Source organism: Pinus tabuliformis, chromosome J (assembly GCF_031772625.1).
Source record: "Pinus tabuliformis cultivar Carrire ecotype Pingquan chromosome J, CPIR1, whole genome shotgun sequence".
In the NCBI taxonomy this organism is placed as follows: Eukaryota; Viridiplantae; Streptophyta; class Pinopsida; order Pinales; family Pinaceae; genus Pinus; species Pinus tabuliformis.
The window spans coordinates 139,892,401-139,964,489 of NC_142295.1; positions in this window are offsets into that span (position 1 = coordinate 139,892,401).

Here is a 72,089-nt window from a genome sequence, read left to right on the forward strand (position 1 = left end):
CCTCTATAGTTCATTGTCGACAGTGGGAGCCAAAAGAACCTCATTTCGGTAGAGATCGTGAAACGGCTGGGCTTACCGACCATAGCACATCCACAACCATACACCATTGGGTGGCTGCACCAAGGACGGGATCTTCGCGTGAGCCAACAGTGTCGCCTTCCATACAACATCAAGCCCTTCAGGGATGAGGTATTGTGCGACATTGCACCCCTTGAAGTTTGTAATGTGTTATTAGGACAACCATACTTGTGGAAGCGACATGCTGTGTATGAGTCAAGGCCCCGTGCTGTTATTGTTACTTTGGGAAATAAGTTGTACAGGATACCAGAGGTAGCACCGCCTACCGCCATCTCTTTGGTTACTACAAAACAATGCAGTAAGCTCATTTCCAAAACCGGGAAGTTTGTTTTCCTGATGATACGCCTTCAAGAAAAGAAGAAGACGGTGGTCACGACCTCCAGACAGGGCCCCTCCGCACGACAACTACAGATGGACAAGGTCGTGGAGGAGTATGAGGACATCTTCACCTCCCCCACAAGGGTTCCTCTGCACTGTCAGGTCAAGCACTCCATTGATCTAACCCCAGGTTCGCCGCTACCCAATGGACCAATCTAACAGCGCTCTGTTCTAGAGAACGATGAAATCAAGAGGCAGATTCAGGAGCTGCTGCAAAAAGGTCACATCCATCCGAGTTTATCGCCCTGTGGGAGCCCGATCGTGCTGGTACAAAAGAAGGATGGGACTTGGAGACTCTGTGTTGACTATCAGACACTGAACAAGATCACTGTCCGTAATAGGTACCCAATCCCATGGATTGATGACCTCCTAGACCAACTAAAGGGGGAAAAATATTTCAGCAAGATCGATTTGATGTCAGGATATCACCAGGTACCAATCGAACCCTCCGATGTGTGGAAGACTGCCTTCAAAGCCAAGGAGGGCCTTTTCGAATGGTTGGTTATGCCTTTCGGATTGACAAATGCTCCTGCAACCTTCATGAGGCTAATGGATGACATATTGCGGCCATTCACCAACTCATTTGTAGTGGTATACTTGGATGACATCTTGATCTTTAGCAAGACTTGGGAAGAGCACCTCCACCACATCCGACAGGTTCTCCAAACACTGCGACAACACAAGTTATGTGCCAATTTGGAGAAATGCACTTTTGGCATGACCTAGGTTCAGTATCTGGGATACATTATAGATGAACGGGGGGTGCATGTGGATCCAGCCAAGATCCAAGTCATTCGGGATTGGCCATCTCCAACCACTCTGACAGAGCTTCGTAGCTTTCTAGGCCTTGCCAACTTCTACCGCAGGTTCGTGTTGGGATTTTCTCATATCACTTTGCCCTTGAGTCAGGTCACCAAGGGAGGAGCGAAAGAAAAAAAAATTTGGTCCGAATCTCAATAGAAGGCATTCACAGAGTTGAAAGATCGACTCTGCACAACACCAGTTCTTGCATTACCAGACTTGCAACAACCATTTGAGGTCTAGACAGATGCCTCTGACTATGCTATTGGGGCAGTCCTTACTCAACACGGGCATCCAGTGGCATATCACAGTGAGACACTTTTAGACACAGTCTGGAAGTATCCCACTTATGACAAAGAGATGTATTCCATTGTGCAGGCCTGTCGACAATGGAAGCATTACATCTTGGGGAAGGAAACGGTCATCCACACAGACCACCGACCCCTGCAGTTCATACAGACCCAAGGGAAATTGCAAAATGATCGCCATCAGAAGTGGTCCACATACCTGCAACAATTCAATTTGAATATCAAGTATAAGAAGGGCAACACCAATAATGTCGCAGATTGCCTCAGTCGACCACCGATCATGGCATTAACCACCGTGCTCAACTCTTGTGGGCACGAGACTTCTGATTGGCCACTGCTCTACAAAAGCGACCCGGAATTCAGCCACACATACCAGACACTCTTGGAGGGTCAACATGTTCCAGATTTTCACCTCTAGGATGACCTGTTATGCCACCTGGGTCACCTTTGTGTTCCTTAAAGCGAGCGTGCCAAGATGATCTGGGAAGCACACTACAGTCGGGTCGTCGGGCATTTTGGGGTTGAAAAAACGGTGGCAGTACTGCAGAAATATTTCTATTGGCTGAATCTTCGACAGGATGTCGGGAAGTACATCAGATCATGCACTGCTTGTGCCATTGCCAAACCGACCATCAAGAAGCAAGGCCTCTATACCTCGCTGCCTACCCCTAGTCGACCTTGGGAATCCATCTCCATGGATTACATGTCAGGCCTCCCTTCCACTAGGCATGGAAATGACTGTGTTTTTGTGGTCGTCGACAGGTTCTCGAAGATGGCCGTTATGGCGGCCTGCAAGAAGAATATCACAGTAGAAGCCACTGCTAAACTCTTCTTTGAACGAGTATGGGTACACTTTGGGATCCCACAGTCTATCATTTCAAATCGGGACAGCAGGTTCCTCAGTACATTTTGGTCTAGCCTCTGGTCGATGCTGGACACCAAACTCACTAAGTCCACAGCTTTCCATCCTCAAAATGATGGCGAGACTGAGGTCATCAACAGGATGATCGTACACATTCTACGCATGTACAACTCAAAGCATCCACGCACATGGGATGAGAGCCTCCCCTATGTTTAGCACAATTACAACCGGGCTCTCCACAGCTCGACTGGCCACAGCCCTTTTAAGGTGGGATTGGGATTCCAGCCACTATGTCCCATCGATGTGGCCATGCCATTTGCAGCTACTCACGCAGTTTCTGCTCATGTCCAGTCTGAAACAGATAAGGCAAACGGCTTCATTGAGCACATCCAACATATTCGCTAGTAGGTCCATGACATTCTGGAGAAATCAAATTCCAAGTACAAGCAGCGACATGATCAACATCGGGTGCTACACAAGTTTCAAGTGGGCAACAAAGTCTGGTTGCATTTGCAGAAGGAACGCCTTACCAGAGCCTATCGGAAACTCAGAACACTCTGATATGGCCCTTACACCATTACCAAGGCTGTGGGAGAAAATTCATTTGAGCTCAGCATTCCCCCATTCCTTGGCCTGCACCCGGTGTTCAATGTCGACCGCCTTCGGCCATACTTTCCACCATTACTAGACACGTCCGACATTGCAGAACAACTCACACCCACAGAGTTAAATCCAGCTTGCATGGAACAAGCTGCAACTGATCGGATCATGGACACACAGATCAAGCACACTTGCCAGAAGAATATCCAACTGTATCGAGTTGTCAAAGCAGGCCAACTCCTTCACCAGGGCAAGTGGCTCACCAGGGACCAAGTGCAGCAGAAGTTCCCTCATCTCATGGAGGAACTCAACGCAATGGGGACCATTGCTTCCTAAGGGGGGAGGAATGATCCAGGTGGATATTGGTGGCCACCCGCTAATTCCACTTGGATCCCCTCTAGTGCTTCTTACAATTTTTTCATTTTCCTTAATTATAGGATAGTTTACTATTTTTAGCAGTTTTTCGGGCCCTAAACTTCCGGAGCCGTTTTGAGGCCCTAAACGACGTTCTTTGGGAAATCCACCACCAGCTATTTTTCTAATAAAAATCGTCTTTTCCGTCGTAGTCCTCGGAGAGATCTTTCCAACGGGCTATCATGCACGTCAATGGAGATAGTACGACCAATTCGCGACCCCAGGAGGTTGATGTACCAACTTACCCAAAAACGGGGCCCACAATTTGGCGTTTCATCTTCTAGGGTTAGGTTTTGGAATGTGAAGGGTTTTCCATTGTTTCTCAACAATAAATAGGCCTTCGAGCCTCATTGTAAGACAGTTAAGAGGCATGTAGCCACCACATCTCTTCTCAGAGATAAGCTACCATCGCCCTAGCTAGTTTATTTCCATTTCTGTTTGTAATCATATTTCAGTATTTTACAGTAATGAATTGAGGTATTATTTCCGATGCATATCTATCTTTATGGTTATCTTTGTACTTTATTGCGTTCCTCTTTAAATCCGGATCAAAACTACCTTCCTCACTAGATAACAGGAATTTTGTAAGACTGGGGAGATAAAGGATGAAATCTTTAAAATGGTTGCAAAGGATAATAAAACTCTAGAAGAGTACATCGAATGGTTTCATTATAACTTGCAGAGATCTCCACACACCACCCTACTAAAATAAGTCGTAAGAGTTATCTTAATTAAAGGAATGAAAGAGGAATGGTTAGAAACTCTCAATTTAATGGGGAAAGGAGTATTTCTTAGTAAGATTATGATGAAATCATTTTCTTGTGTATCAGTTGTTAGTGAGGAAGCTCATGCATAGGAGTAGCAAGTCGAGATCCCATGAGTAGGGGAAGCAAGCCACATAGTGGAGGAGTAACAAAAATGGAAATCGGTAACCTCCTAGAAGATTTCAAAAAATATATCCTGGGCACCCTCATGACGCAGTTGGATGTCCTATAGGCTAAACAAAAACAAGATTTAGTAAAAAAAAATTGGCCATTTTCTGTCCATGCCGTTGGAAGAAGCACAGCCAATGGCAGTGTCCACTAGACATGGTTCACACATGCACTATCTGTACCAAGGATCATGCCACTAAATAGTGCCCATCGCTCTTGGGGTTGAAAGCAATGTTCAAGGAAGCAGAAGAAGGGATAAATCCAATATATGTAATGAACCAATGTCAACGGTGGTAGGCCAAACCTCCAAGCATGTGACAAGATGCATCCTAGTTCTTTCCTTCTTCACAGTTTAATTAGCAACAGAACCTTTGGGAAGCGTGGCAATGCCAACCACCCTACTCGAATTGGAAACTTCAACCATTCCCTATGACACCATGGTCAACTCAATCCTTTCCGGGTAATGGCTTCCAAAATTCTCCTTTTACTCCTCTTTGGCAAGGGAATCCCTATCAATCCTAGTGGTCTGCCTTCACTTCTCAAGGTCTACAAATTCGCAGTGACCTTTGGGAATATCCAAAAATCCTATGGGGATAAGTCCTCAACCTCAACCCGCATTTTCAGCTCCTTATCGATTACAACAAAATCCTCAGCCTCTTCTTCGTCCTCAACTACCAGCCTAACCAAGTCCAAATCCCAATAACAGACTGGTCTAGCTGCTACAAATTGTAGAAAGATCATACTATGAGATTAAGGAAAAAGAATGTAATGAACTTAAATTGAGGTCAGGATGTATCATCACCCTCGAGGAAAATAGGGATCAGCCATCAATTGAGATTGAAACACCACCTGTACATATACCACCATCTGTACATATACCAACACCTGTAATTGATACTGAAATGAAATAAGGAGAAGAGACAGATCAACAGAAAGATCTAGAGGAACTCATAGTCACTTCTCCACCGTTCCCCAAAAGGTTAACAATACCTAAGCTGATTTTGTACCCAAATTCTGATCTTGTAGAGGAACTAAAAAATCTTTGTATAAAAATTATGCTCCTCCAGGACATTCAAGACATTCCCATCCCTGCTAAAACAATTAAAGAGTTATGTGTAAAGAAGCCTATGAGAAAAGAAAAAAACTTAACCCACCATTCATGTTGTAGTAACCTTATCTGATTTACTCTTGGGAGAGGAAATGTTGATAAATTATGAAGATCCTAGAAATCCCATAGTGACAGTTCAGATATATGGCAGCTCTTTTCCCAATACGCTAGTTGATCTGGGTGCAACCATTAATATTTTAATAGCAGAAATCTATCAAACACTTGGTATTACAACCTTGGAACCAAACAGCACCTTACTAGAACTTAATGATCGTTAAGTGATAAGGCCAGAAGGAACTCTACAAGATATCATGGTCTTTGTTGATTCATGGGAATATAAAGTAGATTTTCTTGTTGTAAACCTGAAGAGTCAATTGGATGGGCATCCTCTGATACTGGGCCAACCTTGGCTAGTGATAGCTGATGCATATATAGGCTGTCGGAGGGATAGGATGACTATTGCAAAGGGGAATGCTGTAAAAAATCTTGTTTTATCTCCCCCTTCCAAACCAAGTTTTCCCATTGTAAAAATATGTAAACAACCACTACCCTATGTGGAAGAAAGCATCTGTTCACCACTCATAGTAGCAGAGGCACTAGAATTCAAACATCATACTGAAGATGACATTATCAACAATTTCATCAATCATCCAGCTGATGTGATCAATGTAAAGTGTTAAATTCTGAAAGAAATCCTTGATAAGAATCATTGGAAGATCCCTTGAAGGATACTGATGTTCAACACATCTAGATGACTGTTGTTCATATCAGCAAGCCGATGGAAATTGAGCTAGGAAAAGTTTTAAACATTAATGATAGCTTGGACAGTGATCATCAACAAAAGCTCATTTAGATCCTGCAAAAATATAAAGGGGATTTTGCCTAGGATTATCTTGATATGAAGGGTATAGACCCATACTTGTGTACTCATCACATCTATACCAAGAAGGATTCTTGACCTATTCGGCAACCTCAGCGCAGATTGAATCCACACCTTAAGGATATTGTGAAAGAAGAATTACAAAAGCTATTGGATGTGAATTTCATTTATCCTATTTCAGATAACAAATGGGTCTCTCCATTGGTGGTCGTCCCCAAGAAAAATGGGAAAAGGGCGTATTTGTGTAGATTACAGAGAACTAAACAAGGCAACACAAAAAGATCATTTCCCTCTCTCATTTATCGATCAAGTCCTAGATACCTTGGCAAGGAAGCAACTATTTTCCTTCCTAGATGGCTTCAGTGGCAAAAATCAGATTTAGATTTCCCCTGAAGACCAAGATAAAACAACCTTCACCTGTCCCTGGGGTACATTCATTTACAGAGTATTACCATTCGGCTTATGCAATGCCCCAAACACGTTTCAAAGTGTTATACGTAGAATTTTTTTTGAATTGATAAAAAAAGGACTTGAGATATATATGGATGACTTTACTCCATATGGGGATGACTTTGATCAAACACTCCAAACATTAGAAAAGGTATTAGAATGATGCATTTCTACTAGGTTATGTTTAAGCAATGTCAAGTGTCACATGATGATGACCGAAGGTGTAATATTGGGGCATTGTGTTTCTGCAGCAGGGATACAGGTAGACCCAACAAAAATACAAGTAATTCTTTTACTTCCTACTCCCTATACTCAGATATAGGTATGTAGTTTCCTGGAGTATGCAGGCTATTATCGCAGGGTTATTAAAAAATTTTCACCAATTTCTGCACCTTTATATGCTTTAACTGGAAATGTTGATTTCAATTGGTCTCACAAATGTGACACAACTTTTACAGGTTTAAATAAACTAGTCTCGATGGCACCAATATTACGTGGACGAGACTGGGAGCAGCCTTTTAACATATCCACGGACACATCAGATGTAGCTATAAGCACTGTCCTTAGTCAGGAAGAGGACATGAAGCATTATGCTATATATTATATTAGCAAAAATCTCACTCCTTGAGAACTTAATTATACAGTAACAGGAAAAGAATTCTTAGCTGTTATTTATGAAATAAAAAAATTTAGACCTTACATAACTGGCTACCAATTTTTTCTGTATCCTGACCACTCTACCATTCGGTATTTAGCTAACAAACCTATCACAAATGGTCAAGTGACTCATTTGTAGATTTTAGCCCCATACAAAAATTACCTACATACGAATTCTAAAACACAGAAAATAGACAATGGGAGAGCATAACACAAAAAACACATATACACAGAGATTTTCCCCTGGATCCCAAAACCAGGACTACTAGCTTGATTTTTCATTATATTCCTTTCAATGATAGAATACATATTTACCGAAGCATCCAATACCATGTACTGAAAACCATCGCGTCCAAAACCCATTGTTTCTCTACAACAAAACTACTTCCTTGCTTGCATGAGTGGCTACCATTTATTCTGCCTCTGTAGTTGATAGTGCCACTACAAACTGTTTCTTACTCATCCAACTAATTGCACCTCGAAATAGGTTAAACACATACCCACTTGTAGATATTCTCTAATCTAGATCTCCAACCCAGTCTGCATCAACAAAGCCATGCATATCCAACAATCCTTCAAATCCTCGTCTTCATTGGTAGCACAAGCCATAATCACTAGTGCCATGCAAATATATAAAAACTTGCTTCACTGATGTCTAGTGATTCTTCCCTAGTTTTGACATAAACTTGCTCAATACTCCCACCGCATGTGCAATGTCTGGTCTAGTACAGACCATTGCATACATTAGGCTACCCATTGCACTTGCATATGGAACACGGGACATGTCCTCTTCCACTTCTCGTGTCTTGGGACACTGTTAAGCAGATATCTTCACACCTACAGGAATAGGAACCTTCACCGGTTTACTATCCTGCATATTAAAACTATGCAGTCTTGTCTCAACATACTTCCTCTGGTTTAACCAGAGCTTCCTCTTTGCCCGATCTCTCTTAATTTCCATGCCCAAAATATAGTTTGCAACACCAAGATATTTCATGTCGAATTTGGAGGAAAATTGGGTCTTGAAATCCTAGATAATTCCTTTGTCATTTCCAACCGCAAGATATCATCCACATACAAGACCAAATAAATAACACAGTCACCAATTAATTTAAAATACACACAGTGATCTGCTTTGGTTCTGGTGAAGCCAAGTCCCCGTATAAATGTATCAAATTTCTGATACCACATCCTTGGTGACTGTTTTAACCCATACAGAGACTTATTTAACTTGCATACCAGTTCTTTCTTACCGTTCACCGTGAAGCCTTTAGGTTGCTTCATGTAGATCTCCTCTTCTAGATCCTTGTGAAGAAATGTTATCCTCACATCCATCTGTTCTACCTCAAAATCAAAAGAAGCAACAACAGATAAAAGTAAGCTAATAGAAGTTACCTTGGCAACACGAGAGAAAATATCACCAAAATCAATTCCCGACACCTGGGAATAACCTTTTGCTACCAACCGAGCTTTATATTTCTCCACCTTTCCTTTTGCATTTGTCTTCTTCTTGAACACCCATTTGCTGCCAATGAGTTTCCTTCCAGCCGACAACTCCACTAGATCTGAAGCCTCATTTTTGTGCAAAGATGCCATTTCATCAACCATGGCCTCTTTCCAGAGTTTTCCATCCTCTGAATCTACTGCTTCCTTCATGGTTCTGGGATCATCATCAGTAATAGATAAAGAAAAATTTGAACAGAAAGAAGATGGACTATACCTTTATGGCTGCCTTCTTTCTCAAACTGATCTTCTCACACCCAGAGTTTGTGGCTCTTCATCTTCTGATTCCTCTTCTGCTATAGAGTCTGATTATTCCTCCTTGAGTTCAAACTCTATCTTCTTAGGTTCCTTTGGTTGGACTTCATCTTTAATAACATCTTTCACTTCTCTGAGCACCACATCTTGATTGTACACAACCTTCATTGTTATTGGGTTCCAAAGCTTATAACCCTTTAAACCATCCTTATACCCAACAAAGATGCACTTTTCAGATTTACTGTCCAACTTGGCTCTTTTCTCCTTTGGAACTTGTACATATGCATCACATCCAAATACCCTCAGCTGTGAAAGAGAGGGTTTCTTACCAGTCCATACCTCATGTGGAGTCTTATCCTTCAACGCTGATGAAGGTGATATGTTGACCAGGTAACATGCTGTCTCTACCACCTCCACCCAGAATTCGTATCCTAACTCGGCACCACTAGCATGCTTCTTGACCTTTCCATAAATGTCTTGTTCATTCTTTTTGCAACTCCATTTTGCTCAGGTGTGTATGGAGTAGTCTTCTCTTGTGCTATACCACACTTCTTATAGAATTCTTCAAATTCCCTACTACAAAACTCTCCATCATTATCTGTCCTCAACACCTTTATTTCCTCTGTCTGGTTTTTCACCAGAGCCTTAAATTCTTTAAACCTATCAAAGACTTTAGATTTCTTCTTAAGGAAATATATCTAAGTATTCCTTGAGAAATCATCTATAAATGATACATAGTACACAGACATACCAAGTGATGGAACCTTCACAGGTCCAAACACATCACTCTGCACAAGTTCTAATATATGTTTCGCCCTCTTACCTGAAAGTCACCCGATTCTGCTTCCCATATACACAATTTTCACAGAAATCAAAATCCGGAGATCTATTAGTCATACCTTCTACCATACCTTTACCATGAAGTATTCGAAGGCCCTTCTCTCCAATATGTCCAAGCATTTGATGCCACTGCATGTTTTTCTCTCTAGAGACCACTAGATTTTCTGCTCCACTTTCAGGAACCACAGAACTGTTGCACCCATCAACAATATTGCTACCTTGCACCTTGTACAAAGTTCCAATCCAAACTCCCCACATCAATACCAATGCTCCCCGAACCCTCTTGCAGTTATCCTTCTCGAACACTATCTTTACACCTACATCATCCAGCTTACTTACAGAAATTTTCCAAAGGCGCTGCCCCGGACCCCATAGAGGGGGGCTACCTGCCCCCCTCAAACCCCCCAGACAAGGGGGGCCTCTACACCCCCTCTAACCCCCCGATCCACTATGTAGGCTAGTCGTGGAAAGAATATAACATAACCCAACATCATTGGCTATTTCTTTTGTAGGAATTTGACATTACTATTAAGGATTGTCTGGGGAAGGAAAACCCAGTTGCTGATTTTCTGTCTTGAATCCCATAGGTAAATGATCCATTGGCAGTGGATGACCAATTCCTAGATGAAAATTTGTTTTTCGTGACAGTCAAGATGCCATGGTACATAGATGTGGAAAATTGTTTGGTAGTAGGGAAGTTGCCCAGGCATTTGACAACGAGGGAGAGGAAACATATCGTTCACCACAGCACTTAATTCTCTTCGATTGGTAGATATCGTTTTCACATAGGATCTGACATGTGTATACGCAGATGCATTCATGAGGATGAGATTTATGACATCCTGAAAGCTTTCCATGATGAGCCCTGCGTAGGTCACTTCACATATCTAAGGACAAGGAATAAGGTACTACAGATGGGCTATTGTTGGCCCACTATTTTTAAAAATGCCGAGAAATATGCCCAGGCTTGTGATAGCTACCAAAGGATGAGCTAACTTCGCTAATTTGATGAAATACCGCTGCAATCCCAACTAGTAATAGAACCCTTCAGGAAATGGGCATTGGACTTTTTTGGTCCATTCCATCCACCATCGAATCAGAAAGCCTACATATTGGTTGGCACAAATTAAGTGACAAAATGGGTGGAAACAGTAGATTTAACAAGAGCCACAGAGGAAGCCGTGATTAACTTCCTCTTTGGGCTATTCGTGTGATTTGGTTTACCACGGGAAGTGATAACAAATGGGGAAGGGCAATTTGTAGGACACAAGATTACTGCCAATCTTAGAAACCATCACATTACACATATGATCACTTCCCTGTATCACCCCCAGGCGAACGGGCATGTTGAAAGCAACAATAAGGTCATTGAAGTGATTTTGACAAAAATAGTATCAACACATTGGCGAGACTGGGCTACTAGACTGCCAGAGGCCTTGTGGACCTATCACATGACATGGAGGAATACTACTAGATACTGTTCGTACTATCTCGTGTTCAAAAAAGAACCTATTTTTCCAATCGAATTCGAAATGAATAATCTAATAATGACTCGAGAAGTGGGGTTGGATTTAACAGAAGCCCAAACCAAGCGATTGCAACAAATCAACAAATTAAATGAAGCTCGAATGGTAGCTTTGCAACAGACTGCAATTATTGAGCAGCAAAATGAAAAGTGGCACGACAACCTCATTAAGAAGAAGACATTTCAAAAAGGGGATTGGGCACTCCTTTACAACTCTAGATTCCAAGAATTTTTGGGCAAGTTGTAAACAAGACGGCTCGACCCTTATGAGATTAAAGAAGTACATAACAATGGCACTCACCTTGAATACCATTGACAGGTTTGGACATTATTTTAAGGTGAATGGGCATCGAGTGCAACTCTACCACAAACCACTCACCAAGGAGTCTTTCTGTCAGCAAGTACGCGAGAACCCCTCCATGCAAACCCTAGCTGCAAAGAGTGATGACCCCGCTACCTTTCTTTCAAAAAATTGATATTTTTTTAAAATTGTAAATAATGTATATATTCTTTTTGATTGATTGTAAATCAGTTAGGTACCACCATGTAAATATTAGGATTTTTCTTGTTTTAGTGCTTGGTAAGTGTTATTCAATCGATTAAATGATTGTTGTTCAATCAATTGAATAATACTTATGGTTATGTGTGTGTCGTTGTTGAGTCAATTGAACAATTGTTGTTCAATCGGTTGAACAACATTTTTGCATTTTTTATTTTGTTGTTCAAACGATTGAACGATTGTTGTTCAATCAATTGAACAACAGTTTTTGCGTTTTTATATTTTCGTTATTCAAATGATTTACAATTGTTGTTCAATCGATTGAACAACACTTTTTGTGTTTTTATATTTTCACTATTCAAACGATTGAACGATTGTTGTTAAATCGATTTAACAACACTTTTTGCGTTTTTATATTTTCATTGTTCAAAAGATTAAATGATTGTTGTTCAATCGATTAAACAACACTTTCTGTGTTTTTATTTTTTAATTTTCATTGTCCAAATGATTGAACATCACTTTTTGTGTTTTAATTTTTTAGTTTTTGTTGTTCAAATGATTGAATGATTGTTGTTCAATCGATTGAATAACACTTTTGCATTTTTTTCTTATTGATATTTGTTGTTCAAACGATGGAATGATTGATTTTCAATCGATTGAACAACACTTTTGCGCTTGTTATTTTTCAAATTTTTATGTTCAAACGATTGAACGATTTCTGTTCAATTGATTGAACAACACTCTTGAGTTTTATTTTCAATTTTTTGTTGTTGTTCATAGGATTGAACAATTTCCTTTCAATCGACTGAACAACACTTCTACATTTTTTTATTATTATTGATATTTACCATTCAAATGATTGAATGATTTCTGTTCAATCATTTGAACAACAATCTTCAGTGTTTTCCTTTCGATTTTTTTGTTCAATCGATTGAACGATTTTTGTTTAATCAATTGAACATCAGTTTTGCATTGTTTTCAATTTTTGATGTTCAAATGATTGAACAATTGTCATTCAAACAGTTGAACAACGTTTTTATCTTTATTTTAGGACAAATTGTGATTTCTTTTATTTTGATTCATTGCTAATGAGTGTGCCATCTTCCTTTTCTTTTATGTTTTCAATAAACACCATTTGAGTGGATTTGTGCCTAACATAAAGAGAAACATTAATATCAACAGTATTATGATTTATGAAGCATCTTGATGACCATCTTTATCCGAAAGCTAAGATGGTGCATCTCTATAATGACTGGCTAGACATTTTTTTGGTCATATCATAAAATGGTTCATTATTTCAAACCATGTTGGCTTATCTACCACACTTCCAAATGGACAAATTCCCTCGCAATGATGAGATGGAGGTAAGATTATAAGCTTTCTTTGGAATATTTTTACTTCTTACACCATCCTTGACTCTTAAGGAGTAAATGAGCCTCCTTCTTTTTATAGAGACATCAAGAGATGAGAAAAATAAAAATAAAGAAATATACAAATGCAATGAATATTGTCTTAAAGAGGATAGGGGGTCTCATTATGAGCTAGCTTGATCACTTTTTTATATCTTGGCTCATTGAACTATGATCATCTGATCACCATGCCAGCATAGTGGTCTCTTTATGGCAGAAAAAGAAGAATCAACTACATATTAAAAGGAGGACTCTGGCTCATTTGTGGGGTTAAAAAGCAACCCTGTCGAGGTTATGAATGCCAGCTGGTAGCAGTGGCTCTCCTTATGGTATTGGAGTATTATCTTACGCTACTAAATTCTCTCTATTCTATTGCCACCTATGGATTAACTTCTAAGAAGATTTCCCATTTGAACAACACTCTTACAAGCCAATATGCATGGTAACTTATGTCACATATTCATTATATTATATATTTTTCCAATCAATTCATGACAGTCATTACTACTTACCGCTAATTATGCGTCCATTACTAATACTGCTTGCGGTGAACATCTTTTCACATAATAATGTATATATCTATTTTTATCTTTTTTGACCATTTTTACCTCTGATACGTGTATTGCTTTAATTGCTTTGTCATAAATTGCACCACTTTTCTAGATCGGTTGTCTACTTTTACGAATCTTCAATTCATGCGCTTGATTTTCACATGCTTGGTGGACGTGGAAGTCCTTTTTCCCATTTGAGGGGGGATGGTCTGCGTGTGAATGACATGTGAAACAATTATGGATAATTGAATGCTAATTATTAAATTTATTTTTGGGTAAAGGTTGCATGACGATTGGACATGTGTAATAATTAGCAAGGTATTTCCAATTGGAGAAATGACAACAACCATTATGGATGGCATGTGAATTAATTATGGGCTTGCGTAAAAAATGGTTGATGAGACAAATGACTTCACTGTATATATTGTTAATTTCCGAGTCAATGCCATTTTTCTTGTTAATTGCTTTAACGATCTTTTTTGTTGTTCTAATTTGCAAAAGAGCAGGAGAAGTCCATGTAAGAGAACCAGTTACAGGAACATAGCAACCATGGGAGGTACAACTATCTAAAATGAGCCCTTAGTACTGAAGGTATCGGACCAAACTCGTGCAATTCTCGAGCATGCAGGATGGCTGCAATATCTGAATAAATTGTATGGATTTAACAAAGAAATCACACTCGAGTTCTTGTATAATTTGTAGAATGGCAACACCACAGTAAGAGGTAAGGATATAATAGTCTCTAAAGTGATCATAGCCGAAGTCACTAGACTTCCAGCTGAGGGAACAAGGTGGATAGGATTGTACCCCCAACCAGTCTGCATCTATTAATAGCCCTAGTTTTGATCAAATCCTTCCATTTACTAATTTCTTAGAAGAATAGAGGAAACTAGTCCCTTCTATGGAAAATCCCATTGAAGTCGAGATGCATGAAGAGGAAACTATTATAGAAGAAAATCATACAGTGAATATTGGTCTCGTGGACCCTCCAGCTGAAGAGAATCCTGTAGATGAGACCCTAGGAGATGAAAATCAACCAGGCAATACTATTTTTTCTAAGTCCCCTGAGGATGATGCGTACCCAAAAAAAAACCTGGAGAATGATAACTGCTCAGGACACACCATTGTATTTGGATCTCCTAAGATAAATATTCATGCCGAAAAAGAATTAGAAGGAGAAGCTCCATCAAGAGATATAGTTCTAGTTGAAACCCTCCCTAATGTTGACATAATGCCACCAGAGAATGAACTTGAGGAAAATGTAGATGCACCACCACTAGTTGGAAGTCCCAGAATAAAGAATTCCTCCAAGGATAGGCTCAGAAAAATGCTAAAAAAATATAGAAAACATAAGCGAATAATTGGCTAGCTAAGATAGTGGTTAAAAGAGTCCATCAGAGCCAGGAATTTGAAAGTAGAAAAAGAGACCACAGGAACATAGACATAACACTATTCTGGAAGGGATGTTGAAACCCAAACTAAGGTTCTTTTAGTTTGTTCAAAGGAAACTCAAACAGAGCCATGTCTTGTAGAGGACACTGAAATGTAGACTGAAGACCCCTGTGTTTGTACACAGGATACCCAAACGATCTACCATACTATGAACATGGTTGCTCAGATTGGTGCTGAAGAAAGCATCCGAATTGATTTTTGCATAACTCAAGAAGTAGCCGAGGCTACTGTTCAAACTGAGCTTATAGAGACAAAAGCTAATGATGCCCAAAGAGAGGAGACACCTGCTTATATTCCCTTAGTAAGGGAGGCATTTATTGGTAGACTGTAGAATGAACTACTGAAGGTTCAATAGGAATTAATGCAGCACGAGGAGGAGGTAGTGCCCCTATGGATACATGAAGAATTAAAAAAAAATTGAGGCACTCACAGCGGCTAAGGATGAGACCTTTTCTCTATACAAGGCTGAATAGAAAAAGGTTGAGAAAGCACTGGAAAAGTTATAGAAGGCTAAAGCACAGATAGAAATTATCTGCTCTATTTATTCAAACATTGTGTCATGTAGAGCCCCTGCTACAAATTATGCCTTATTCCTCTTGGAAAGATATCTCCTACTGAAAGTCAAAGCTGTTAAGGCTGGGAAGTCTGTGGAAATCAAAACTACCCCAGACTTTCTCAAGTGATTCAGAGAACAAAACGAGAAGGTACAGTGCCTCCTCTGTGAAATTTATATGCGCAATTTATTTCTGGAAGATGACAGAGACAACAACCCTGGCCCCTTTATAGGGGATGTACAATTCTAGGCATTTCTCTCTTTTGCTACTAATCAACTCAAGTGGGCAGAGGATCACAATAATTTTATAAAGAATGAAGAAGTTTTCGACCTATGGGTGAGAGGAGAACCTACCAAGCCCCTGCCTCTCTCCGTCAGACCCAATCAATTCATGAAGCGAGATGGTGTTGTGGGCTAATTCGGGCCATTTCACACGGATATTATACAAGCTGGAAAGGAGTACTTCCAAGAGATTAAGGAGGAAGACTTGTCTATAGCGAGAAAAGGTGGGAAGTCTCCAGCATTACTGTTAGAAACCGGGAACCATTTGGATACTGAAACATTAAATATTCATCCTCTTGTTTCCATAAGTACAATAACATGGTATTAACCATGGGGCTTGAATGGATAAGATGTCGGTATATAAATCCAATCATATGGTATCCTGCTGAGAAGTATCGCTGTGACTACACCTTGAAGGATCAAGATGTTAACTAGGCTTTTGTTATACTAAAGAAAAAAAATGGCTTTAGAAATTAGAAGGAGGAGGTATATCTTACCTATTCCCTAACTCAGCTACACCTCAACTATTTAATTGCATGAGGTCATGCAACAAGGTAAGCTGGGGAGTATGTTTGTGTGTGAACAATGTGTGAAACAATTATGGATAATTGAATGCTAATTATTAAATTGATTTTTGGGTAAAGGATGTATGATGATTAGATATGCATAATAATTAGCAAGGTATTTCTGATTGGAGAAATGACAACAACCATTATGGATGGCATGCAAATTAATTATGGGCCTACACCAAAAATGGTTGATGAGGTAAATGGCTTGACTGTATATGCTGTTAATTCCAAAATCAACATCATTTTTCCTATTAATTGCTTTAACGATCTCTGTTGCTATTCTAATTTGCGAAAGAGCTTGAGAAGTCCATGAAGGAGAACCAATCACAAGAACATACCAACCATGGGAGGTAGAGGTATCCAAAATGAGCCCTCAGTACTAAAGGTATTGGACGCTACTCGTGCAATTCTTGAGCATGCAGGATGGATGCAATATCTAAATAAATTGAAGGGATTTCACAAAGAAATGACACTCGAATTCATGCAGAATTTGCAAAATGGTAGCACCACAGTAAGAGGCAGGGATATAATAGTCTCTAAAGTGGTCATATCCAAAGTCACTCGACTTTCGGCTAAGGGATTAAAGTGGACAAAATTGTAACCCCAACCAGTCTGCCTCTATTGATAGCCCTTATTGTGATCAAACCCTAGCATTTACTGATTTCTTGGAAGAACAGAGGGAACTAATCCATTTTGTAGAAAAAACCCTTGAACCCAAGGTGCATGAAGAGGAAGCTATTAGAGAATAAAATCAGACAACAAATATCAGTCTAGCGAACCCCCTAGCTGTAGAAAGTCCTGTAGATGAGACCCTAGGAGATGAAAATCAACCAGGAAATACTATTTTTTCTAAGTCCCCTAAAGACGAGGACTACCCAGAAGAAAACACAAAGAATGATAACTGCTCAGGAGACACCATTATATTGCAGCCTCCTGAGAGAAAAATTCATGTCGAAAGAGAATTAGAAGGAGAAGCTCCATCAGGAGATACAGTTCCTGTTGAAACCCTCCCTCATGCTAACACAATTCCACCGAAGCATGACCATGAGGAAGATGTAGTTGCACCACCGCTAATTGGAAGTCCCAGAATAAAGAATTCCTACAAGGATAGGCTCAGAGAAATGCTAAAAAAACATCAAAAACGCACTAGAGTAATTGGGCAACTAAGATAGTGGTTAAAAGAGGCCATCAAAGCTAAGAATTTGAAAATAAAAAAGAGACCACAGGAACACAAGCAAAACATTGTTCTAGAAGGGATGCTGAAACCCAAATTGAGGTTCTTTTGGTTTGTTCAAAGGAAACTCAGATAGAGCCATGTCTTTCAGAGGACACTGAAATGCAGACTGAAGACCCTTGTGTTTGTACATAGGAGACCCAAACTGACTACCCTACTATGAACATTTTTGTTCAAACTGATGCTGAAGAAAGCATCCCAATTGATTGTTGCATAACTCAAGAAGCAGCCGAGGCTACTGTCCAAACTGAGCCTATAGAGACACAAGATAATGATGCCCAAACAAAGGAGGCACTTGCTTATATTCCCATAGTAAGGGAGGCATTTATTACCAAATTGTAGAATGAACTACTAAAGGTTCAACAGGAATTAATCTACCACGAGGAGGAGGTAGTGCCCCTATCGATACATCAATAATTAAAGAAAACGTTTGTGGCACCCACATCGACTGAGGATGAGACCTATGCTCAATACAAGGCTGAACAGAAAAAGGTTGAGAAAACATGGGAAAATTTACAGAAGGCTAAAGAGTAGTTGGAAACTATCTGCTCTCTTTATTCAGACACCCCATCATGGAGAACCCCTACTACAAATTATGCTCTATTCCTCTTGGAAAGATACCTCTTGCTGAAAGTCAAAGCTATTAAGGCTGAAAGGTCCGTGGAAATCAAAACTACCCTAGACTTTGTCAAGTGCCTTGGATAATAGAATGAGCAGGTCGAACGCCTCCTCTTTGAACTTTAAATGCACAATTTCTTTTTGGAAGATGACAAAGACAACAATCTTGGTCCCTTTATAGGGTATGTACAAGTACAGGCATTTCCCACTTTTGCTTCTAATCAACTCAAGTGGGTCAAGGCTTACAATACTTTTAGAAAGCACGAAGAAGGAATTTACCTATGTGTGAGAGGGGATCCTACCAAACACTTGCATTGGAGCCATTTCACATGGATATTATACAAGCTAGAAATGAGTACTTCCAAAAGATTAAGGAGGAAGCCTTGTCTACATCCAGACAAAGGTGGGAAGTATCCAGCATTACTGTTAGAAACTAAGAATCATTTGGATATCGGAACTTAAAGCCGCCTCCTCTTGTTTCCATAAGTATAGTAACATGCTCTTAACGATGAGGCTTGATTGGATATGATGTCGGTATAGAAATCCAATCATATGGTATCCTCCAGAGAAGTATTATTGTGATGACACCTTGAAGGATAAAGACATTAACCTGGCTTTCGCTATACTAAAGAAGAAAAATGGCTTTAGAAATTATAAGGAGGAGGTATATCCTGCCTATTCCCTAACTCAACTACACCTCAACTATTTAATTGCATGAGGTCATGCAACAAGGTAAGTCGGGGAGTAGGTCTGCATGTGAATAGCATGTGAAACAGTTATGGATATATGAATGCTAACTATTAAATTGATTTTTGGGTAAAGGCTACATGATGACTGGATAGGCATAATAATTAGCAAGGTATTTTCGATTGGAGAAATGATGATGACCATTATGGATGGCATGTGAATTAATTATGGGCGGGCATCAAAATGGTTGATGATACAAATGACTTAGCTGTATATGTTGTTAATTCCCAAATCAACGTCTTTTTTCCTATTAATTTCCTTAATGATCTTTGTTGTTGTTCTAATTTGCGAAAGAGTAGGAGAAGTCCATGCAGGAGAACCAGTCAAAGGAACATAATAGCCATGGGAGGTAGATCTATCCGAAATGAGCCCTTAGTACTCAAGGTATTAGACAAGGCGTGTGAAATTCTCGAGTGTGTACGATGGCTGCAATATCTCAATAAATTGCAGGGATTGCATGAAGAAATGACATTCGAATTCTTGCAGAATTTACAGAATGACAGCACCACAGTAAGAGGCAGGGATATAACAGTCTCTAAAGTGGTCATAGCCGAAGTCACTGGACTTCTGGCTAAGGGAACAAATTGGACAAAATTGTACACCCAACCAGTCTGCCTCTGCTAATAGCCCTGGTTGTGATCAAACCCTAGCATTTACTGATTTCTTGGAAGAATAGAGGGAACCAGTCCCTTCTATTGAAAAACCCCTTGAAGCTGAGATGCATGAAGAGGAATCTATTAGAGAAGAAAATCAGACAGTAGATATCAGTCCACTAGACCCCCCAGTTGGGGAAAATCCTGCAGATGAGACCCTAGGAGATGAAAATCAACCAGGAAATACTCTTTTTTCTAAGTCCCCCGAGGAAAAGACCTACAAAGAAGAAAAAACAGAGAATGATAACTGCTTAGGAGACACCATTCTATTAAGGTTTGCTGAGAGAAAAATTCATGTTGAAAAATAATTAGAGGAAGAAGCTCCATGAGGAGATACAGTTCCAGTTGAAACCCTCCCTAATGCTGACACAATGGAACCTCAGCATGAACTTGAGGAAAATGTGGCTGCACCACTGCAGGTTGGAAGTCCCACAATAAAGAAGTGCTACAAGGATAGGGTCAGAAAAATGCTAAAAATATATATAAAACAGAAGTGAATAATTGGGCATCTAAGGCAGTGGTTAAAAGAGGCCACCAGAGACAAGAATTTGAAAGTAGAAAAAGAGACCACAGGAACACAAACAGAACAATGTTCTGGAAGAGATGCTAAAACCTAAACTGAGGTTCTTTTGGTCTGTTCAAAGGGATATCAGATAGAGCCATGCCTTGTAGAGGACACTAAAATGCAAACTGAAGACCCCTGTGTTTGTATGTAGGAGACCCAAATGGACTACCCTACTCTAAACATTGTTGATAAGACTAATTATGAAGAAAGCATCCCAATTGATTGTTGCATAACTCAAGAAGCAGCCGAGGCTACTGTCCAAATTGAGTCCATATAGGCACAAGATAATGTTGCTCAAACAGAAGAAACACTTGCTTATATTCCCTTAGTAAGGGAGGCATTATTAGCAGACTATAGAATGAGCTACTAAAGGTTTAGCGAGATATAACCCAATAGGAGGAGGAGGTAGTTCCCCTACGAATACATCAAGAATTAAAGAAAAAGTTTCAGGCACTCACAACGACTCAGGATGAGACCTTTGCTCAGCACAAGGTTGAACAGAAAAAGGTTGAGAAAGCACGAGACAAATTACAGAAGGCTAAAGAGAAGTTGGAAACCATCTACTCTCTTTATTCAGACACTCTGTTGTGCAGAGCCCCTACTACAAATTATGCCCTATTCCTCCTAGAAATATACCTCCTGCTGAAAGTCAAAGTTTTAAAGGATGGGAAGTCTGTGGAAATAAAAAACTACCTTGGACTTGGTCAAGTGCTTCAGAGAATAGAACGAGCAGGTACAGTGCCTCCTCTGTGAAATTTATATGCACACTTTCTTTCTGGAAGATGACAAAGACAACAAACCTAGCTCCTTTATAGGGGATGTACAATTCCAGGCATTTCTCTCTTTTGCTACTAATTAATTCAAGTGGGCCAAGGCTCACAATACTTTTAGAAATCATGAAGAAGGAATCGGCCTATGGGTGAGAGGGGAACCTACTAAACCCCTGCATCTCTTGGTCAGACACAAGTAATTCATGAAGCGAGATGGTGTTGTGGGCCAATTAGGGCCATTTCACATGGATATTATACAAGCTGGAGAGGAGTACTTCGAAGAGATTAAGTAGGAAGCCTTGTCTATAGTTAGACAAAGGCGGGAAGTCTCCAGCATTACTATTCGAAATTGAGAACCATTTAGATACCAGAACTTTAAATCTGCCTCCTCTCATTTCCATAAGTACATTAACATGGTCTTAACCATGGGGCATGAATGGATAGGATGCTAGTATAGAACTCCAATCATATGGTATCCTCCAGAGAAGTATCGTTGTGACTACACCTTGAAGGATCAAGACATTAACCAGACATTTTCTATACTAAAGAAGAAAAACGACTTTAGAAATTATAAGGAGGAGGCATATCCTACCTATTCCCTAACTCAACTACACCTCAACTATTTAATTGCATGAGTTCATGGAACAAGGTAAGCTTGGGAGTATGTTGGGTCAAGAAAAAGGTATGTTTTTTCCTTGCTAATCACTTTATTTAGCACTCATCCTCACATGATTATCTCTGTTTATGAAAATAATTGGAGGAAATAATAGCTAAATTCAAATAAAAGCAATCAGTACAAAATTATATGAATCTAAGCAGGAAAAACTTATTCTTACTATCTTTATGTGCAGAAGTCACGAATTGAGCAATGATTGCCCAATCGACAGAACGACGACATCTCACAATGGAAAGCGACAACATCAGAGGCAAGGCAAGACTACAGAAGACCAGGCAAACCAATGACCATTTTATGAAAAAATCAAATCGGTATAGAGAAATCCTCAGGATCCCCTGATCCTGACGATTTTCTTTTATCTATCTACTTTCTAAATGTAATATATAAGGCCGAAAGGAAAAACTACATGGAGTTCAAAATTTCACAGTTTGTAATTATTCTTTTTGACATTTAATACTATTATTTTTGATGTTGTAACTTGGTTACTTACATTAATGAAGAAAGGTTGCATTTAATTCATACTTATATTCTAAGTATCTCTTAGCAGAGACTTCTAGAGATTTTGGACCCAGTCAGGAGAAGATCTACTGCTTCACCTGTGTCGTAATATTCTCTATTTCATTCTTGATTGCTTGTTAATGTTAAGTTAATATTAACTTTGATTACTGTAAGGATTGTCAATTCAATTTGTGTTTTTTGTTCATTTGAGATTGAGGTTGATCTATGTGTTATATGCGAGTAATACTTTTGATTGAATTGGTTGTGATAGTTTTAGCTTGGATCATTGTTCCTTTGAAGTAATGTTATCATATATTTCAGAGATAGAATTAATCGCTTTATGCTTCTACAGTCATTTTCTATTTAAATAACATTTGATATTCCTGTATCGTTTGTTTTTCAATTCGAAATTGTTGTTCAATTAAGATTTGTTTTTCAATCCGGAATTTCTATTGAATTCGGAATTGCTGTTCAATTCAGAATTGTTGTTCAATTCAGATTTGTTGTTTAATTCGAAATTGTTGCTTAATTAGGATTTTTTTGTTTATTTAGGATTTGTTGTTCAATTACCATTGTTGTTAATTTTTACAGTTCTCTTTCATGAGTGAGCGAGTCAGCTTCAATTCTAGTTAAAACTGCCAAGTGTGATTCCTTACAAGTTGTATTCAGATCTGTTTTGCTTCCATGACAGGTTAAGTAGAATGAAATTATTTCAGAATTACTTCTTTTAGAGTTGATTGGATTGAGTTTGAAGAAGATATTCATTAACAATTGCAATTATTTTTTATTAGTTAACCTCTAAATTCACTACATATATAGTGTTGACACTCTTGAAATAAAAAGACTTACCTCGAGTTGACAATTAATGTAGGAATTAAGATTGTTTGTAAAAAGACATCTTATTGCAGCAACACACATACCACTAATTTTTTTTTCTGTTGAGTAGAACAACCTTCTACGGCCATACTCGTGGTCAAAAATTTAATGATATTAGCAAAGTGGTCATACGCAACGTGCACAACAAAGAGTTGAGCATCTGGAAATCCTTCTTCCAAATTGGTTGGTTCTTCACTTGTCTCGATTCAACTTAGGTGATCCAATCCTGCGTTCAACCATGTAGGCTACACTATTACTTGAAAGTCATACTCCTCAAATAGAAACAACCACCTACAAATCTTCGCCCCCAACACAGGATTGTTGACCAGGTACTTCAGAGCAGAGTCATTTGTGTATATTTTGAAATGTGCTCCCAATAAATAATGTTGAAAATTTTGTAGTGATTAGACCATTTCCAATCCTTCATGCTCTGTAGTCGAATAGTTCTTTTCAGATTTTGATAGTTTCCTACTTGCAAAGGCTATTGGATCAATATGACCTTTGCCATGGTGGGTCAATACTGCACCCAATGCAATACTTGAGGCATCTACATGAACATGGAACTCTTTCTTCAAACATGGAAATATTAAGATGGGCACAGTCACCATATTGTCCTTTAACACATCAAGACTCTATTGACACTCCTCATCCCAAAAAAAAATTGCATCCTTCTTTAATAGTTTCTCCATCGCGGTTATCTCGGCATAAGACTTGGTAAAATTCCAATAGTAGCCTATGTGGCCTAGGGTTTGCGCACAACTTCTTAACATTTTCTTTGGAGCTTATAAATTCACAATCACTGGTACCTTTGCGAGGTCCACCATAAATCCCTACTTACATACTACATGGCCTAACAAAATTCCAAAAGGCACACAGAATATACATTTCTTCAAGTTCAACGCAATCAAGTATCTACAACATGTATGTAGAATGAGGCGTAGACTTGTAACATGGTGCTTAACCAATCCGAACAAAGTCCAATTGTCAAAATATACCTCCAATAATTTATGAATAAACTCCTTAAACACTGTGATTACTATCCTAGAGAAGATCATGGGTGCATTCTTCAGCCTGAATGGAATTACTATATACTGAAAGCAACCCCACTTTGTTGCAAACGTTGTCTTATTGCGATCCTCTAACATGATATTTATTTCATGGTATCTTGAGAATCCGTTAGAGAATGAATATGCCTCCTGGCCTCCAACATTATCCAAAACTTCATCTGTAAATGGTGTTGGAAACGTATCATGAACACATGCATCATTAAGCTTTCTGAGATCTACACATATCCTAATTTCGCCTTGCTATTAATTTTCATGGACAACCATTGGGCTCACCCAATCAAATTCTTCTACTAGCTCAATAATTCTGGCCTCAAACATTTTGTCCAGTTCTTTGTGCACCATTTCTCTATAATTCGGATTGAGCCAATAAGGTCTCTACTTTATGGACTTTGTGTCAGGTTTCAAAGTAATTTTAATTACGTCCAAATCTCCTACAATGCCCTTTATATCCGAGAACTTCGTTGGGAATATATCTTGGTATTTGAGCAGTAGTTCGACCACCTTATCAATTGTATCTTCATCCCAATACTCCATTATCTTCGTGAACTTAGGCTCTGCATCAGATCCAATATTTACTTTATGGAGTTTTCAGTAGATTTGTTACATCAGGGTTCTCTATCTTAGGTCCTTCAACCTTGTGCTAACCTTTAGTTTCTGGAGTGTTGATTTTTCTTGGATCATCATCTTCTTCTTCAGCAATTGCAGTGTAGCACTCTAGTGCATGGCGCAGATGTGTACTCTAGCCTAGTTATACCCATTCCACCAGCTCTTTAGGTCTTCTAAAGATAGTGGCTTTAGGCTCTTGTGGTGCTTCATTAATGCATTCAGGTCCATCCTCAAAGATGAAAGTTAATAAGAATATTTCCCTCAGGATATCTCATACAGTTGTCCCATGGCGTAGCTATGTTTCCAATTATGAATTCATGGGAATAGTATGTAAGGTGTGACAAAAGATATGCACCCATTCGGGTTGTGTATCTTCACCCCAAGATTTATTCCACCGCATCAGGTATTCATGCGGTTCATCCCTTCCACTATATTTCTCAGTCATCCAGGTATTAACGTATCGAAACCTCATGTTCATCATTCACCTATATTCCTTCCATTCAACTAAGATTTCCTATGTGTACCCCACCAATGGGCAGGTGTCACGTGCAGTGCCAATTCCAGTTCCTCATGCACCTCCCTTTCAAACACATCCAAAAAGATATTAACATCATTTAAGCGATCATAATGCAGAAGTTTTCTTACCTTTGAATATATGCACTGCAACAATTTTGTCATCATATTGGAATGTAGCATAGAGACCTCATTCAACCTATTCTATGAGTGTTCGAGCTCTTCATCTAAGTCTGAGGTACAAGAGCTATCTCTATCCCACGCAATCCACCCATCTGTAGTGGGATTGATCCAATCTTCGTCGCAGGCAGTAATCTTGTAGGTTAGAACCAAATCATCGTCTTCCTCATAGTCACAGACCAATTCAGTGTACCGCGCTCCTTCAGCAGGGTCCAGTGGCATAATAACCCTGAGCGCCTTCCTCTCAAATGTCATCTTTTGCTTCATTAGATTAATCACCACATCCATGTCGAAGGCCCAATCAATTCATAGTAGCACAGGGTAAGGATTGTTGTCATCCACTATTTCAATTACCTCAATGTTAGCCAATGCACTCTCTCCTTCAATGTACATAGTTACCCCATACATTCGCCCCATAGGAATGATCTTCTATTGATTAGCCATGCGTAGCTGTATAGAAGACCATTGCAATGCAAGTCATTAGGGGAATTTTGAGGTCTAAAATGGGCCTCCAAAGAAAAATGTACAACCAAAATAAACTTTATCAGAACCAATAGGATTCAAGATGATGATGTCATCCATGGGGGATGATTACAATTTTTGGAGTAAAAAAGTACAAAGATTAAAAAATAATACAATAATAAAACTACTTTTTCAACTCGTATTTTCAGCTTATCTCCCTAAGTTTTTACTCCAATTTCCAGTCAAAGTACTCATTGGATGAAAAATTTAATTCTTCATCTAAGAAGTATCCATGTTTCATACTTTCGATGGACCCTACTACACGAAAAATGAGAAATACATGAAAAAATGTGATTACAATAACATTTTTCATGTATTTCTCATTTTTCGTGTAGCAAGCTGCATTGAAGTATGCAGCATGGGTACTCCTTGAATGACGAATCAAATTCTGCATCCAACAAGTGTTTCTGCTCAAAATTTGAGTAAACCCATAGATATATAAGTTGAAAATATGAGTTGAAAATAAGAGTTGAAAAAATAGTTTTTTCTTTTTTCCCTCTAAAATTTGATGATGTAATCTAACCTTATTTTATTATTTCCACTATTGTTTTATAATTTCCTTAGGAGGTCCATTTTAGACCTCAAAAATCCCTTAATTCTCCCCATGCATTCCTAGGTCTGCTTTGGTAGCACATTCACATCAAAACCCAAATCTAGGATGACTTGGTCCATCTCATACTCCCCGGTCTATGCGGTTAGGCTCATCTCGTGCCCTGTTCACTTCTTGTGTTTACCTAGTTTCCTCATGGTGTGTTTTTCTAAAGGAATCTTAATCTTCTTGGTACAATTGTCTATCAATTTCTATAGCCCTTCTACTACCTTCTGATCCCTCAACAACTTCATACAAGTTTTGAGAAAAGTGGCTAACAATGAAGGATCCACATCTTGCACTTCACTATTCCTAGTTGATTTCTCTTGACTCCCAAATACAGAAGCTTTAGTGAAATTATTTTTAGCCTCCATAAAATTTTCTTTATCCTTGTTGTGGTCAAACCAAACTTCATTTTCAGTAGCCTTGTGCACCCATCACTTGTTTTCTGGCTGCTTTCTCTTATCTTCACTTTTGGCCATACTACTGCATGTTACATATTGATGTTATGGTCCTCTTCAGAGTCTCTACCGTCATCATCTGGATATTCCGCGTAGGCTACTTTATTTGCATGTTATTTTATTGCATATTTGCTATATGTATCAGGAAATCTTCTATCACATGGTCGAACTGTCCGCAATATTGGCAAGATGGATGGGTTGGGTACGGACAGTCACACACAAAATTTCTAGATTTTCCACAGTTATAGAAAATAACTTGTGCACGAACCCTGCCAACCCCTACTCCTCTTCCTCTTCCATGGCTTTGGAAACCTTCGTGTGCTACACCCATGCCCTGATCTGGAGGCCGAGTTTCTACTTGCATCCGATAGGTGAGGGTTCTATCCATCATTAATTCATAACTTCAACAATGGAGCTCATCATGGCCTGCAGATTTGCAGAAATTGTAAAACAACTGTTGGGGGGTTTGTACAAACTTATGTAGTAGATGACAATTGTTTGTTGAATATTGTCTTGTAAGTTGACAAATAGCACACCACGGCGCTGCTCCTTTGCTCAGCCCAACGGTATTTTCTAGCTTCAGGGGCTCAACCCCTCCCCCAATAAGATAATTATAATAAACTAGACAATGGTCCTTATCGTGACCGTGGCCCTTGCATTTCAAGCACCAAACTTCTGCGTAAACTTTAGGCTAGGCTTACTTTCCCTTCTTCAGGCTCAACAACTCCAGGTGTAGACTTGACAGTTGTGAGTGAATATATTTTACTCCTATGTTCGTATCTTGTACTAGAGATGCTTCCAACCTCATTGTGATCTCCACTTCTGCTTATGTTGCTAACTTTTGTTGTGATAATGGTAGTCTTAGGTGAGGCAACAACGAAGCAATGTACCAATCTTTGTGTTGCTCATCCGTGATGTTCATATTAACCTGTTGGATTAGGCATTTTAGCCTATGATCGAAATACCATGAGGATTCATTTACCCTTTGCTGTATCTCCTTAACTTCAGTGGCAGACTACACCTGAGACTTAGGCTTATTAAACTCACTATTCAACACTTGCTGAGTCTCTACCAATGTCGAGATAGGGTGATCTTGATAGTACTTGATATACCAAGTCAATGCCCTATCTTACAACACTGTGACTAGTTGAACTTTCTTTAGATTATCAGTAGTGATCTACTATGCTATCCACACAACATTTGCAAAAAACCAGAATTGCTTGGGGTCTTCATTCCCAACCCCTCTAAATATCGAAATATTCATTGTGTTTTCCATGTTGAATGGTGGAGGTGGAGGTGGAGGTGGAGGTGAGGGTGTATGTGTATGAGTCGAAGGATGACTTACCAACTGCAGTGCACTTCACAGTGTATTCCTAATATTTCCTTTGTCATCTCTTGAGGAAGATCCCAATAGCGGACTATATCCAGAGCCTGATTCTCCGTTCCTTCTGAAGAGTTTTCCACTTCGCATAGTCCCAAACATCAAGGTAATGACATAACCCATTTTCTACACAACAACATCTTAATCCAAGTTTTCAGAGATTTTAAGTACTTACCTCGCGGTCCCTTGAAGAGCTTGTGCTCTGCTTCACTATAACTAATGGTCATATCAATCGCGAGCTCAGTGACGAATCCTCCTATGATACGATCAATCTAGTGATCAACAACCCACATGATGTTATTTTCTGAAGCTTTCAAGTGCCTCACCTGCTTCGGCGTCCACACAATATGACCGTCACATCTCCATGTACCCTGACTCTCCGCCAATCTAGACAGCCACTCGTGCAATTTGCAAGGGAAGAAATATAAAACATTTGTAGTTTCATTTGAGTATAGGTATCTATTCAACCACTGTTATTTGGACAATCATGGGTTTCTCTTCTCATGATCTACAAATGTGCGTTCCTTCTGATCGAGCCACTTCTCAATTTATTTACTAGTAGGGAACCACTTATTCGGCATCACACATTCCTCAAATTGATCTCAGTCCCAGACACGAAACCATTTGTTGGCGTGATGGTGCCTAACCGAGGTTCAACTTTAACTACGCCAACTAACAAAACCCTAACTACTAGCCCTTTCAGCAATAACCTGCGTAGCGCAGGCTGTAGTCTTATTTGAAGCAGTATTGGGGGATGCTAGAACTAGGTTTCTACATCTAGAGGTCTATGTTATGGTCTTCCTAAGGATCTTCGAGTTTAGAACTACCTTCGCGCATCCCTAACTCTTTCGATTGATCAACTACTGTAAATCTATTCCAACAACTTCCAACTCTTCTTGAAGATCATAAATTATTATTAAGATGCATAAAATATATAGATTCAGTACTTTCGCGTAATAAACAAGAACTAATTCTCATAAGTCATAACAGATCATAGATATATAAAAACTTAAATGAAACAATAAAAAAGGAATAGATGCACGAATTCAGCTCAAAGACATGTTTTTTAAGTAATCGTTCAGATACAAACTTCTTATCCCTGTGCACTCAGCTGCATGGGTGCATGCACTCAGCTTGCAGACTTACCAAGGTCTCTATGCACTCATCTACAAGAGCCTTCCCCTTTCACCTAAGTACAAGAAATATACCTTTCCTTCCATATCGCCTTTCCCTTATAATGATTCCTCCCAAAAGGTTACTTTTTAAGACTCGTTATGACTCAACCAATTTAGAATTTTATTTACAATGTCATAGTGCGCAGACCATGGGCGGGTCTCAAAACATATCTATCACCTACCCACCTAAGGGACTAAATCCCCTATGACTCTACATTCCACATTTTGCGGATACTTTACCTTTGGTACAAAATGATATTACAAAAATGACTCAAAACTCAACAAAATTGACCCCAGGAACCCCATCCCAACAGTGAGGCTCATTGGTTGTGGTAGCTTCCAGCAGACAGGAGTGTATAGATTTAGTTGATAGTACAGGAGTAACTAGGTGAGGAGTTTTGGGCATGGTGGCTTCCATCAGATGGTAGTCAGTAGATCTGCATGAGAAGATCTCCATTTGATAGTAGCGAGTTGTAACTCTATGTAAAGAATTTTCTTAGCATAATAAATTTTTGAGAAGTGCAACATCAGGTGGTTCTTTTCCCTAGAGAGGGTTTTCCACGAGAAGCATCTATGTCCTTTATGTTAAATTCTTTCATGGTTCATGTTTATGGTTGATGCTTTGATATTTGTTTTTGTGTTTTACTTTATGCATGATTAAAGAGTAATAATTTGGAGAACATATTATAAGTGTCTTTATTACTGATTCACCCCCCCTGCTGGTGATCTGGTTTCCAATAAATAATTTAGATCTTCTATAACAAATCCCTTTTATGATACAATAACCAATCATTCCACTAAATTAACCACACACTCGAATTTCCCCCCTCACTTACATGATCTCTATAGCTCACAAACTTCTAGATGATTCTTTTGTCGTGCTCAACATCTATTAACATCTAGCCCTCAAGTCTTCAATTGGAGAAGCAACCTAAGAAACACCAACTGGATTCAATTCATTCGACTCAACAAAAAAATTTAGGTATAGTCTAATCACACATAGATCGAGGAAAAAATTCATTAATTATAACATAGCTCAAGAAGGAACTTCACTTGATCCTCACACATTTCCAAGCAGAACTTCATTTATTCTTACAGAGATCGAGTAGGTAGTTCTCATAACAAATGCAATCAACTACAATTTTGTCTTTGATTTTCTATTGTCTCATTTGGTGCTCTGTCTCACCTTTTGATCTTTACTCAGATAGCCATATAATTTCATTGAATCGTGCTATCACTTTTTAGACTCTATGGCTGAATTATGGTGCATATTAAATCATAGTTACTACACTTGGTAAATATTCATCTTGATCATATCACAAGAACTTAGTCACACAATAATTACAGGGATTGTCATTTAAATATATTTTTTGGCTAAAAATACCACATTTCCTTCACACATAAAATGCCAACATTACACTAGAATATTTATTTCACAGATCCTGTTCTTCATTATAGGAAATTTCAACCTAAAAGTGGCCTCCTAAGGAAAAATAATAAAATAAGAGTTATCAATTTTGGAGGGAAAATAAGAAAATAGTTTTCTCAATTGCATTTTTTGCTTATCTCCTTATAGATTTACTCAAATTTCAAATGTACACACTCATTGGGTGCGTAATTAAATTCCACATCCAGCAAGTACCCATTGTGCATACTCTTGAGAAGACTCACATTGATAAAAATTGAAGAACATTAAAAAATGTGTTCAACACGTTTTTTTAATGTATCTTCAATTTTTATCAATGTGGGTCTTCTCAAAAGTATGCATAATGGGTACTTGTTAGATCTAGACTTTAATTTTGCATCCAACGAGTGTCTACACTTGAAATTTGAATAAACCTATAAGGAGATAAGTCAAAAATACAATTAAAAAAAAAATATTTTTCTTCATTTCCCTCCAAAATATTTACATGTACCTCTTTTTAAATTTAAATGATTTTAATTGGTTTACATATTATGTCATTGAAATTACATGAAAATTTCATGGGAACTTTTAGGCTAAAATTTCCTCTAACGTGGCTCCTGGCCTAATGGGTAGAACCAAGTGCTTGATGCAAATGATGTTTATCGTGTTTCCCTCCTTGTATTCAGTATCTAGTTGATTTCAACTTTGCCACAATGCTTGATGCATTACACCTCCACATTCCTAGATTTCAAGATAGTTTGAATCTTTATTGAGCATGTTCCAGGCCAAATCACTTAACACTGTGAAGTGTTCACAAATCAATCTCGAGGTGAAAATCCCAATGTTTTGCCACATCATCAACTGGAATCATGCTTACATCATGATGACACCATTATTCCACTTGCAACATCTAAGTGGTGCCATGTTTCATAATGATATAGGCCACTTGACCACCTAAAAATTCCAAAACTTCCTGACTTGTGTCACCTGTACGAAATGTTCCATGTCATCACCTGATCACATCACTCCCACCTGTCTTCCATGTGATTTCTTATCATTCGGTCACATTGTGTTTCTGTTGTATCACCTCCAACCATTAGCCAGTTTTCTTAGTACAAAGGAGTGGTCTAGGTTTATGTGCTTTGCAACTATTCTCTTAATTATTGAAAAATGGCCCAGGGTGTTAATTTCCTATTTATTCCATTATATGTATATCTAATGAAATGTCCATATAGTGTTTTCCATCTTGTGCCATTCTCATCACAACAATGTTTCATTTCCTCATCTAATTAAACCTAGTGTGGTGCATTGTCTATCAACTAATAATAGATTTTCCTATTAAATTCCTTATGTATGGCACTTTTTTTCTACCAAACAATTGTAAACTCTATAACCTCTTTAAGTTGAACTTTGCATGGTGTGAGGACATGTCATATTATGTCATCTGCATACGACGTGTCACCTTATGAGTAGTGCCATGTGTCACTCATATTTGGCCCACTTGGAAACCTGAAAATGTCAAACCTACATGTCATGCATCACCTACCATGTCATGCCACTTGTCATCCATATTCCAACTCATCTTCCAAGTCATCCTTGTCATCCAACAGAATTCTACCATATGTCAACAATGCCACTTCATCTTGTATGGGAGAGGGATTCAACATATAGGATTTTTTTCCATTTTTTCCCTTATAAAAAAATTTAGGGTTGAATTCCCAAATAAACATTTAGTTATTTGAAACATTAAACCTATAGAAATATCGAACTATGACTAAATCTAGATCTGATTTTTTTCACGGTTTGTACTTTTGTAAATACTCCAAATTCTTAGATGAGTTTGAATTCCCTTCAAAACACTTTTGTACCAGATTGTTTGTTGCCTCAGATAAGTCTATGTGGTCTGGAGAAATCTAGTATCTAGTTCTTTGAGCCCTGATCCAACTTGTTTGCACCACCATATTGCCAAAATGTTTTTACTAATTTACTTCCAAAATTAAAACCATTGCTTCTCAAAAATCATTGGGATATTTTATAAGTGTCATTTATTATTGGAATCGTCTCTCATACAACTATCGAACTATACAATCTGTAGGAAAGTTTGTGTTTATCTACTTTAGACCTAATTCGTTCAAAGATAAGCCTTGAAATTAATAGTTTTCATACAATATAAGACTCTACAACCACCAAAAACAATCAACAATGGTTGCCTGATATCAATGACAACCAAGTGTCAATCTTCAACAATCTCCCTTTAACTTGACATTACTTAGCATCAATGACTACTCCTTTGAGATCAAAGACAACACTTTTCTTAAAAGACGCAAATATGAAGATCATCGATATTGCGTGAACACTTGGTATTGGTTATGAAGGTACCAGGATTTCTTGCTCTGATAAGTTGGTTTGTTAGAGTCTATAGAAATATGCAAAAACCATTGTAAAGGAATTCTTGATTGCTTTTAACGAAAGATGGGTGAACCATCCTATAATATGTAGTGAAACTAGGAAAGTGTTGGTTTCATATCATTCACTTATATATTTCGAAGTGGTATATATGCATGACAAAAAGGACTCTATGTCCACGGGTATGTTGGAATGAATCTAAAGCCTCTGCTTGATGATTTTCCTAAGAAATTTGTGGCTGAATATAAATTAGTGATGGCCATCGAGTACTACCAAAATAGTTAAATCTACATGAAGTATAGTAAAGCAAGGTACCTTTGTTTGTTTAAGGAAGGATGCCTAGGCCTTGAACTCTCACAGACCCATCTATTGTACATTAATTCTATATATATATATATATATATATATATATATATATATATATATATATATATATATATATATATATATATTAATATCCCAGTAAGCACCAGTGTGGGTGTTTTTTATTTATACCATTATTTGATCATTCTTCCATTTTATTTGTCTTAAGAAGTTTTATATCTATTTGTATACCAATTATAGCTATTATTTTTTTAGAGCTTACATGATCTAGATAATGTAGGGGTTTACGTATCTCTACCCAACTTTGTTACACCTGAATAATAATGTTGCTAGATGTTTAAATTCCTTATCTATAGATTGAATGACTATTATTGCAGGGTTAACATGGGCTTATTTAGCTACATCCCTATAACTTTATAACTTTTGTTATAACCACACTAACTCGGTTTCCAAGGACTCTTGTTAAGTGATAAGAGGAACATTATTACATTGCTTAAGATTTCACATATCAAATCATCCTTGGACACACGCTCTCGACCCATGTGATTCTTGTACGATGACAGTGCATCTTATAGATGGTGGGTGTAGATTTCGTTAAAAAATCTAATGGTTGGAAAAGAATCATGCAAACCCTAACATTGGTGTTGAGAAGTTCTCCCCTCTCTTTCTTAGTTTCATTCTTTCTGGAAAGGTTCCTTTCTCTCAAAGTGCCTCTCTGTAGAGGAGAGAGGGTTTTGTCACCTGGGTCAGCTACTAGACCCTTAAAGGCATACAAACTCCTGATAGCTTCAACATTCACTAGCATTTTGATTGAACAAGTAAGATAGGTCTAGGTATTTCTTTTGGTGAAAATGATTTTGTGAAAATCTCCGGTAATTATTCTAATTAAATCTAACATCTACTTCCATTGAATCCATAACAGGAATGATTCCCTTGGGAAAGTGAACTTTTATTTACAGACAACATTTTTGCACCTCAACTCTAGTTCAAAAAGGTATTCCTATAAGTGATCATAGCCCCTAGATGATACACCAATTTTTTTTTTCTCGAACCTAGTTCAAGGGTATATTTTCTTGCCTTTTTTTATGTTTGAAATTAAATGATAATTTCTCTAACTGGTCGATTTAGGGTTGGGCTCCATAACCCTCAGAGGAATGTTTCTTCAACAACTCGTGTTTAGGTACCTCTCATTTTTATTTTTATTTTCTTTACTGGTAGGTCGTGGGTCACCTTGGGTAAACCCTTACTAGGTCTTTCACCCCCCTCCGTTTTCTTCTTTAGGAGATCATGGTAACTTCACCTTTGCATGGGGGAAATATGTGATTTCTTGAGGCGCCTCTTTGTTGGCTACATGCATAGGTATGTAATCATTTTAAATTCTTTTTCTTTTCAAATGTTGACTTCTTTCTCAGAGTCACTAGTTTACAATGCTATGAAACCCCTCTCTATATATTTCCATTTCTTGGATTTTCGAGTCAACAGTTTTTCTTGACCTATTAATAATGTTTCCACTATGTTCCTTGTGAAGTTAGAATGCATTTTTTTCATTCCTGACATGAACTTCTCCATACCTTCCCCTATCTTCTTCCCAACATTTTTTCCAACGTATTTATTTACTTTATTATGGCAAATGTAACTTCATTCTAATGTTTCTCCTACTTTTTGTTTACAACTAAATATTCTCTCAATCTTGAGGCCCATGTAAATATCTCATCCTGAGAAAATGGAGCCTTCTGACCACAATCCTTATGCACCAGGTCAGTTATTACTGTGTTTCATTCTTGCTTGCGTGTTATATGACTTTCCTATGGAAGATGGGGTCACAATATTCTTATTACCACTATTGTAAGGTTGTACTTTTCTAATTTAATTCAAGGCTTGGATGACGGCCTACAGTTCATGTTTGTTGAAAAAAGTACGAAAATAATTGTGATGTCTGAGATATATTTGTTATCCACCCTATTTTGCAAGAAGTTGTTTGTTTTTCCTTTATTTCTGTACCAATCCATTTGGCATGGAACTGATCTTATAAGGATTTTCTATGGTATACATTCAATTGTTAGAATATGATGGAATTTAATTCTTACATACTCCGAATATTTTTTGTTACCTGGATTGGTAACTTTATTAGTAAATAGACAATATTTTAATTTTCATTCTATATTCTGGGTTGCAACATTCATATTTGTTCTCCTTCTATCTCATAATCATATTTATATTGAAAATTTATACTACAACACTTTTCTTTTTGGTGATGTTTTTTTAACAAAATTTAATATTAAATTTGTTTCCTTTAATTAAACATATGTTTATGTACACACCAATGGACTAGATGCCTCTTGAGGATATTTACCTTTCTCTGGTTTTGTAACAGTACCAATGATTTCAATTTTGGGAGTTCTTTTGACTACACGGTTATATGCACTTGTTTGGGATGTCCTCTTAGGATAGGATTTCCATGATTTGTTTTTTTCCTAGATACGTGTTTAGGGGTCTATATATATATACATATGCATATATTTAACTATAATGTTAGCACTCCATGATTTCCTTTCAGGCTAAAGGAAAAGGATCATAGAGGTAACCACATACCTCTTTTCATTGATAGGCTAGTCTTCTCCAACTAGAGGGGGCTCCCTCACTCAAAAAATATAAAGTTTAAAGAATTTAAAGCAGAAGTTTCTTACAAAGGCCAGATCTGAAAAAGGAATTCTGAAATATTTGGTTGAATTATGAATGGCCGAAGAGGATGGAACTGGGTGATCAATTTGATTTTCTAACCATTTTACTTATGCAATAAAAAACTAGTATCATCCACAAAGGCTTATCAAGCATAAACTTTGGACAAGAGAAATGAGTTGTAGTATAGAGTAGAAAACAATAACACAGATTCTTTCCTTGCACATAACAAAACTACTTATACGTAAGAAATAAATTGAACAGAAGTAACAACATGAGCAAGTATGAAATATTCCATTTGCAACTAAAATACACATACAGTCCAAATTCCAATCCAACTAAGATCACTATACCCATGAAACCGTTTACCTCCTTTTTCTTTAGCTGGAGGTTTTGCTAGTGGAGGTATGAACATTTGAAGCTTGAGTTGTGAGATGTTTGTGCTCAACGAGTACTGGTGGAGTTTCCTTTGTTTCATATTGAACCTTCCTTGCCATTCTTTCCAAAAGTTGGCTAGTTCTATTAGCAAAAACTATGAAAATAGGCCAACAATTGACAGGTGTAACGCCCACAATATATCACTTGTGTAAACTATGAGATAGTTTTTTTTCGATGCAACTATTTTTAAGAAAAACATCTCGCATTGTATTCAAATTCATCCCCAAAGCCTCAGAAATTTCTTTGTAAAACCATGGCTAAAATAGAGTATTTGTGCAGTCCAAAAAATAGGTTTTGAAGATGCAAACAAATCTCCCGATCTATGACACTTGAGAAAAATATGGAAGATTTTATTGTTCTTTTGGTCCGTGCTTGAGCAAAACCTCTTTTCATTTTCCAAAATCCTCCTCCATGTCATCCAAAACTATTCTAAAAGATTGTGACTAAAACAATCAATTTGAGAGGAAATTATGTTGCAGAGTGTAGAAGACCACCATGCTTGGCATGCATGTATGGAGTATGGGAAATGATTAAGATTTAGGGGTATGATGTGAATGATGTGAGCCATTAGGCACGAGGGTGTACCGTGGTGGTGAATGTAGGAAAGTGGTAGTAGTATGAGAATAGATTTAAAACGATGTGTGTAAATGCTATATGAAGCGATATGTATAAAGGGAAATGGGGAAATAGGGTATGAAATAGGGAAGCATGGGGTAGATAGAAATATGAAATAAAATCATATATCATAGCCAATGGAAAATTTAATGACTAGGCCTCATGACGAACAAAACCTTGACTGAAGCAAACTCATTTTGGACGATTCTGATCAATGAAGACTAACATAAAACCCCTTTCAACTCTGACTTACTGTATAAACATGTGTGATGCCATGACTCCCACTGACTGAGACCCTTCACAACTCCAATAATGTCGGATAATAAATTTGAGTCTATGACAACAACAATAGTCATAGGCTTAACTGTTGCTCAAAAACTGAAAATGAATGAATAAGGAAAATACATTTAACGTAAAAAATCATAAGACCCTAAGATTGGCTCCAATGGGGATGATAGCCTCCCCGTGAGGTGCCAAGAACAAAATTGTAGACTAGTAGCCTAATTAGACCATTGGGAAATGGAGTCAAACATGAAAAACTGAAAAATCAACTAACTATATGACAAGACTAAAAATTTAACTATTGATTGACTAAACTTATGGCAGCAAATCACTGAGACCTTATGGCCTTCACCTTGGGATTAATGTCTTAGTGCCAACCACCCACACTTGCAATATTGAAAGTAACATGGTATGCAAAGTGGAATCTTTCATATGTTGAGAATATGTACACTGGATAATCACCTCTTTCTAATGTAGTCAGTCAAGAAGAAGGCTACTTAACTGAATTCTTCTCACACTTTCCTTGAGAAAGAAATAAAATTTAAGAAATGGAAACTCAAAATCTAGTTGAAGCTAAATCCCATGGTCTATAGACAACGCAAAATATGCTTGCACTGATGTTTCCAATAAATTGACAAAAGAATCTTCGAGAACATAAAAAACTATATTTTCTTGATAACTCAAAAGAAAAGGACATTCTTCATTTCCAATTGCTTCTTGTTTTATGTTCTAAAATTAAACACAATTCCCAAATGAAGAAACAATAGCTCGTTCACTTCTCCTATCATCCTTCTTAGAGACAAGATTTGTATGGATTTGAAAACATTTAATTAAAATAGAGACATCTTGTATGACAAGAATATTCAAAAATAATTCTTCATATATTTCAACAAGTGTATTATCTTGACCTTTAAAAAATTTTGAACTTGTCAATTCCAAAGATGAAAAATCACGAATATTTTCTTCATCATTCAAGGGTCTAAAAAAATTGCTCTTCTTCATTATTTTCTTGCAAATTTTTGATGATTATCATCCTGAATGATTTCCCTGCATGCAATTTCATAGATATAATTTTCATATGTCTCTTCATGAGACAAAAACTGAGAAAATGAATGACATGAAGAACAAATTGATCTATTATCCTCCTCCCTTTCTTGGTCATTTGAAAACTGTTGAATATTTTCATCAAGCTCAAGAGAATAAATTTGGTGTATTACTTCATAAATTGCAAGAGAATGAACATGAATATCTACATCGACATCTTGGTTAGTTTCTTCTTCATCTAAGAAATAAAGCATTGCCTGTTGAGAATCCATCTAGATATCATGGAAATTGTCCTCTACCTTTTCCTTCTTCTGTTGAAAAGGATTCTCATGAAAGGCCTCTATAATATCATCATCCATAAAATCATAATCTCCATAAAATGTTTCCAAATGCTGAATGGAATTCTCAAAATGATCACAACAATTTTGAACTAGTAGCAGAGATGGGTAAGATCCTTTATAAGTTTTGAAAAAAGTTGTATGGAAATGGTTCAAAGAACATAAACTAGTAGTTCGTAATGTCTTATCTCATAACCTTGATTTTCCTTCCAGAGTGACCATGAAAATATTCATGAGACAATCTTTAGGAAATTAAACCTTCAACTTGCTTACATGTATCTGAAATTTAACGAAATGCAGAGCAACATCCTCTCTATCCTCATCTTTGAACCTTGGTAAGAAAGTCTGCCAATCTACAGAAGGCATGTAGTTTGGAAATCCTCAAATGTGATCTCGAATCATGGGAGCATAACTTATGGATTGAGAATTAACCTTGAAACTAATGAAACTATTGACCTTCGAATATTGGAGTCACCAGGTTTATGGTTCAACATTTCTATGTCTGACTGCTATCCACCATCAGCAACTAGATCTAAAATTTGGATGATCTTGCTCGAACAAAATGAAACCTTTGCTCCCCGACAATGCCGCCACTACCTTAGCACTCCATGGTCTCCTTTTAGGCTGAGGGAAGAGAACCATAGAGGTAACCATGAACCTATTTTGGTTAATAAACTAGTCTTCTCTAACTAGACGGGGCTCCCTCACTCAAAAAATATAAAGTGTAAAGACTTTAAAGCACATGTTTCTTGCAGAGACTAGATCTGAAAAGGGAATTCTGAAATATTTTCTTGAAGTATGAATGGCCGAACATGATTGAAATATGCGATCAATTTGATTTTCTAGCCATTTTACTTATGTAATTAAAAACAAATATCCTCCACAAAGGCTTTTCAAGCATGAAATTTGGGCAAGAGGAATGAGTTATAGTATAGAGGAGAAAACAATAACACAGGTTCTTTCCTTGCACATAACAATACTACTTATACATAAGAAAGAAATTGAACAAAAGTAACAACATGTATGGGTATGAAATATTACATTTGCAACTGAAATATGGATACATTTGTTTTAGAGAAGTTTAAAATGAATTCCAATCCAATTGAAATCACTATACCCATGAAACAAGAGACTATAAAGAAGGACTTAACTGAATAACTGATAAATAGACAAAAATAACTCCAAAGTGTCATACCATAAGAATCATTGCAAACAATAATTGGAACACCCTCAAGTCATAAGAATTCCTCACGTAATCTCTGATAACCAATTCACAATAACATTGAACCAAAAACAACCTTTACTTCATATATTTTCGATCTTATATAGACATATAACAAGAAAAATGGATTGTCTAGATTCATCGCATCATTGATCCAACAGTGGATCGAAAAAAAATTAAAAATAGGAAATATTTCTGTTGTTTTTATGTCCTTTTCCTCTTATGATAAGAAACAAAAAACAAAAATCATTCATGAATTTATCTAAATAAACAAAAATAAATGTCTGTATAAAACAAGTTTATCTTCTTAACGTATCTTCATGAGCCAAATAAAATAGTAAAAATAAGGACAGCTGGCCACTGATTGAGCAGTGAGTGGGTAGCGACTATGTTGGAGATCTTTCCTTTCAAAATTGACACGTGATTGTTGACTGATGGTATGATTTTTCTACCACATGTTCACCCCTTTAAACCCTGACAGCTCGCTTCTTCAAAATGCTTGTACAAATATGTAGGCAGGGCATGTGTAATAGCTGCACAACGAACTTTCCAAAAATGCCTTCCTTTATATCTTTAGGTCTTATTAAAACAAAACCATAGACATATAGGACACTCCAAATACATCAACTACAACTTAAAACCAAAAGGAACAACCCCTGTTGTGCAATGTAGGTATTTCTAGACAAAAACAAAACTTCAAAATTTTGAGCAAAGAACAATTTACCTCATTTTCTTTTGCTGGAGTTTTTTCTAGTGGATTTCTCAAATTTTGAAGCTTGAGGTGTGAGCTCTATGTGCTCAGTGGGTACCGGTGGAGTATGATTTGTTTCATATTGAACCTTCCTTTCCATTCTTTCCAAAAATTGCCTAATTCTATCAGCAAAAACTGTGAAAATAGGCCACCAATTGACGCATGTAACTCCCAAAATATAGTACTTATGTAAGATATGATATATATTTTTGTATACGATCTCTTTTTAAAGAAACACCTCTCTCATTTTCTTCAATTTCTTCGCGAGAGCCTCAAAAACTTCTCTACAAAACCATGACTAAAATAGAGTATTTGTGTTGTCTGAAAATGAGTCTTTTAAGATGAAGTCAAATCTCTTGATCCATGGCACTTGTGAAAAATATGGAAGATGTTATCTTTCTTTAGTCTGTGCTTGATAAAAACCTATTTCTGTTGTCTAAAATCCTCCTCCATGTGGTAGAAAATTGTTCTAAAAAATGGTGACTAAAACAATCAATTTCAAAGGAAATTGTGTTGCAGAGTGTAGAAGACGTCCATGCTTGGCACAAGTGTAGGGAGTATGGGAAATTATTAAGTTTTAGGGATATGATGTGAATCATGCAAGCCGTTAGGAATGAGGGTGTACCATGGTGGTGAATGTAGGAAAATGGTAGTAGTATTAAGAGAATAGATTTAAAATTATGTACGTAAATGATATATGCAGGGGTATGTATAAAGTGAAATGGGGAAATAGGGTATGAAATAGCGAAGCATGGGTTAGATAGAAATAGGGAATAAAATTATAGATTATAGGTGGTGGAAAATTTAAAGTCTAGACCTCATGAGAAACAAAACCTTAACTGAAACAAACTCATTTTGGACAATTCTCATCAATGAAGACTGACACAAAACCCTTTTCAACTTTGACTGACTGTATAAACATGTGTGATGTCATGACTCCCACTGACTGAGGCCCTCCGCAACTTTGAGGCTATGAAACAAACAATAGTCATACAATAAACTCCTACTCAAAAACTGAAAATGAATGAATAAGTCAAATACATTTGACGTCAAAATTCACAAGACCCTAAAATTGGCTCCAATGGGGATGGAAACCTCCTCGTGAGGTGCCAAGAACAAAACCGTAGAGTAGTAGCCTAATTATACCATTGGGCAATGGAGTCAAACATGAGAAACTGGAAAACGAACTGACTAACAAGAAAGAAAATTTAACTATTGACTGACTAAACTTATGGCGACAGATCACTAAGACCTTATGGACTTCACCTCAGGCTTCAAATATCAGTGAAAACTACCCATAATTGAAATATTGAAAGTAACATGGTATGCACAGTGGAACCTTGCATATGTTGAAAATTTGTATGCTAGGTAATCACGTCCTTCCAATGAAGTCAGTCAAGCAGAAGGCTACTTGACTAAATTCTGCTCACACTTTCCTTGAGTAGGAAATAAAATTTAAGAAATGGCAACTCAAAATCTAGCTGAAGCCAAATCCCATGGTTCACAGACAACAGAAAATCATCTTGCACTGATGTTTCGAATAAACTGGAAAAATAATCTTAAAGAACATGAAAAACTATATTTTCTCGATAACTCAAAAGAAAAGGACATTCTTCATTTCCAACTGCTTCTTGTTTTACGTTCTGAAGTTAAACACCATTCTCAAATGAATAAATAACAACCTTTTCACTCCTTCTATCATCCTTATTAGAAACAAGATTTGTATGAAGTTGAAAATCTTCAATTGAAATAGAAACATCTTGTATGACAAGAATATTCAAAAACAAGTCTTCATATATTTCAACAAGAGTATTATCTTGACCTTTAAAAATTTCTAAACTTGTCAATTCTAATGATGAAAAATCATGAATATTTTCTGCATCATTCAAGGGGTATAAAATAATCTTCTCTTCTTCATTATTTTCTTGAAAATTTGGATGATTATCATCATGAATGATTTCACTGCATGCAATTTCATAAGTTTCTTCATGAGACAAACACTAAGAAAATGAATGACATGAAGAAAAAAGTTATCTAATATCCTCATCCCTTTCTTAGTCATCTAGAAACTACTGAATATGTTCATCAAGCTCAAGAGAACGAACCTGTTGTATTACTTCATTAATCTCAGGATAATGAACATGAATATCTACATGAATATCCTTAGTTTCATCTTCAACTAAGGAATAAATCATTGCCTACTGGGAATCCATCTAGATATCATGGCAACTATCCTCTACCTTTTCCTTCTATTGCTAAAAAGGATTCTCATGAAAGGCCTCTATAATCTCATCATCCATAAACTTATCATCTCCAAAACAAGTTTGCAAATGCTGAATGAAATTCCCAAAATGATCACAACAATTTTGAACTAGTAGTAGAGATGGGTAAGATCCTTTATATATATATATATGAATCCATCTAGATATCATGGCAACTATCCTCTACCTTTTCCTTCTATTGCTAAAAAGGATTCTCATGAAAGGCCTCTATAATCTCATCATCCATAAACTTATCATCTCCAAAACAAGTTTCCAAATGCTGAATGAAATTCCCAAAATGATCACAGCAATTTTGAACTAGTAGTAGAGATGGGTAAGATCCTTTATATATATATATATATATATATATATATATATATATATATATATATATATATATATATATATATATATATATATGAAAATTCTTTAAAGAACATAAACTAGCAGCTGGTAATTTTTCATACCATAAACTTGCTCTTCCTTCTAGAGTAACCATGAAGATCTTTAGGAAATTGAACCCTCAGCTTGCGTACATGTATGTGAAATTTAACCAAATGTAGAGCAGCATCCTCTCCATCCTCTTCTTTGAACCTTGGTAAGCACATCTGCTAATCTACACAAGGCATGCGGTTTGAATATCTTGGAATGTGATCTTGATCTATTGGAACATACCTTCTGGATTGAGAATTCATCTTGAAACTACTGAAACTACTGACCTCTGAATACTGGAGTCACTAGGTGAATGGTTCAGCCTTCCTTTGTCTGATTGTTGTCCACCATCAGCAACCATATCTAAAATTTGGATGATCTTGCCTGGAGAAAATGTAACCTTCACTCCCTGGAAATGACGCCAATATGTTAGCACTCCATGATTTCCTTTTAGGACTAAGGAAAAGGACCACAGAGGTAGCCACAAACCTCTTTTGGTTCATATACTAGTGTTCTCCAACTAGAGGAGGCTCCCTCACTCGAAAAATATAAAGTTTAAATACTTTAAAGCATAAGTTTCCTGCAAAGTTGAAATCTGAAAAGGGACTTTTGAAATATTTGGTTGAAGTATGAATGGCCGAAGAGAATGAAAATATGTGATCAATTTGATTTTCTACCCATTTTACTTATCCAATTAAAAACCAATATCATCCACAAAGGATTATCAAGCATAAACTTTGGACAATAGAAATGAGTTGTAGTATAGAGGAGAAAACAATAACACAGATTGTTTCCTTGCACATAACAATACTACTTATACATACAAAAGAAATTGAACAGAAGCAACAACATGTACGGTTATGAAATATTCGATTTGCAACTGAAATATGGATATAGTTATTTTAAGAGTAGTTTGAATTGAATTCTAATCCCATTGAAATCACTATGCCCATGGAACAAGAAACTATAGAGAAGGACTTAACTGAATAATTAATAAATAGACACAAATAACTCTGAAGTGTCATACCATAAGAACCCTTGCAGACAATAATTTAAACACCCTCAAATCATAAGAATTCCTCACATAATCTGTGATAGCCAATTCAAAACAAAATTGAACCAACAAAAACATATACTCCATGCATTTTCAAGTTTATATAGGCATATAACAAGAAAAACTAACAGTCTAGATTCATTGCATTATTGATCCAATAGTGGATCAAATCAAATCTAAAAAGAGGAAAGGTTTTTGTTGTTTTTAAGTCCTTTTCCTATTATGTTCAAAAACAAAAAACATAAATCATTCATGAATTTATTTAAATAAAAAAAACTAAATGTCTATATAAAACAAGTTTATCTTCGAAACATATCTTCATGAGCCAAATAAAATAGTAAAAGCAGGGACAACTGGTCATTCACTTAGCAATGATTGTGTAGCAACTGAGCAATGACTATGTTGGTGCTATTTCCTTTCAAAATTGACATGTGGTTGGCGAATGATGGTCTGAGTTTCCTACCACATCTGCCACATGTTCAATCCTTTAAACCTTGATAGCTGGCTTCTTCAAAATGTTGGTACAAATCTATAGGCAAGGCCTGCGCAATAGATGCGCAGTGAAATTTCCAAGACTTCCTTCCTTTACAACTTCAAGTCTTATTAGAATAAAACCATAGACATATACGTTGCCCCAAATACATCAACTACAACTTAAAAGTAGAAGGAAGAACCCTAGCTGTGCAATGTAGGTATTTTTAAACAAAAAACAAAACTTCAAAATTCAGAGCAAAGAACAATTTACCTCTTTTTTCTTTTGTGAAAGGTTTTGCTAGTAGATTTCTAAAATTTTGAAGCTTGAGGTGTGATCTCTTTGTGCCCACTAGGTACTGGTGGAGTAGGCTTTGTTTCATATTGAACCTTCCTTGCCATTCTTTCAAAAAAATTCCTAATTCTGTGAGCAGAAACAACAAAAATAGCCCGCCAATTGATGTGTGTAACTCCAAAATATACTACCTATTTAAAATTTGAGATAGGTTTTTGTATAAGATCTTGTTTTGAAGAAAAAAATCTCTCAGTTACTTCAAGTTCATCTCTAGAGCCTCAAAAACGGATCTGAAAAACCATGACCAAAACATAGTATTTTTATAGTCCGAAAAAGAGGATTTGGATATGAAATCAAATCTTGTGATCCGTGACACCTATGAAAACTATGGAAGAGGTTATTGTGCTTTGGCATGCTCTTGAGAAAAACCTCTTTATGTTTTCCAAAATCCTCCTCCCTGTGGTGAAAAATCGTTTTGAAACATGGTGACTAAAATAGTCAACTCCAGATGAAATTGCGTTGCAGAGTGTAGAAGACCTCCATGCATGGCATGAGTGTAGGGAGTATGTGAAATGATTAAGGTTTAGGGGTATGATGTGAATGACATGAGCCATTAGGAATGAGGGTGTACCATGGTGGTGAATGTAGGAAAGTGGTAGTAGCATTATGAGAATTGATTTAAAACGATGTATGTAAATGATATATGAATGGGTATGTATAATGGGAAATGGGGAAATAGGGTATGAAATAGGGAAGCATGGGGTAGATAGAAATAGGGAATAAAAGTATAGATTATATGTGGTGGAAAATTTAAATAATATACCTCATGACTAGAAAAACCTTGACGAAACAAACTCATTTTAGACGATTATGATCAATGAAGACTAACATAAAACCCCTTTCAACTCTGACTGACTGTATAAACATGTGTGACCTCATGACTCCCATTGACTAAGACCCTTCACAACTCGAATGATTTAAGACAATAACTTTGAGTCTATGGCAACAATAGTGGTCATAGGTGAAACTGATGCTCAAAAAATGAAAATGAATGAAAAAGTTAAATAGATTTGATGGGACAATCCTAAGACCCTAACATATACTATTGGCTCAAACTGCTAGGTTACCAGGTAGGTGTGATAACCCTCACTATTAATTTCACTGTTATATATCAGATTAGGAATTCACTGTTATCCTCGAGCACATATTAATAAGCCCTTGTGATATCCTGACAGTCTACTAAATTTCACATATACTGCATAATGCTTGGTTTTTTGTCTCATCATGGTCATAATGATGTTATCAATAATATACTACTTTTCAATTTTGCTATTAAGCATGACTCAAATCTCCAAACTATGAACGCTAGTTCGTCCAACATAAAAAATAGAATTCAGGAAGCATGTTACTTTGAATTTAACCCTATCAAAGTTATATCAGTGGTGTGAGTCTGGTTATTCCAACTATTTCCCTTACTTTATTAACCTCCCTTTCCTTGCATACAAATATTTCCTTGTAGTCTATAGGATTTTCGTTTCCTACACTTTGTCTTCCATCCAATTTCAACTTAACCAAGTGTGTGACCAAATATAAGTAATAAAATAACACCTCCTACTAGAAAAAAAATATCATATCTCTAGCACATCATAAAAACATCCAATTTTTTGAATGCCTGAGAATTTAACTTATCTTTGAGTATGTGACAAAAAATAATCGAGTCTAGAATGCACCTTAATTTACTCATAGTAGCACATGACAAAAGGATTTTCTCATTATACTGCCATGCTACAGAGTGACATAAATAAAACAAAATATAGCATCCAACGGTGAATAATTATAAGAATAATCACGCAATAATTTTGTAGTCAAAGATCTACCAAATTTGTCTTCTGATGAGGAGTTACTCAAGCTTGGGTTGCACTCCTCCCGACCATGAACTGGATCCTCCAGTTCTCCTCGAGCTAAAAGTTTCCTGCCACCACCATAACAAACAACCCACATTGATTCTCAGTGATTTTCTTATATAATTTATTTTTCCTCCCAACACTTTTTTCTTTTTTTTGCAACAACCTGCTTTTTAGGTCTACCAACCCATTTTGCCGAGGATTTTTTGTTTTTTTTTACAAGAAAAAGGTTCTGTCATTTTTTCCTTTAAATCCAGCCTTTTTCTCTCGTAGTTCTTTACTTTACTTAACTATGTATCTATCTCGAACTAAGGAATTTAATACAATCTTTCTCTCCCATTGTATCAAAATGTTTTTTCAATTTTTTTTCTCTTAGGGATTTTAAGGAGATTTAATAGGGAAGGTTCAATTCATCATAAATTAGTTATTTCTAGATGATAGGAAATCATCTACTCTAATGCTCCATTTCTCCAGGAATTCTCATTTTATTATTTATTCATAATAAATTCATTGATTTCATCATCCATAATTTTTTTTGTCAAATTCTTCATAGTCTAATGTGACATCCTCAGTTACTCAATTGAAAAATAATTACAGACCAAGTCTAAAGCAATACATTAATGGACAAAAAGTGGAGGGGATATTACATCTTCCCCCTCTTTTATTTAACAACATCCTCGGTGTTCACTGGCTAGTTTCCCTCATCTGAAGCATTGTTGAAAATGCCTTCTGTATGTTCTACTACATCTCCCAAGCGGCCTCCTTAGGTTTAAAGTTTTTCCATTGAACCTAAACTTGAACAAAGATTCGATTATGGAGCAAGATCTCTCTCTGATCTAATATACGAAGTGGTTCTTCCATGAAATCTCCTTCTAGTTCCACTTGTATCAAATTCAAATATTTTACATGAGAATTATCATGGACATATTTCTTCAACAAAGACACATGAAAAATGTTGTGCACTTTAATATGGTTGGGCACAATTTGATAGGCTACTAGCCCAACCCTATCCAAAATATCAATAGGCCCATAGAACTGTGGGGCCAATTTAGCACATGTTCCAGTTCTTAAGGTATTTTTCCTCAGTTTCGCTCTTAATTATACATGCTCTTCAACCTTAAATCCTTTATGAGTTATCCTTTTATTCGCCTAGATTTTTTTTCTATCCTGTGCTGCTTTTATATCCTACCTAATTTTTTTCACCACATGTTCCATTTCTAGAAAAGAATCTGGCCCCAATATTAGTTTGTCTTTTGGTTGACTCTAGCTAAGTGGTGTGTGGCATTTCCTGCCATACAAGGCTTCGAAAGGACTCATTTTTATTAAATTTTGGTAACTGTTGTTGTAGGAAAATTTTGCTAAACATAGAAAATGTTCCCATTTGTTGGGTCTATCCATGATGTACATTCTCAAAATGTCCTCCAAAATATGATTAGTTCTCTCTGTATGCCCATTCGTTTGGGGGTGATATGCCATACTAAAAAAAAGTTATGTTCCCATACCCAAAAACAAATCTTTCCAAAATTTGGAAGTAAATTTAACATCCCTATTAGACACTATTATCTTCGGCACTCCATGTAATCAGAAAATCTTCTTGATGAAAATGTTGGCAATTTGTGTTGTTCCATAGGTAGATGGTACCAGTATAAAATGTGTTGTTTCACTTAAGATATCCACCACCACCATAGTGGAATCATGTTATATTTTTTCCTTTGGAAATCCTGTAATAAAATCCAATGAAATCACTTCCCATTTCTAGTCAAGACTGGGAAGTGGATTTAACAATCCAGCGGGGTGTTGGTGTTCCACCTTCACTTGTTGACATTCTAGCCATTTTGACAAGTATTCTTCCACCTCCTTTTTCATGCCTGCCCAAAAAGAATTTTTTCTCAAGGTTGTTATCATATTTTGATATCGGGTATGTCTCACATACAGTTTCTTATTATATTAATCTAAAATCATATGTTTCAGAGCACTCACATTGGGTACATACTACCTATTTCTGTAGATCAACAAATTTTCAGATTTTTCAATATAACATAGAATTTTTGTTTTCTGCAACTTCTGTTGAATTTCCAGGTATTTATGATATCTATGTATTGAATTTTTTATCTATTCCACAAAATCCACATTAACACTGCCAACAGATACTTCGGTTACAACATGTGCATGTCTTCTTAAAGCATCCACTATTTTATTTTCTTTGCCTTTTATGTGTTTAATATCAAATTCAAAATCACTGAGAAAGCCATCCACCTAGCTTATCTAGCATTAAGATCTAGTTGGTTGAAAAAATATTTCAAGATGAGATGATCTGTTACCAAAGTCTATTTTTTCCCAAAAATATAGTGTATCCACATGTTTAGAGCATGTATTACCCCATCTATTTCTAAATGATATGTTGCATTATTATTTTTATGTGTTTTCATCTATCTAGACTCATAAGCTACTAATATATTATTCTACATCAAGACTCCCCCTAAACCTTCCAAACAAGCACTTGTCCATAAAATAAATTATTTATTTGGGTCTGTAATGTTTAGAATAGGGGCCACTATAAGAAAGTGTTTCAATTTTTCAAAGCTTTCCTAACATTTGTTTGTTCATTCCAATTTCGATCCTTTCTTCTGTAAGGATGTAATAGGGTAGGCCAGTTTAGATAATCCTTCTATAAATCTTTGGTAATATCATGTGATTCCCATAAATGAGCAGAAAATAGACACATCCTTAGGTATGAGCCAATTTAAAATAGCCCTAACCTTTTCAGGATAAAAAAAGAAGCCTTCTTTTGAAATAACATGCCCCAAATATTTTATTATGTCCTTGTGGTGAAACCTTTGCGAGCTCTTATTCTCCTCCACATGGAGGTGAAATCAAGGGGCTAGTTTCTAGTTCTATGCTACCTTCATTTCTGTAGATCCTCCCACTCCACCTAGCCCCAAACATCAATTTATACGCATAACCCGCTTTTCACACAGTAGCATTTTAATCCAAGTGTTTAAAGATTTAACATACTTACGTCGTGGTCCCTTGAGGAAGCGTCGTACTGCCTCATTGTAGATGACTAAAGTATCTAGAGTGAATTTAGTGATGAATCCTCCTATGACCTGATTCAGCAGTGATCAACAATGTGCACGATCCTATCTTCCGATGCTTCTAGTTTGCACACCAATTCTAGAGTCCACATAATAGGTTTGTCGAGTTTACACCTTCCTTGGCTATCTGCTAGCCTCGCGATCCACTCGTACAACTCAGCAGGGAAGGATGCAAAGAAAATTTCATGGATTTCCATATATAACTAGAAATCTAACCACTCTTCCTTTGAAAGTCCTGGATTCATGTTTTCCTATGCCACAAACTCGTGAATCTTTTTGTCCAACCACTCTTCAACTCCTTTCTTGGTTAGATTCCAATGATATGACATCATATATCTATATGTAGATCCTGGTCCCTGTAACAGAACCATTTGTTGCCTTGTTGGGGCCTGACCCAAGTTCAGATTTAATTAGCTAAACAAATCCCAATACTACTGGCCTATTCGACAATATTCTATGGAGCGTGGACTGAGGTCTCACCCGAAGTAGTATGGGAGGGTGCTAGAACCAGGTTTCCGCACCCTGGAGATGTCTGATGAGTTCAACTAGTCTGCGGTTTGTCCTTGCGCACAAGTTGCTTCACGGACTTTCTTGTTCCTCGCGGCATGATATACTGCCTTCATGTAGCCCTACCGAGGGGCTGAGCGTCGTGCTCTGTGTTATTACCCAAGACCTTACTTATATTCCAATGTTAGCTAATTATGTTTTCCTACTTGAGTGCTTTATGTTATTCTTAACAACATAAAACATTCATATAGGTGCGCGCAGTAAAATAAAAATATATTTGCATACTGTATCAATCATACATTAACCCAAGACCATATACACAGAATTATAGCCAAACTTCTCTTTATTGATTCTTTCCACGGTTATGAACTCAACTCACCCTGGGCACATAGATGTAGGGGTCCATGCACTCAGCTGCGAACTACTAGGCCTCTGCGAACACACTTGCAGAGCCTTCTCCTACCCTACGACACAAAGACACACTTTACACTGTGACTCAATCACCTAGACTTCTCGTATTTCTCTTCTATTCTTAGTACCCCTTCTTTTACACTTAGAGCCTCACTCTATTTATACAATCCCTTGGTCCGTAGACCATGGGTAGGTCTATCCAGTGGACGTTACATTACAAATATAGGGTAGACAACCCTGTGACTCTATCATACTTTCATGCCCCACGCTTGCAATTCGTGGAGTTTTACAACAAGATTCAGTTAAAACATGGTATATGAGCCCCAAAACATGCCTTGGGGGGGTTCCATGCCCAACCGGCCCCAACACAAACATCGTGACTCACCCTCGAGTCACTCTATTGGTGCCATGACCTTTGCGTAGAGTCCCTCCAACTGTTCTCGAACTATGCAGAGGTTACCAGTGCACTAAGCTGTTGCTTGCTGGATCTGCTGCATACTCTGTGTCGATACCCCTTGCATTTGTTTATAGTCTCGCACCTTTGTCTAGATCCATGGAGTGCGAAGACTATGCTTCAGCCAGTTAGTCAGATTACTGGGCTACCCGTGTAGGGCTTTAAGCGGCTACCATTCACTTTGCCTAGGAAAGGCTCTCCATTTAGTTTGACTAGCTGTACCATGCCTCCATCTGTGACCTCCTTAACAACGTACGGACCCAGCCAATGCATTCTAAACTTTCCAAAAAATTTATCAAACTTACTATCATAAAATAGCACTAAATCATTTACCTTAAAGGTGCGCAACTTAATATGGTGATCGTGCTAGGCCTTCTCACGCTGCTTTTGCACCTGTTGATGAAAGCCAGCCATGAACCATTCCTCCTCGATTTCTTCTGGCTATTCAAATCTTTCTTCTAGGGCTTCACAGTTTGTCATACCTGTGAGTGCTAATATGCATAGACTAGGGACAATATACTCCATTGTCATGACAACTTCCACACCATAAACTAACCGAAAAGGTGTCTGTCCCATCAATTTCTTGCATGTTGTCCTATAATCCCATAGTACTACAGGTACGCGTAGGTCCCAATCACTCCACTGTGCATTGCATACTTTGGTTAGTGCAGTCTCCAGTATTTTGTTGAATGCTTCTACTGTCCCATTGCCCTGTGGGTGATACGGTGTGCTTTTATGGTGATACACCTGGAACTCTTCTGTTAGCATGCTAATGGTTTCATTCAGGAAATGTGTACTTTGATCACTCATTAAGATTTTTGGACAGCCAAATCGAGTCAACACATGTTCAAACAAAAAATTTGTAGTCGTGGCGGCTATGCAGTCTTTGACCGGCTACGCTTCTACCCAATGAGTTAGGTACTCCATCGTGGTGATGATGTATCACGTGCCTATTTTTCCGTGAGGTTTGATAGGTTCTACAAATTCGATTGCCCACTTTTCGAAGGGCTACAACGTCATTTGTGGATTCAAAGGCTTCTCGTCCCTCCGCAATGGTTTACCTGTCCTTTGACATATATCATAGGCCTTACAGTGTGCTTTTGAATTGTGATGAAGGGTTGGCCACCACAACCTTGCGCAGAGAATCTTTTGTGCAGTCGCTCGTCCTACATAGTGTCCTCTTGCATTGCCCACATGTGCTTTTGTGAGGATCTGACTTTGCTCGAATTCAAGTACATATCTTCGCAGTGTCTCATCATTTCCCATTTTTTATAGGTGTCTTGCAATGACAGAAAAATCAGTTGTGTGCACCATCAGTTCCTTCTTCTGCTGGATGGAGTATTCCTTCGGAATGGTCCTGGTTGTCAAATAGTGGATTACATCTTCAAAGTTCCCATCCATGACACACACAACAAAAAGCTACGCGTCAGGTAATCCTTCCTCCAAATTAGTAGGTTCCTCACCTGTCTCAATATGAAATAGGTGATGTGGTCCTGCATTCACACATCCAGGGTTTACCATGACTTCAAAGTCATATTCTTGGAACAATAACAGCCACCTACATATGCACACCCCCCATCACAGGCTTATTGACCAAGTATTTCAACGCGGAATGGTCTGTATACATCTTGAAATGTCCTCCTAGAAAATAGTGTAGGTATTTTTGGAGTGCGTACACCATAGCCAACCCCTCGCTCTCGGTTGTGGAATAGTTCTTTTTCGCTTTGGACAACCTGCGACTTGCAAATGCGATAGGATGATCCAAGCCCTCTCCACCCTCTTGTGTGAGCACCACACCCAGCGCTATGCATGATGCGTCAACATGGACATGAAACTTCACATCCCATTTTGGGATGACCAGGATTGGAGCGGAGGCCAATTTCTCTTTTAATACATCCAGACTCTTCATGCAACCATCATTCCAGCAGAATGTGACATCCCTTTTCAATAGTTTCTCCATTGGCATGGTGATCTGGGGATAGCTTTTAATGAAATTCATGTAGTACCCCGTATGTCCCAAGGTAGCATGCAACTATTTAACACTTCGGGGTGCTTCCAAATTTAGAATAACGACAATATTTGTGGGGTCTACCATTAGTCCCTATTTGTAGACCACATGTCTCAGCAAGTTCCCAAAGGGAACGAGGAACGTACACTTCTTAAGATTTAGCGCAATTTGGTGTCATCGGCAAGTATCCAGCATCAAGCATAAGCTCTCTACTTTGTGCTTAACCAATCCAAATACACTCCAATCATCCAGGTAGACCTTTAGGAATTTATGGATATACTCTTTGAATGTTGCAACAACTATGCGTGAAAAGATGGTCGGCGCATTCTTTAACCCAAACTGAACAACCGTGTATTGAAAGTAGGCCCACTCAGTCATGGAGGTGGTCTTGCTCCTATCTTCCTGCACGATTTTGATCTGGTGGTACCTTGAGAACCCATCAGTAAACGAATATGCTTCTTGCCCACCGACATTTTCCAATACTTCATCTGTGAAAGGAGTCAAGAATGGGTTATGCACACGGCCGTCATTTAATTTATTGAGGTCCACACATATTCTTATCTCGCCCTTCTGCTTCTTCTCCTATACTACCAGAGGGCTTACCTAATCAGATTCTTCCACTGGCTCAATGATTCCCACTACGAGCATTTTGTCTAATTCTATGCGAACCTTTTCCTTGTACTTTGGATACAAGTGGTAAGGCCTCAACTTAACCAGCTTCAAGTCAGGTTTTAGGGTGATCTTCATCATCCCTAAATTTCCAATGATCCCCTTTAAATCCATGATCTTGGTTGGGAATAAGACTTGGTACTCGCAGAGTAACCTAATGACCTTATCCACCGTGGCATCATCCCAGTAGTCGTCGAGCATTGCATAATTCAGTTCAGCCTCCATACCAATGTTTACCTACTTTGCTTTTACCAGCGTGGTAATTTCACGGTATTTAATCAATGGTCCTTGAACCTCATGATAACCTTCAGTTTTTGGAATGTTAACTTTACGTGGATTTTCATCATCTTCCTTAATTCTTACATTATAACACTCTGGCACATAGTTTAGCTGGGTCGCCCATTCAGGCTGAAGCACATCCATTGGCTCTTGGTGTATTTTAAAAGTAGCTGCTTTTACTACTTGTATCGCATCATCAACAGTATCCCACCAATGATCCTCAAATGTGAAGGCTAACAGAAATCCTTCACACAAGACATCCCACTCATTCGTGGCATGGTCGAGCTCTATCTCTATATACCAATTGATGGATATAATATTCATGGTGTGACAAAATACGTGGACCCACTCAAGTTGTGCCTGTTCCACATATACCTTCATCCATTTTGTGAGGTGCATACGTGGATCATCCCGTCCATCATACTTGTCTTTCAATCGAATCTGAGGCTTCCCAAATCATAGTCACATCATCCTTCTATGTTCACATCAGTCCTCAAAACTTCTTTGGTGTGTACCCGATCATCTTGCGGGCATAACGTGCAGTACCCATTTTAGAGCGTCAAAACGTTGTTGTTTCGGTACTTATTTTTTAAATTTGTTCAGAATTCATCCACCTCACTTAACCCATCATACGTAGGAAGATATTTTACCTCCATTGCTATGCAGTGCATCGACCTTGTCATCATGTTACAGTTGAGAGTGGTTACCTCATGTAACCGGTTCTGCCATCTTTCTATCTCTTCGTCAAAATCTGATGTACAGGAGCTTTCATGCTCCCATGAGATTTGGCCATCCGCGATTGGATTTACCCTGTCTTGTTGGCGCGCCATTATCTTGTAGATATAGTCTAGATTATCATCATTGTTGTAGTCATGCACTGGATCTGTGTAGCGTGATCCTTCCGCGGGGTCTAAAGGTACCACTATGCGTAGTGACTTTTTCTCAAAAATCATCTTGCGCTTATTTAGATTTATCACTCCATTCATGTCAGTGGCCCAATCTATTCCTAGTAGTGCAGGAGAGGGATTACTATCATCAACAATCTCTATCACTTTGAAATCTGCTAGCACACTTGCACCTTCAATATCTACTGTGATTCCCTGCAATATTCCCATAGGTAGGACCTTTTGTTGGTTCGCCATTCATAGTTGGATAGGAGACCATTGCAGCACAGGCCTGCCCATGCGCTCCCATGTCTGCTTTGGTAGGATGTTCACATCCAATCCTAGATCCAAAATCACTTAATCCATTTCATATTCCTTGATTTGTGAGGCTAAACGCATCTCCCTTCCTGTTCGCATCATGTGCTTCCCAATCTCCCGGACTACATGCAGCTCCCCTGGCACGGTCCCAGCGCATATAGTTATGAGTTATTGCAACACCTTCACATCCTTGTTGTCATGCAACAGCTTCATGCATGTCTCCATGAATGTAGTGAGCATTGATGGGTCCATTTCCAACTCTAGTCTATCCTTACTTCCTGAAGTGGAGGCATCCACGAAGCTCTTCTTAGCTTCCATGATTGTCTCCCTAGCGCGCTCCAAATCAAATTTCGGTTCCTTTGTTGGAGCCTTGCGAAGCCAGGTATTTTCTTCAGGCTTCTTACCTTTGTTATCCCCTGTTGTAATACCACTCCAGAGCACGATATTCACATTGGGGTCTTCCTCATGCGGCACAGACCTCATCATAAAAGGTTCTGAGTCATGGGTGGTTGGAGTGCTCCTTTATCACGCAACCTTGCTATCAAATTGTGTACAATATAAGCATGATGGTCTCGTTGTATTTATACAATCAAGGGCATAACTCCTCGGACCTTCGAAATTGTAACATATCAGCTATCCATGACCTCTTCCTGGTCCCATTCCTCCTCGGCCTCATCCGCACCCCTAAAATCTAGTGCATGCCATTCCTGCATTTTGATCAATGGTCAATGTTTTGGCCTGAACTTTCTAGGTAGGAGTCTAATCCAGCATCAGTTATAACTTCTCTAGGTGTGCTCATCATGGCCTACTCACCTACAGAAATTACATAAAAACTGCTGGGAATTTTGCATATACTTCTGTAATAGATGGCAATTATCTATAACATGCTTCCCTCCTATCTGATAAATCGCACACCACCATGTAGGAACCACGCTTGGTCCTACTTCTACCTCTAGTATCAATGGCATTGGTCCTCCTCCTGTGAGGTATTTCATGAACACTACGCCGTGGTCCTTGTCGTGTCCCTTGCCCTTGCACTTTACGTACCATACCTAGTCGCGCACTTCTGGACAAGCCATCCTGTCTTGTTTCAAACTCTGCATCTCAAGGCACAAGTTCTTCAACTGCACGTGAATCTGCTGGACTCCCAGATTAGGATCTTGTATCAGAGTCTCGTGCAATCTCATTGCGACCTCCAAAGCTTCAGCCTGACTGGTTAGCCTTTGGTGGGACAACACATTCTGTAGATGCAGTGCTAACAAGGCTACAAACCATTCACATTGTTTCACGTCTGTTAAGGTCATTTTCACTTTGCGAATTGTGCACTTCAGTCGTTGATCTAACTCCCACAGGGTTTCGCCTCATAACATTGAGATTTCGTTGAATCCAATGATCGACTGTGCCTCCGACTTGGGACTCCTAAATTCATTGTTTAGTGCAGTTTGGATATCCGCTATCCCTACATTCAGATTGTAATAAGAATGCTTAATGTACCAAGTCACTGCACGAACTTGCAGAGCACTGACGAATGTTTCATTCCTTATATTGTCATCCATGACGCCCTCTACTTCCCATACCTCTTTTACCACAACCCAAAATTGGTCTGGATCTTCATTCCATACTCCTTTGAACTCTAGTAGCTTTATCACACTAGTCATACTACCTTGCGGTGGTGGCGGAGGTGGTATGGGTGAAGTCGGGGGTGAAGATGGTGAAACTAGTGGTGGTGTGGGTGGGGGCCGTATGCACGAAATTCTTTGCTTTATCAGATTGATCGTACTTCTTGGTGAAACCTTCGTGAGCTCTTCTTCACCTCCAAGTAGAGGTGAAATCAAGGGGCTAGTTTCTATTTCTGTGCTACCTTCGTTTCTGTAGATCCTCCCACTCCACGTAGCCCCAAACATCAATTTATTCATATAACCCGCTTTTCACATAGTAGAATTTTAATCCAAGTGTTCAAAGATTTAACGTACTTAACTTGTGGTCCCTTGAGGAAGCGTCATTTTGCCTCACTGTAGTTGACTGAAGTGTCTACCATGAATTCAGTTACGAATCCTCCTATGACTCGATCTAACCACTGATTGACAGCGCGCATGATCATATCTTTCGATGCTTCCAATCTACGCACCAATTCCAAAGTCCACACAATAGGTTTGTTGAGTTTGCACCTTCCTTGGCTATCTGCTAGCCTCTCGATCCACTCGTACAACTCAGTAGGGAAGGATGCAAAGAAAATTTCATGGATTTGTGTATATAAGTAGAAACCTAACCACTCTTCCTATTTTCCTATGCCACAAACTCATGAATATTTCTGTACAACCACTCTTCAATTCCTTTCTTCATTAGATTCCAGTGATATGACATTAGACATCTCTATGCAAATCCTGATCCTGGCAACGGAACCATTTGTTGGCTTTTTAGGGCCTGACCCAGGTTCAGAGTTAATTAGCCAAACAAATCTCGGTACTATTGGCCCGTTCAGCAACAGTCCGTGGAGCATGGAATGAGGTCTCACTCGAAGTAGTATGGGAGGGTGCTAGAACTAGGTTTTCGCACCCTGGAGATGTCTGATGATTTCGACTAGTATGATGTTTGTCCCTGCATGCAGGTTGCTTCGCTTAATTTCCTGTTCCTGACAGCCTCATATACTGCCTTCGCGCAACCCTACCCAGGGGCTGAGCGCCGCACTCTGCATCATTACCCAAGACCTTACTTATATTCCAATGTTAGTTAATTATCTTTTCCTACTTAAGTGCTTTAAGTTATTCTTAACAACATAAAACATTCATACAGGTGCGCGTAGTAAATAAATAGAATATTTGCATATTATATCAATCATGCATTAACCCAAGAACAGATACATAGAATCATAAGCAAACTTCTCTTTATCAATTCTTTCCACTGTTACAGACTTGAATCGACCTATGCACTCAGCTGCAGGGGTCCGCACACTTAGCTATGGACTACTAGGCCTCTACGCACATAGCTACAGAGCCTTCTCCTACCCTATGACCCAAAGAAACACTTTACACTGCGACTCAATCACCTAGACTTATGATACTTATCTTCTATTCTTAATTCACCTTGTTTTACACTTAGAGCCTCACTCTATTTATACAATCCCATGGTCCGTGGACCATGGGTAGGTCTATCTAGCCAGCATTACATTACAAAACTAGGGAAGACAACCCTGTGACTCTATCATACTTCCACGCTCCGCACCCACAATTCGTGGAGCTTTACAACAATATTCGGTCAAAACTTGGGCTTTGAGCCCCAAAACATGCCTTGGGGGGATTCCATGCCCAACATACTAATAGGCCATGGGTTACCTTAGGTAAACCATTATTGGGTATTTTACCCCCCTCCATTACTTCTTCATGAGGCCATGATAACTTCACCTTTGTATGGATGCACTCTCTCACTTCTTGAGGCACCTCTTTTCCAGCTACAAACATAGGTATGTAAGTGTTTTAATTTATTTTTCTTTTCAGAGTCCCGAATTCTTTCTCAAAGTCACTAGTTTACAATGTTACAAAACCCCTCTCTATATATTGCCATTTCTTAGATTTGTTGGTCAAAGTTTTTTCTTGTTCTGTTAATAACATTTCCACTATGTGCCTTGTGCATGTAGAATGCGTTTTTTCATTCCTGATAGGTACTTATTTCTACTTTCCCATATCTTCTTCCAAAATTATTTTCCAATGTATTTATTTCCTTTATTCTAGAGAATATAAATTCATTCTAACATTCCTCCTACATGTTGTTTCTTGCTAGGTTCACTTTCAATCTTGAGGCCCATGTAAATATCTCATCGTAAGATAATGGAGCCTTCTGACCACAATTTTTATGCACCATGTCAATTCTTACTGTGTTTATTCCTTGGCTGCATGTTATACGAGTCTCCTATGGAAGATGGCGTGATCGTATTCTTATTACTATTAGTGGGTGAGTCTTCTCTAATGGCCTACAGTTCATGTTTGCTAAAAAATTAGGAAAATAATTGTGATGTCTAAGATATATTAGTTATCTTCCGAAAGCGGTTGTTTATTTTTCCTTTGTTTCTATACCAGTCCATTTGGCATGGAACTATGGTTGTAAGTATTTTCTACGGTATACATTCCATTGTTTGAATATGATGGAATTTCGTTCTTACACACTCTGAATAATTGTATTTTTAAATGGATTGGTTACTTTATTAATCAACAGATGGTGTTTTAATTTTCACTCTACATTCTTGGGTACAACATTCACATTTGTCATCCTTCTATCTCATAATCATGTTTAGATTCACAATTTATACTAGAACAATTTTCTTTTCGGTGACATTCTCCGAAGAAAATTTAATATTAAATCTATTTCCTTGAATTGAACATATGTTTATGTACATGCCGATAGAATAGATGCCTATTCAGGCTATTTACTTTTTTCTTATTTTGTAACAGTACCAGTCATTTCAGTTTCGAGAGTTCTTTTGATTACAAGGTTATATGCACTTGTTTGGGATGTTCTCATAGTCTACCATGAATTTTGTTTTTCCTAGCTAGGTGTGGATGGGTCAATATATATATTCAACTGTATTACTGGCTCGAATTGCTAGGTTACCAGATACATGTGACAACCCTCATTGTTAATTTTACTACTACATATTAGATTAGGAATTCATTGTTATCCTCCTGTGTGTATTAATAAGTCCTTATGCTAGCTTGACGGTTTACAAAATTTCATATATAGTGCATAATTCTTGGTTTTGTGTCTCATCATGGTCAAAATAATCATATCTATAATATAATACTTTTAAATTTTGGCATTGAGCATCATTGAAATCTCCAGAATATGAACGTTATCCTGTCCAACATAAAAAATATAATTCATCAAGAATACACCTTTAAATTTAATGCTTGTCCAAGTTATATCAATGGTGTAAGTTTGGTTATTCCAATTATCGCCATTACTTCAGTAACCTCCCCTTCCTTGCATGCAAATATTTCCTTGTAGTCTACAGGGTAATTGTTTCTAGCACTGTTTCTTCCTTCCTATTTGAGCTTAAATAAGTGTGTGACTACCTATAAGTAACAAAATAACACCTCCTACCCGATAGAAAAACAACATATCTCTAGCATTTCATAGAAAGAACCAATTTATTGCATGCCTCGGAATTTAAGTTATCTTCAAGTATACGACATAAAATAATCGAGTCCAACATGGAATATAATTTACTCCTTATAATAGCATGCGACAAAATGATTTTCTCATTATATTATCATGTTATAGAGAAACATAAACAAAACAAAATATAGCATCCAACAACAAATAATTATAAGAATAATCGTGCAACAATTTTACAGTCAAAGGTCTACATAAATTGTCTTCTGATGAGGAATTACTCAGGTCTGGGTTGCACTCCTCTTGACCATGAACTAACTCCTCCAGTTCTCCCCGACCTAAAAGTTTCCTACCACCGCAAGAACCAACAACCCCCTTTGATTCTCAATTATTTTCTTATATAATGTTTTTTTCTTCACAACAAATTACTTTTTTTTGTAGCGTCCTCCTTTTTGGGTCTGACAACCCATTTTGCCTAGGATTTTTTGGTTTTTTCCTTTAAAGCCCACCTTTTTCTCCCACGGTGGTTTACTTTACCAAACTTAATATCTATCTTCAACTAAGGAATTTAATACAACCTTTCTCTCCCGTTGTATCAGTTTCATTTTTCAATTTTCTTTTCTCCTAGGGATTTAAGGAGATGTAATAGGGAAGATTCAATTCATCATAAATCAATTGTTTCCAGCTAGCAGGAAATATTTTGCTCTCATGCTCCATTTCCTGAGTAATTTTCATTTTATTATTTATTTATAATAAATTCATTTATTACATCATCCATAGTTTTTATCAAATTATTCACAGTGTAATGTGACTTCCTTAGTCACTCAATTCAGGCATAATTACAGAACAAGTCTAAAATAATACATTAATGCCTAGAAAATGGAGGGGATATTACATGAACAATTGACCACCGTAAAGAAGATGTGTGATCTCATATCTTCACTCACCATCAAATACCCCACCATCTTCCATATACATATTTCTATATTTAGTTTGATACCTGACTTGTGGGAAATCAAGAAGTTGTCTCTAATGATGTCCATGTATAAGCTCAATGAACATTTGACTATGTGTGTTATTATATCATACCTCATGTGCAACAACAATGGAAAGTTGGACACATTCATAGATGGTGATGATAGTGGAACTTGTCGCTTGTTGCTTCATTCCTTTGAGGAAAGGAGTGAGGCATACTATTTAGGAATGTTGTCGAGGAGCACATATTAGGAGGCACTAAGTGGGCTCCATAACTTATTTGGGGTTCCCAATGTTCCATGTGGTGCATAGAAGTGGTGGCCCTCATTTCTTTTCCATAGTGAGAGCTCTTCCTAGACAGACCTCTGTTGATGACCTTCATTTCATTATGCATAAACCCAACATGATGAGTAGCTCTTTAAATTGATTCCTTTTTCACTAATAACAAAGAAGAATCCCACAATGATGACCATGATCCTTGGTAGCTATGTTTTGGTCCATTGAACCAAGAATGTTTAGAAGTAATCAATTTTAATGGAGAGGGTAAATTCACTCTTGGATATCAATTTACATTCAAAATAAAAAAAAAGGTGCAATTTGAATAGAATCCTACATCCTCATTGAATTTTAACACATGGAGAATCATAGTTTTTTATCTTCATCTATGTGAGTGTTATCACCAAAATATTGATCATCTAGCATAATTCACTAGATGGATCGAAGTACACGATGTAAAACCAATTCTACCATAGTAAAATTTCTTTCACTGTGAGAAATTACTTAATAAACCACCGTTGTTAAGTAATTTATAATCAAACCCATGAAGAATAATTAAATAAATCACTATTTATTTGATTTTCTTCTACGAATAATTAATTAAACCATTTTTCAATTTTTATTTTTTGTTGTATTTGACCCAACTATGAAAAATAAATAGATAAATAATTAATTATCTTATTTTTCTCTAAGAATAATTAATTAATCACTAATTAATTAGTATTTTTTGCCAAATTTGACTAAATCCCTTAAGAATAATTAAACAAATAATTATTTATTCATTATTCCTTAACCAATTCCTTGAGATGATAAATAAATCGTTTGTTTATTTATTATTTGTAAATAAAAGTTTAAATACTTTTTCCCTTCAAACCAAATATAATAAAATATTCCAAGTGGTTATTACATGAATGGGGTTAATAATATTTTGTTATTGCTCATTATTCGAGGATAACTCAATATTTTGTTATAAATAAAAGGGTTTTCCATTCATTATTCACTTTTGATTATTTTCATTATTGCACTCACTCTTGTAACTATGATTATTTTCATTGTCGCACACCATATTTTTGTTGGGTTTACACATTATAGAGGAGAGGGAATCTACATAAGCTAAAGATGTTTGAGGATAGCCAAGAACCAATCCCATAGAGGGGGACTGGTAACATTTATTTTTTTCCTTCACAAGTGCTAGAATAAAAACTATTCTTGATATATCTGGTTTCCATTGGATGATTGGAGTTATTATTGTTTCTCTTTGTTGTTTAACTATTATTGTGTCATAGATCAAGGTTTTGGTAGGTTTTGTTTCTATCAATTGCTGCAGATCTACAATGTTTAGCAGCCATTTATATTGTTGAGATTATTTGTCATCCACAATCTTAAGTGAGTTCTTTTCGTACATCTTTGAGAAGAAAACTCTACAACAAAATTGGCAACTCTACTCGTTTTATACTTCAGATCTAGAAATGTGGGTGACCTTTGGTTTTCAACTTAGGTTTTCTTCTTTTTTCAGTCCCTTAATGTTGTTTTCTAGATTTTTAACCCTAGATATATTAAATATCTGACTTCCGAAAGCTTTCTGATCATTTCTGCGGATCACAAGTACCATCCGCGACAAAGACAACATTTTTTTCGAGATTTTCCGACTGATATTCACAGAGCAGAAATCACACATTTCGACCCAAAAAGTATGATCTGGTCTCCAGAGCGCATATTTTAGCCCAAAAAGTGTGATCTCACCTGAAAACAGGTCAGTACATGTGATTTTAGGGTTTTTGGGTTTTTATCAGATCTGTTTCTGGGTTTTACTAAACGCAGTCTACTGGGTTGTTTGACTTCTATCTCATCCTAATTAGGCCTCGATCTACTCTAATTTACTCATCAAAGTGGAATTTAGCCCCCTAGGGCTTCTACTATGCTTCCACCTTTATAGGAGGAGTTTAGCTGAGTAGGTAGTCTGAGTTTCTACAACACTTTCAACCATATTTTCTAGATCTTTAACTTTTTGTTTCAGATCTATTAAGATAGGTCACCACCATCCATGGTTTCATATTCAAACTTGCTTGGTGAAAGGCCTTAGGATCCCATCAGTGGCCCTAGGTGTTTCACCCATCTCCCTATCATTTTGCAATGATATTCCTCTCTTCTTTTTTGTTGTTGTTGCACCACTTTCCAGCAACCTAGTGTCATTTGATCCCAGTCACACCGAAAATTAGATATCTTGATATTTTTAGTGTGTTTTTAGTTGATTTCACCACCAACTAGAATAGTGTTTGCAAACTGAGTTTGGGTGGGTTTTAGTTAATTTTTTTTATGTTCATTTTCTATTGTTAATTTCAGTTTATTTTTAGCAATATTTTTTCTTTTTTTTTACAAGCATGATCTGGGTTAAATCAATAAAGACACTTGCACACATAAGAACACCTTAAGCGAAGGGTGCTTGGTTTACACCGCTAATACAAGACTTAACATAATAAATTTATCTCCCCTAATAGAGACAAATGCATATTGTTGATCTCCCTTCACCATTTCTGTGTGACGTGTGTCTTACCACCATTGTGCCACCAAGGCATTTGTTGCTGAGACTATTAGGCCTTCACCCCTAGTTTTTGCTTGGGAATATTACCCCTCCCCATTAGGTTTGAGTTCATAGTCCTCTGAGTCCCCATACCAACTCTTCTCCCGGTTCATCTGATTCTGAGCCTCGTTCACCGCATATCGTCACCATGTTTGGACCCACAGCTAGTGCAAGAACCCAACTTGGTGTTGGCTTCGGTTCTATACTAATGTTCACATCAAGCGAAACATTCTCAAGAACCATTCCGGCATCCCCCATGATCCCTTTTATGGATGGGTTAAGTCTCTCGAATTTTAGCCAGTTCATAAATGACCCCATACACCACCATGCTGGTTGGATTGCTATGACGACTAAGCTTCCCTCAGAAATCCAAAGGTTCGAGGGTAATGCTTAAGAGGATCCTACCAATCATGTTTGCTCCTTCCACATGTGGTGTTCATTCAACTCTATTACCAATGAATCCATTCGTCTTCGACTCTTCCAATGCATGCTCACTGAAGACGCTGCAAAATGGTATGTAGAGTAGCCTACCACATCTTATTCCATTTTTGTGACACTTTCTAATGCGTTCTTGTCATATTTCTAGTTACCTCTTCAGTATGACATTGGTACAGAGTTATTGACCTCATTCTGTCAATCCTCCACCACTTGCCTTTCCAATCATGTTCAAGAGTGGCATAGAAGGAGGAGCACATGCCATGCCCCACCCTTCAAAGACCATGTCTATCAAGATTGGTTTCTTAGGACCCTTTTAGCACCCATTGGAAAAGATGTCGCATCGCATTTTCCTCAGACAAAGGAATAATCTCTCCAAACTGCTCTAAGATATGACCTGATTTATGCACAATCCGGTTATGTCTATACCATCATTCTAGACCTCTTTCGTCCTGTAGGTGCTAATGCACTAGGGGCATCTCACACTACCAATGGTATTTTCGGAACCCTTTCACACCCTTCACCATATACTTAGTAAAGTTATGACTATTGTTATGAAACCAGCTCACAAAAAGATAGAAAATATAGATCAACGACTTAGAAACTAGCCTCTTCGAGGGGGCAACCTCCTTTACATTACACAAACAAGCAATTCTTAGATGATACAAATGAAAGAAACTCCTTTGTATATATAGGAGTCTAAGGGGTCATAATATAACCAACGCTGACCTAATAATAATAATATAAGGTCACAAAAATAACAATAGTGGGCTTATATGGGGCACAATAATAACAATATGGGGACAATAGGGGCACAATAATAACAATAAGGGATACAATGACAATAGTAATGGGGGAATCACTAGTATTATAGGGACCTAACATGCCCCTCTCCTTCAAAAAAATGTTGTCCTCAATGCTTGAGTAGTTCTGGATTCTTCTGTATAAAATTATCACCCTCCCATGTGGAATCTTCAATGGGTAAGTTCTTCCACTTGATGAGATACTATGAAATTGATCAATTTTGTGGCTGTGGAGTTCTCATTTCTTTGATTGCTTCAGGTTCCAATATGATTTTTCCTTCCTCATCATGTTCTGGCAATATTGTTTGAATTGGGAGCTTGTCAACTATAACCTTCTTTAAGCATGACACATGGAAAACTGGGTGGACTCGGAAAGCTGCAGGAAGCTCCAATTTGTATCCCATAGTATGTATCTTTTGCAACACATTGTACGGACCATAATACTTTGGTGGTAATTTATTATCCTTCTTAGCTTGCTTAAGGGACATTTGTTTATATGGTTGTAGCCAAAGGAATACCCAATTACCTATATCAAAACTTATTTCGATGTGATGTTGATATGCCTATTGTTTCATTCTATTCTGCGCCAAGGTGAGCTTATCCTTTAAGAGTTGGAGAACTTGTTGTTGATGCTCAATGTGATATTCCACTTCTTTAACGTTAGAATTTTCTCTTAAATATGATGTGATGGATGGTGGATGATATCCATAAAGTGCCATAAATGGGGTCATTTTTGTTGCAATATGGAAGGAAGTGTTATACCACATTCAACCAAAGGAAACCATTTCACCCATTGTGTCTGTTTATCAGATACGAAGCAATGAAGATATCCTTCCAAAAAATTGTTTACTATCGCAGTTTGGCCATCAAATTGAGGATGATAAGATGAGCTACGAGCTAACTAAGTACCAAGACAAGAAAATAATTTTGTCCAAAAAATTCTGATGAAAATGGGATCTCTGTCGCTTACAATAATCTTTGGGTTTCAATGTATCTCTTTAATTATTTCCATAATTGTAGTAGAAATTGTACTTTCTTTAAATGGATGAGATAATGGACAAAAGTGTGCATACTTGGTAAGTCTATCAACTACCACCATGATAACAATCTTTCCTTCGGACTTGGGTAAACCTGTGATAAAATGTATTGAAACCTCCTCCCAATGTTGGCTTGGAATGGATAAAGGTTGTGATAGACCTGGGGTCTTAATTGTTTCAACTTTATTTTGTTGGAAAACCAAACATTCTGCCACAAACTTTCGAATATCTGATTTAAGGCCATCCCAAAAAAATTCCTTCTTAACCCTGTGGTAAGTTTCTAGAAATCCAGAATGCCCTCCTAAGGCAGAGTTGTGCAATTCCCTAAGAATCTTTTCTTTGAATTGGGAATTGTTACATAGGTATAGCTGATCTTTGTACCATAACGAGTCATTTTTCCATCTAAATGTATTAGATGTACTGGGATCTTGTTGTGACTTTTGAATGATTGCCCACACTTCTTCGTCATACTTCCATTCATCCATTCCTTCGTTTATCCAATCTGATTGGATAATAGAAATGGCGCAAAGAAATGCTTCCACATCCTCATCCTTTCTTGAGAGTGCATCTGCCACAACATTTCGCTTCCCTTTTTTGTAGATGATTTCAAAGTCATAACCCAACATCTTTGTGACCCATTTTTGCTGCTCTAATGAAGATAATATTTGTTCAAAAAGGCATTTAAGACTATCATGATCTGTTTTTACCTTGAAGTGTCTTCTCATTAGGTAGGGTTGTCATTTCTTAAGTGCATGTAGTATTTCCAACATTTCCTTCTCATAAATAGCTTTGTGTAAATAATTTCCTTTGATTGGATGACTTTTGAAAGAAATGGGTCTTTCTTCTTGCATTAAAACAACACCAATTCCATTTCCTGAGGCATCACATTCCATAATAAAGTTTTTTGTGAAGTCCGGTATAGCTAAGCCCGGTGCTTGGCACATTTCCTCTTTACAATGTTCAAAGGCCTTCGTTGCTTCTGGAGTCCATGAAAATGCATCTTTCTTCAATAATGTTCTTAGAGGTGCAGCTATTCTCCCATAATTCTTAACAAACTTGTGATAATACTCTGCAAAAAGAAGAAACCATCGTAGATGCTTTATGGATTTGGGGATTTTCCATTCCTTAATGCTATTAGCTTTGCTAGGGTCTACCTTAACACCTTCATGAGACACAATATGACCAAGATATTCCACCTCTTGTACTCCAAAGAAAAATTTGGAGATCTTTTCATATAATTGTTTGTCATCCAATAGTTTTAGCACCCTGTCAACATGTTGAACATGATCCTTCCAAGACTTGATGTAGATTAGTATATCATGAAAAAATACTAACAAAAATTTTCTAAGGAAGGGTTTGAAAATGGAATTCATCAAACCTTGAAATGTAGAAGGTGCATTGGTAAGGCCAAAAGGCATGACCAAAAATTCATAGTGACCCTCATGAGTTCTAAATGTTATTTTTTAAATGTCTTTAGTCTTCATTCTGATTTGATGATATCCCGAATGAAGATCCAACTTGGTGAAGTAAATTTATCCATGCAATTCATCCAATAATTCATCAATGACAGGAATGGGAAATTTGGCTTTATAGTGAGCTTGTTGAGCTCCCTATAATCTGGACACATGCGCCATCATACATCATTGTTGTGAACCAATGCTACCGGAGCAAAGAAAGAACTTTGACTAGGTTCAATTATACCAACCTCTAGCATTTCTGCAGCCATACATTCAATTTCACTCTTTTGGGTATAGGGATATCTATAAGGCCTGATGTTTGGAGGAACACTTCTTGGAAGCAAATGAATAGCATATTCATGATTATGAATAGGTGGGAGGCCTTTGGGAGTCTCAAATACCTTGGAATGATAGTCCAAGACATTTTGGATATCTGGAGAAATATATGATTTCAATGTGTGAACCTCTAGTGAACATAATTGTGCAATTATGCCTTGTTGTTCTTTATTTAGAAGATTTTTCATACGGTTAGGGTTGATTATCCTTCCCGGTTTCCCTGTGATACCCCTTAATTCAACTTCCTTTCCTTCTAAAGAAAATTTCATGAAAATTTCTTAAAAATTAAAAGTTATTGTACCCAAGGATTGTAGCCATTATACTCCTAGTACAAAATCAACACCACCCATTGGAATGGAAAGCATTGGGCTACTCAATACATATTCTCCCATGGATAGCTTGATATTATGGCACTTTCCTGAGAAAGTTGTGGTTCTTCCACTTGCAACCATCACTTGACACTCTGGTGTTGGATATATGAAGCAATTCAATTCCTTGGCTATCTTACAATGAATAAAATTATGGGTACTTCCCGAATCAATCAACACTATTACCTTTTTCTTCTTGATATGCGCTTCTATCTTGATAGTTTGAGGAGTGGTAATTCCAGCCAATGCATTACAAGATATGCCTGGATTTATTTCTTCTTTCTTTAGGGTTTGTTCCTAGTGTATATCCTCTTCTTTTGACATTTATTGTTCCTTTTCTTCCTACTCTTCACAATCTATGTAAAATAATTTCTTCTCAACACACTTATGACCTTTAGTGTATTTGCTATCACAACTGTGACAAAGCCCTTTTTCTCTTTCTTCTTCCAATTGTTGTGGTGTCAAACTTGTAGGTTGTGGATGGCTAGGGGCAACAACACTTCCATCTTTATGATTGTGAGTGGTAGGCTTCCTTGTTGCCATAATTTTTCTTTCCATTTTTCTTTCCAACCTGAACGCATTCTCCAATGAATTAGGTTCCCAAAGGCAAACCTCATGTTGGATGTTATCCTTTAAATTCCCTATGAACACAACAATCCTATGATCCTCTTGAATATCTTTTATGCTTATATTCAATTTTTGGAAGTCATCAATGTGCTCCATCATTGAACCCTTTTGTTTGAGATTTATCAATTGTCTAAAAAAAGTGTTGCTTTTTGTATCCTCATAATATGCTACCATTTCATCCATAAAAATATCGCAAGTGACAATTTGTTTACGAGAGAAAAGTCATCGATACCATACAAACTGATTTGGTTCCAAATATAAAGTTGCAATGCGTGCCTTTTGTGTGTTTTGGACATTATGGAGATCGATAAATTACTCCATATATAGTATCAATTTTTCGGGATCCTTGCCATCAAACTTCCTCATACCGCTCTTTGGAACATGGTGGTTCTTTGATCCAACGTTAGAGTCTATGAAATCATGATTAACATTTATTTTGTTCTCATCATGAGATTCCTTTACTACTCTTTTGCCATTAGTAAGCATTACTTGTGGAATTTTTGTCAAATCTTCCATCTTAGCTTCCACTCCATCCATCTTAGCTTCCGCGCCATCTGTATTCGCTTCCACGACATTCATCTTAGCTTACACACCTTTGTTTAAATGATCCATCTTAACTTCCACACCATACATATTAGCTTCTACGTCTTTCTTTAAACCATCCATCTTAGCTTCTGTCACTTTTTGTGCGAGTGAAATTTGTTGCACTTATTCTTGTAATTTTGATATATTATGTTGCATTTCTTCCTCTTCTTCCTAAGTCATGCTAGAGCTTTCAGGTTGCTTACTAGGTGTTTCCATTTTCTTTCTTCAGGGCATCAATTGCTAATAATAATGCTTCACTATGCTCTTTGAATTCCTTCAAACTAATTTTTCAAACCAAAATTATGCAAAAATTAAAAAAAACTACACATGTTTTTTCACTTTGTAGGAGCTCGATATTGAACAAATGTAAATCTGTAATTTTGGATCTCCAAGGTTTGAAATTACAACTTTCCATATCCCTCTGTGCCCTCTTTCTAATTCCACCACTCTGATAGAAATTGGATTCTCCAAGAAAGAGTTATGCCCCACCTCCCAAGATGACCTTCTTATATAAGTGTTAACTAGAGAGGACTTGTATGAAGTTCCATGTGTTACTATTTCAACCTTTGGACCTAAAAAAAACACATAGAAAAGTACAGTCTGTCCTCTTTCTGTAGCTTCTTACAAAATTTCAATCTGATGCTTAGGGAGAACGTTATGACAATTTTCCCAAGGTCACCTATTTAGAATGTAATTCGGGAGTCTGCATAAACCCTAACTTCGTCAGATTATATGTCCAACAATATAGCGAGACAAGATCTAAAATTCAGACCAGAGCTTCACCATAATTTTGGCTCAAATGGGTTTTAATTTCAAATTCTGAACCTTCGTAGAAAACACATTATAGAAAAACTTCCACAATGACTTGTTTGAGATGAAATTATGGAGCTTGCAAAAACCCTAACTTCCTGAGATGATAG